Source organism: Cryptomeria japonica, chromosome 11 (assembly GCF_030272615.1).
Source record: "Cryptomeria japonica chromosome 11, Sugi_1.0, whole genome shotgun sequence".
Classification (NCBI taxonomy): Eukaryota; Viridiplantae; Streptophyta; class Pinopsida; order Cupressales; family Cupressaceae; genus Cryptomeria; species Cryptomeria japonica.
The window spans coordinates 214,623,433-214,695,521 of NC_081415.1; positions in this window are offsets into that span (position 1 = coordinate 214,623,433).

The following is a 72,089-nucleotide window of genomic DNA, read 5'->3' on the forward strand; positions in this document are numbered from 1 at the left end:
AATCAAAACTTAGATTGTGCTATTTAAAAGAAAAATTGTACCAAAAAAGAGATAACTTCATAATAAAATGAGACATGGTAATAAGATTCATTTGTCAATGTGATTTGTATAAGTAATCTAAACAAATTTAAAACTTAAAATTTGTTGTTTGAAACAAAATATTTTAACAAAGATAAGATGTTTTGAGAATAAATGAAAGAGGAAGTATAAAAAACAATAGGAGTGAGAATGGTCCAGGTTGGAGAACAATGTGAAGGTGGAGCTTCTACCATTTCAACACTACCCTAAACTTTCAATATTTGATATAATTCCACCAATGATGGCTCTTAGTGTTGGCTACGCGGGTGAAGCCAAGTCAGTAACAACTGGTTTTGTAACTATTACCTATATTTGGTAGACATGAGAATCATTCTGTGTCCGCAATCTCCTTCTCTCATGCATGTCTTGCATTTGGGGAATCCTTTGGAAGAAGATGTAAATAAAGCTTTATGCTATTTGAAGATGTAATAAGTGATATATACTGGTGATGAATGTTGTACAAACATCGATATGAAAATATATTAAGAATCCCTTGAAAGTGGATGTAGCCAATTTATGGTGAGCCACTATAAATCTGGTGTATTCTTTTTGTGTGTGTGATTGTTCTATTTTTTCATTGTTTTATTTCTGCATTTTTAGTTCTTCATTTTTTTGTGTTTCTCTTAAAATTATCAAATTGGTATCAAATCTTTGGTTGAGAAGCTCAATGCAAATTTGGTTTGTTGGGAAATCGGTGAAGAATTTCCTAAGCCATGGAAGACGTAGACAAATGGAAGATTGAAAAATTTGCAGGTCAGAACTTTGGACTATGGAAAGTCCAGATAGAGTCATTATTAATCAAGCAAGATCTATCACCTGCTTTTCTTTGAAAAACCAAAGGAAAGGTCTCAATGTTAGATGAAAGATTGGGAGAAGATGGACATGAAATCTCGGGCAACTATCTTCTTATGGATGTCTAACAACGTGCTCCTGAATGTCTCAACTGAGAAGACTGTGAAGGATCTATGGGACAAACTATCTTCCCTGTATGAGATTGCATCAACTTCCAATAAGGTATTCGTCATGAAGAAATTATATAATTTGAAAATGTGAGAAGGGGGATTTATGTCGAATGATTTAAATGAATTCAATACATTAGTCACCCAATTACTTTATGTGGGTAGTAACTTAGATGATGAGATCAAGGCTATTTTATTATTATGTTCTTTACCAAACAACTGGGAAGGTGTGGTAATGGCATTGAGCACTTCAGTGGCTACCAAAAACAAGTTAAAATTTGATGACGTTGCAGTCACTCTTATCAGTGAAGAAATCAGAAGGAAACATCAAGAGCCTTCTTCTTCCACTGATGCCTTAACCGCTGTAAGCACTGACAATAGAGGGAGAAATCAAGAACAAGGAAGAAATAAAGATCATAAAAGATCAAAAATCAGCAAAATGATCGAAGTTTCGAGGATGCAATGGTGCTTGTTGGTTTTGTGGGAAACCGAGACATACAAAGAAAAAATGTTCGAACTATAAAAAGGCTCAAGACAAAGTAAGTAATAATGAAGTTAATGTTGTTGATGATGGATTTTTGGTTCTATCAGTAGGTGACATGACTACAAATTCATGGGTACTTGACTCTAGTGCTTCATTTCATGTCACTCCATGCCAGAGTGCTTTCACCAATTATCAAGAAGGTATGTTTGGCAAAGTTTTTCTTGGAGATAACAAGGATTGTGACATTATAGGAAAAGATGATGTCTTATTGTCTTTAAAAAATGGTAATAAATGGTTATTCAAGGACATGAGGCATGTTTCAACACTCCAAAGAAATCCAATTTTTGTAGGTCAGTTGTATACTCAAGGGTTCAATGTTAATTTTTGTCTAGATTTTTTAAAGTGACTAAAGGTGTGTTGTTGCTTGCAAAGGGAAATAAATTGGGAAGTTTGTATGTTTTAGAATGCAATGTGATGAAATGGGAGCAACTTTGACAGTTATGGATAGCGATTTTGAAATTTGGCACAAAAGGCTCGGGTATATGGGCAAGAAAGGATTAGAAGTTATGCTACAATGGGGACAACTTCCAGGCCTAAAATCCATTGATTTGGATTTGTGTGAACATTGCCTTTTTTGGAAAATAGAACCAGAGCAGTTTTTTGAAGACAAGCCATGATACTAAAACCACTCCATTGGAACTTATGCATTCTGACATCTTTGATACAATAGAGGTACAATCAATTGGAGGTACAAATTATTTTCTAAATTTTATTTATGATTGCACTCAAAAAATATGGATTTATATGTTGAATAAAAAATCAAAAGTCTTTTCCAAGTTTAAAGCTTTCAAAGCCCTTGTTGAAAATCAAATTGGCACTACACATAAATGTCTCAAAACTGATGATGGGGGCAAGTTTTTCTCTTTGGAATTTGACTCATTTTGTGTAGACAATGTCATTCAAAGAATCAAAGTGCTTCCATTCACCCCTTAGGATAATGAAGCAGCTGAGAGGCTGAATTGGAATATTTTAGAGAGAGCTCATTGAATGCTCTCCAATGATAGTTTAGGAAAAGATTTTTGGTAGCATTTTTATTCCTTCATTTGTTCTATGTTTCTCTTGAAATCATCACTTAGATCTTCATATGTTGAAAAATATTTTCCATAACAAGAAAGGCTCACAAAATGTGATGTAGGGTGGTCAAGAAAGAATGTGTTTCATGAAGAACACCCAAGGTTGTTGTTTCAAAAGAACCTTGATAGTTTTAACAACTGATCTCAGAAGACAGAAGCAAACACATACAAATATATGATATGTTTTATGGATCCAAATGGTAGGAAATATGAACAAGATAGAACGAGCATTTGAAAAGATGCAATGAACACATAAATAAGGGAACTTAGAGAATATTTTAGATGTGGTCAAATTTCTAAATCTAGAGTGCAACTTGGAAGTTGAACATGTCAAAGATCAAGTAGATATGTATAACTTCATTATCATGTTTTTATAAATCTAGAGTGCAACTTGGAAGTTGAACATGTCAAAGATCATGTAGATATGTATAACTTCATTGTCATACTTTTCTAATAGTTTAGTAGGATTAAGAATTTGATTATTTCTTATTTAGAGGAGTATGGAAGCAAGTTCTATTGTCTTGAGTGGAGATTTCAGTTGGTAGTTGATAAAATATTGATGACTAAGTTGGAGTGAGATGTAGCTAGTGTAAAGAGTGGCGAAGAACATGTTTGAATGTAAATCCATTGCAATCTAATATCTTCTTATGTGAATTTAGTTTAATTCAATTTAAAGCTCATAAAAGAAACAAAATGATAAAAAAGAGAAGTATTCAACTACTTGCTTGTTCTTTGTGTATTCATCATAATATTACATTCCATGTACACATTGTATTGATATTTTCTTTGTTCTTTTCTATGCATTTACTAAGATCATATAGTGTAGTACTAATAGTTTAATTAAGCATTTTTTATTTATTTAATATATGTAGGATAATTGCAATTGATAGAAGATTTTCATGATAGTAATTTCTGTTCTTAGTAATTTTCATTAATTGGTTGAAATTTGAATAGTGCATTTTATCAGTTTGGATTAGTGAGTTTGTTGATAGGAATTGAGCTTTTTTGAGATAATTTCATTAAAAAAGATTAAGCGGTTGAGATATTTATTCAGGAAAGAATCAATAACTAATAGATAAGGCTTGATTGTGTCACAAATTGTTCATCTTATAAACTAGATGTCAACCTAGTGTACTTAACACTAATTAAGTATAAACAAAAGCTACTCTAGTCAAAGAAATAATATGGCATGCAATTCACACAACTCCTAGAGGTGTATGTTGAGAAGACATATTAATAAAACAAAAGGAAAGCAATAGGGAAGAAAACATACACACCAATGCATAGATATAGAGGCACATATACTTTTATTTTTCGCACATCCTACCAACTTGGGCTACCTACTATTTGGTTTTAGTAGCCCATACTTCCTCATTATATTTTCCAATTAATGTCCAATATTAAAAACATGTATCACTAATAAAGAACATCATTGATAGTGTGAGTAGGTGGCACCTATCAACCTTTTACACCCTAGAAAAAATTCAATGTTTCTTTTAAGTAATGAATATTGATTCATCCTCTAAATAAACTAAAAAAGTACATAAGGGTTTCACCCATTGGTTAGACTATTTGAAAGATATATTAAAGAATAAGATGTTGTCTAGCATGGACTCTAAATGAGAAATAACTTTGTGTAGTGTCGTAAATTATAACCTTGTACAATTCACACCTCATATTTGTGCTCCTACTTTAGCATATCCTATCTTCATTACCTAGGTTGGTTTTGGACCCTTTTTACTCCAAATTTGAAGTCACCTAATTGTACAGGTAAGTGGAGTCCATTTTGGCACTATGCCTCCTTTCTTGCTAGTCTGTTTGTCCTATTTTTAGAGGAAAAGGGTGTTGGAGCACCCCTATTTGGACTAGGGGCATCCCCACAGTCTTGTTCCTCCTTAAATAGGACCCATTTCAAATATGGGTGAGAATTTCCTCTTCTCAATGGATTTTGGTCCCCATGGATCCAGTTGACCATTAGAGGTCAGCCTACTTGGGAGTTTACCTAGGGAACCCTATATAAAAACATCCTATCAATTCATTTTGATATAAAAATCATATCCCACCATTCATGCATCCATCAAGCATTTGTTATCCAACATTCTCAAGCACTCAGGGTAGCATTTCATCACACCATGGCATTCAAGCATCATGGAGAAAAGTCACATCAATCTTCATGCAAGCATGCATGTTTTATCAAGTCATTCATGCGCTTGTCATATTATTGCATTCAATCTTTGTGATCACATCTAAAGAGAACTTCATTATCAATCATTCATCAACAACTACATATTAGAGGTATATCTTCTAGCATTGATTTCAGTATTTACATTTCCTATTTCAATTCAATTAAAGGTTAATTCCTAAACTGGGGTTTCACCCAAGGTAAACCCCGACCCACAACCCTTTTCTCTCTTTCTATGTGCAGGAAATTGACATAGGTGCTATGATTGAAGATTCCAACATAATAGACAATGATAAATAGGTTCAAGTTTTACAGGTGCAAAAAGTAGAGGACCAAGTAGTTCCCACTGCCTTGGTCCTGAGAATTCATATTGATCTCGTAATAGTGAAATTTCTGTGTATTCTTGATCTAGAAAACATCCCACTTGTCTTCCTATAATCTATAGGACCAATGGTGCAGGATCACCTAGAACAATGACAATTTGATGTAAATATGGGTTAAGGTCTTTTGGTAGGGTCAAGTCATATTTTGATGTAACAAGGTCGCTGAGGACCATTTTTTGATGTATTTGAGTCATTTGGAGTCAGTTTGGTTAATGTTGTCAACTTTGTTAAAATGTTGCAAAAGTTGCTTTGCAACTTTACAACTTTGCACCTTTTCATTTTTACACTTTTGGGAAGTTCAACGGTCGCGTTTTGAAAAACTATTGGAGAGTGTTGGTTTTTAGTTTGAAACATGTTTTAAAATCGTCAAATTCATTGAGGCATGGTTGTTGATGAATTGGTTGATCAAGCACTAAGATTAAAATCTGTTTTCTTGTGAATTTGTTATTTTTGTTGTTGTTCCCAAGGTCCATATGGCCCTGTATGATGTGGTACAAACATGAGACCCACATGATTGGATAGAGGGAATAGTTAGATTTTGTTTGGTGGTGATCGCATTAATTTCCATTAATTTTGAAGGGATTTAGAAGCAATTTTCTGAAAAATGTCTGTTTACCTAGGGTTTTGAAACAAAAATATGATTTGTAGGCTATTCTACCTGTGAATTTTTTTTTAAACTCAGTGGAATGGAAAATCCTAATGTTATTTTGATGTTTTGGAGCAGGGGGATGGAGTTTGCAGAATTTTTGTGTGAACCCTAGCTTAATATCTTAATGCGTTAAGCTAGTTTAAGCTAGTTTAGGTGAGGGTTTGATAAAATACCAACAAATTGAGTTGAACTGATGAAATAAATTGCATAATTTGTCCCTACTTGGCATGTGTGAACTATTTATGAAGAGTTTTGGAGTTTGAGGTGAAGATTTAGGGTACTTGCTTTGTAAAAGTGGCCTAAATAGGACTAATTACAGAAGTTGCAGGCCACTTTTGGATCTATAGGCAAGGTTCGAATATGTTGTGGAGGGCCTAAAAGGGTATTCAAAAATATTTCCCTTTGGTTGATATCAGATACACACTAGGCATTATGCCTTGTTTAGCAGCGATTAAGGGCTACAAGCCGATTACTAGATTATGAAGGACCTACTGGGTTTAGAAGCATAAGGACTAAAACTATTATTTAGTTGGGCTTGATAAGGTTTCACAAGCCCTATAAAGTTATTTTTGATGGCTGGACAAGTGGTTGAAGCCATACCTCCAAGATGAGCTATGTCACCCATGCCTTAAGGACTCAAGGTTGTTAGGTGAGTTGGGAGAAATATCTCCATGGTTGGGTAATGGTTGTGTTGAGTTGTAAGCTTGTTGTTGGTGAGTTTTTGGTACCTTCTCCTACTATGCATCAAGTGGTAACAAAGCTTAGGTTCTAATTGAAAGGAAGAAAAAAATTGAAGTTGGAAAGAACAAGATTGTCATAATGCCTCTTAAGAACAATTTGATGTCCAGAGAGATTAGACAAATGAAAGAATAGATGCTCCATAAGGAGAGGCTCTATAAGGATTCTCAAGATGAATCCCTAGCTAGAATAGTAGACTTGGAGAAGAATCAGAGAAGGGGTGTTGTTGGGGGTGACCAAATTGAACAATAAGATGAGGGGGAAAGTGAGAACACTCAAGGTGCAGGAGTTCAATCTAGGAAGAAGAGGTGGACCCTGAGGAGGAAAGGATGGTTAGGATGATCAAAGTTGTCAGGGGAAGTGGTTCCAAGGTGAGCATGAAGATACTTATGTACAGTGGGAAGATAAACAATTAGTAGATACTAAGTTGGATTGATACCTTGGATAACTATTTTGAATATGAAGAGATAGTAGATGAGAAGAAGGTAAAGTTTACAAAAAATAAGTTGAAGGGATCTGCCCAAACATGGTGGAACTATGAACAAGAGGAGAGAGTAAAGAAAGGCAAGACAAAGATAAGTTCATGGGATAGGATGGTGGTGAAGCTAAAGAATCAATTTCTCCCCGTTGATTATGTAATCCAAACCTTCAGAAAGTTGCAAAAATTTGAAGCAAAAGGAGTTAGATGTTATGTCTTACATGGAGGAATTCCATAAACTTGGTATTACAGTAGGGCATCATGAAGATGAGGTTGAGAAGGTTGCAAGGTATATGAATGGTCTTAGACTCCATATTCAAGATGAACTAAGTCTTGCTACTCCTAGAAGTGTTCAAGAATGCTTCCAATTAGGAGTAAGGGAAGAAGAGAAGATCAAAATGAGACAAGAGTAGCATTCTAGTGGTGGGGGAAAGAATATGAGGGGTAGAGGTAACTTTGAGGGAAGAGCACAATTCCAAAAGAGGCAAGGAGAATCCAATATCCATCAATAACAAAGTGATAAGAATGAGAAAAATTAGATTCAAGGGGAAATTACAGAAGTAGAAGGCCTAATGGTAGAGGAAGATTCAATGGACAAGGTAAAGGTGTTGGATATTGCTAAGAAGCTTGCTAGAATGATGTGTTGTCATTGATGCCAACATATTATTTTGTGTATTTCAATGTTGTAGTCTGATTGGATGAGTTATTGTGGATTAAAGGGTTTTGTGATAAGTATCTCCATTTGATTCAATGAAAGTTTTAGAGGTCTGCACGGTGATTTGATCGAGTTATGAGATCCAATATTGATGTTGGTTTTTTAGTTGGTTTTGTTGATCAATGTTTTGGATTCTGCTCTACATTGCTCCAGAACTGCAATACCTTGGTTTTTCAGATTTGTCAGTGTGTTTGGGATATTTAGATGTGTCCTCAATTTAGATGGTTCATGATTTGGAAGTCCGCAAGTGAATCTTTCAGTTTGACAACCAGTTGAGTTTATGTTCTTAAGGTTCAATATAATGATGATGAAGATTCTAGTAAGTGGTGATGTTGTGGTTGTTTCTTTGGTAATTCACGTTGCTTGTAGATGTTTCTAGATCATGTTCTATCTATGTTGATGGTCCACTTTGATCGTTGTGCATGTTATTGATCATTTTCTTGATTTGGTGGTGTTCTTTGTGTTATGCGACATTCATGACGATTGTAGCATGTTGCAGATGTTCGTGGCATAATTATTGATGGTGTTGCATGTTCGAGTTGTTGATTTAGGTCCATAATATATCTTAGCTGATATTGTTTTGGTCTGCATGTAATGTTGTAGCATGTGAGGTTAGTGCTTTGTAATTTGTGATGAGTGTTGAGCTAACATTGAAATATAGGTTAATGATTTATATAAATATATGTAATAGTCATGTTGCGAATGTATCTACATGTGTCAACAATGATTTGATAATTCAGTAGTAGAGGAGAAGTGCGGAAGTGTGAATAAGTGTGAAAGAGAAGATTTAGTATTATGTGCTTAACCAGAACTGTAACCAAACATGAGGAGATACTATTTCATCAGTTCATGATCCTCCAGATGTAATCTAAATGTTTTTGTAAGGTAGTGAGCCTTCTCAAGGGTTGTAGCCCTTCCTGTTATTTGTTTTGAGTAGTGAGATATAGGTAGTGTGCCTGAATGAATGTGCATTCCCCATTGTAATATTTCATTTACTCCTAATAGGGTATTATCTCATTGTGGGTAGGTTCCCACCATGGTTTTTACCTTAACTGGGTTTTCCACATCAAAATTCTTGGTGTTATGTGCATTATTGATGTAGTGTTTATTTGTGCTTTCATTGTTAATTATCAGATCTGAATTTATGTTTGATAAGAGTAAAGTTTGTGAGAAAACTGATTCACCCCTCTCTCAATTTGCTACATTATTGCCAACAATTGGTATCAAAGCTAGATCCTCCCGAAGAATATTGACTGCTTGAGGTGATTTGGGATGGAAACCTTTTCTTTTAAGAAGGATAGTCTGAGATTTGATGGAACAAACTACACTCTTTGGAAGAACTAGATGGAATGTCACTTGAGATGCATTGGTGAACATTATTGGAAGATTACTAAGAATGTGTATAATGGTCCTCCGAATGGTCTTACAAATTCAGATGAGATAAAGGAAATTGAATCCAATATTAGAGCCAACGGAGCATTGTTGAGTGCCTTGTTTGATTCCATGATGACTAATGCGATGGATCTGCAAACTACTCATGAGATCTGGAAGAAGTTGGAGACTTTGTATGAAGGTGACAGCCATGTGAAAGTTGCTAAGTTGTAGACCTTGAAGGAAAAGTATGCGATATTGAAGATGGGTGAATATGAGAACATTACCTCCTTTATGAAAAAAGTGAATGAGCTTGTGTTGAATATCAAATGTACTAGTGGAGTATTGGAAGAATTAGAGATTGTAGCTAAAGTGCTGAGATCCTTGTCTCCTACTTACAAGTACAAGGTTGCTACTATTGAGGAGATCCAGAATGTGACAGATGTGACTAGAGACATGTTGATTGGAAACATTATTGCTTGAGTTAAGAAAGTTTGGAGAAACTCTTCTTGAATCTGAATTTGCATTCAAATCTACTGTATCCAGGAAGCAAAAATATGATTCGGGAGAAAATTCTAAAAGGGTGTCTAGATATGAGAAAGAGATGAGAGAGCTTGAATAAGAAGAAATAGAGCTTGAAGAGCTTGAAGCCGCGAATGCCAGAAGATTGCCCAAGGGAGCCAGTAAGTATGAAGGAAAGTTTCCCCAAATGTTTTTCATGTAATAAGATAGGAAATTTTGCCTCAAGGTGTCCAGAAAGAGTTTCTAAGAAGCCATTAAAACCATACCAGCGTAAGTATAAGAAGAAATACTATTTTGTTGTTGATGAAGGTGTGACAAATGATGAATTTGAGAAGGGAAATTTAGGAGATGAATGGGTGTTCACTGCTATCAAGGAAGATGATCTGGTGACTACTGATTCTACTAGCTGCATTAATGAGGAGAAAGCTTTGGCTGCTGAAGTTAAAGAGGATGAATGGGTTATTGATAGTGGTTGCTCTTATCATATGATAGGTGATAAGAGTATGTTTGTGAGTATGGAAAAGTATAATGGTGGTGTAGTAATATTTGGAGATTTCAAAGTTGGTATAATCCATGGTAGAGGTTCTATTTCTCTTGATGGTAAGCATAACCCTGATGATGTCTTGTATATTGAAAAGCCGATATCCAACACCAACAGGGTAGGTAGAAATAGGGACATAACAACCAAAAGGGAAAATGCTCCCCAGCCTGGGCAATCTCCATCAATCTCACCATCTTACTCTCCATCCTTATACTCCTCAGTCATGCCGCTTCCACAAGTCTTTGTTTTGCTTAGTCTCCCACTCTGTAGGTTCAAAACCCTTTATTCCCATTTTTACACTCATCCTCTCTTGCCCATTGACTCTCAATTTGATGAGTATAATTTGTTGGCAATTGACTCTCATCCAACAAGGGTTTATAGCATTATGGGTTGTCATTGATGGCAACTCATCATCTCAGGGTGAAAGGTTTCATTGGTTGGTTAACCGGTATGCATTACCTAACCGATATTGGTACTCACATTGTTCTACACTGGCACCGACATCGATGATTACTTCATCTCGAGTAAGTCTTCATCCTGGTAACTGGTCCCGATCCCAGTAATGTGTACATAGGTCCCAGTAATGGATAGGACCTAACTAACGAAATGTTTTTATTTTGAATATGTCTTCATGGATTTTGGTGGTAATGTGTGATGGCTGACATGGTCATTAGATTTATGTTTGATTTTCATTATGTTTCGGCAACCAACATGTTTATATCTTCATTGTAGCCGACATGGTAGATGATAATAGGGTATTTAAGGAAGATCAGTTTATCGATGGATCATGTAATGAGTCATATGAATTGTGATGAGATTATGATGGTGAATTGATCAGAGATTCTCGATATTCATTTTGGTCAGCGACTGTGTGTAGTTTCACATGCACAACATAATCGATAGCAAAACAAAGCATTAGATAATCGGTATATAGAGCAAGTTAATAGAGATTTCACCAGAACTTATTCAACATGGTTAGATGCTATTTATAAATTCATCTTCAGTTGTAATCATTTGTAAATGTTTTGTAGGTCAGTGAGACTTCCTATATTTTGTCCTTGAGTAGTAAGCTCTAGGAGGTTGGCCTTTCTGCATGTGCAGACCCCCTTATGTAATATTTATATACCTTGATCAAGTATATAGATATTGTGGGTATCAACCCCACTGTGGTTTTTCCCTTTGCAAGGTTTTCCATGTATAAATCTTGGTGTTATGGTGTTGCCTTTCCTTGTGTTAATTGGTGTATTCATTCTAATATTATGTACTGTTAACCGGTTAATAAGTAATAAGTTCAAAACTAGCATTACCAATATAACAATGATTCACCCCCCCTCTTAGTGTTCTCGGATTCCAACAATTGGTATAAGAGCTTGGTTCCTCAGAAGAAGTTTAACTACTTGAGGAAGATCTGGAATTCGTAATCAATGGAAACCGATCTGCAACAACAACTCAAAATTTCTCTTGAAGATCTTGACATTAAGGAGATGGAGAATAGTAAACTAATAAATGAACTAATACAAGCCATAGAACACATCATTTCTTTACAAGGAAGGCTTTTAGTTGTCAAGGCTAAGAGGAAGGAACTTTGTGATCAATTGCAAAATATAAACAGTGATGAAGAAGATGCTTTGAAGGATCATTGTCAGAAACTTACTTAGAAGAACACTACCTTAAAGAATGAGATGCAATTCGTAACCATGAGAATGTGCAGAGAGATTGAGGATAGAAAGAAGAATGAAGAAAATCTAGGTCAAGCACTGAAGAATAGATATGAGGAATGTAACCGACTAACTCATGAGAATGATATACTGAAACTTGAGTTGACTCAATCCCAGAACAATGAACAAGAACTTTAAAGACAGATTATAATCATGAGATATGATTTAGTCATTGCAAATGAGTACAAAGACAAATTTCTAGCCAGCTTTGCCAAACTTGATGAACTACTGAAAAGTCAAAGACATGGTAATGAAAAAAGAGGTCTTGGATATGAAGAAGGAGAAAGCTCTGCTACTGCACAACAAAATCAACCATCCAAATAGAAGAAAAATCATGACAACTAGAATCAGAAATCACCAGTAAGATAGCCTAATGCTCACAAATTCAATGGTACATGATTTATTTACAATAAATATGGTCATATGGTTAGTCAGTGCAGGAATAGGAATAATCAGAATAATGCATCATTCAGTGGTCTTGGAAATTTAAGATGTCATGCATGTAGTATATTTGGACATATGGCTAACCAATGCAGATCAAAAGGTAATCAAGGAAATTAAGGGGTTAACAAGGCAATTCAGAAAAAATAATATTGTCTGTTATGCATGCAACAAGATTGGAAATATTTCTAAGTATTGCAGGAGTAAGAATCCACCGACAACTAATGGAAACACAGATGAGAAGGGCAAGACAAAAGTGGAAGAAATCTAGAAGCAACATGAGATGAGATGGGTGAGAAGATCCGATACACCAATAGAACAATCGGTAGAGTCATTAGGTCCTACACCAGCAGTAGATACAACTGGTAACTAAGGCTATGGCCTTAGGGGGAGGAAAATCATTGAAAATCTTGCAATTACCCCAGATTGAATTTTTAGTCAGAAGATTCTAATTGCAGAGATTTTGTGGTTTACCAAAACCGATTGATGGATCATGCTAATCGGTAAAGCCTAACCGACAACATTTATGACAAAACAAATTTAGGGTTAACATAAATAAAAAGGGAAATGTAAAGTTATTTTTCTCACACAACAATCAAGTATTCCAGAGAGTAAACTTCCAGAGCACTTTAGAGATCTAGAGCAACTCCAGCAAGCACTTTGTTTCAGGGCATTTTGATTTTCCCACAACATTTTTGAGGTATTTTCATGTTTACAAAAACCCTAGCTTTCATGTTTGATTGAAATGGATTCATCGTCTTCCAGTATTGATACTCCCTTGGTGGTTGAGATCAAGAACTGCCCTCATCTCATTTTTAAGAAGAATCCATACAAATCCCTTTTGGACAAGCAGATAGGTGCATTTTTGAAGGTTTATCATGGAATTTTTCATACGAAGGACATTAGGGCATATATCCATTGTAACATTAAAAAAATTGTGAATCATGAGTTGTCCTACGTCTTCACTGAAAACCTTATCATCGACAACTAGTTGAAACCATAATTTGCACACTTACAAAGGAAGGGTTTCACTCAGTTTATGGATTTACTAACATTTGATGAGGTGGAATGGGTATGGTATGTTCTGAGCCAAATTCAAGGAGAATTCATCTGGTTGGACCAGCCATATAAGACCACTTAAGAAGTTATTAAGAACATCACCTGCCTTCACAAAATCAGAGGGGTTCCTAACCCTAAATGAAAGTTGCCCAACACTGAAATGAACAAACTTACTGGTACAACCTTTGATGGAAGATCCTTGAGGGTAGATGATGTCAGAGATATTGATGTTAAGTTTGCAGAAATGGATATTGGCTACAAGGTATATCAGTCAAACTGGTTAAACTCAGTACCCGGTAACAATATTTTGGTGGCATATCGAATGGTCAAGGAGGATGCCCATTATGATCTTTCTAGTTTAATGTTGAAGCAACTCATGTCTAACCTGGACAAGATCAAGCAAGACAAAACGAATAATTTTCGGTATGGCTCCTTCATTATTTGCTTGGTATTTTACTTTTTGGGTACAGTACCCGATTTTGGAAAGATTCAGTGGGCTTTTGATTTCCTGGTAGCATCACAAATTACTCAAATTTTTCATAGACAAGGAGATAAGGATAGCAAAGCCAATCTTTGGGCACTTTTCAAAATATTTCAAGAGGAAATGAAAAACAGATCCTAGATTCCTAAATCTATAGCTAAAAAATATAAGGATACAATATGCTTCATATAGATAAGGATGAATGCATAATGGAAGCAGTGCAACCCAGGACAATTTGGATAATGCCAATGGGTTATGAGGTTGAGGAAGCAACACTGGATGCCTACGCTCAACATCTTTTGTAGGCATCGGTAGACGAAAAGGAAGAAAATTTGGGAACTACTAAATAAAAAGGGCTTAAAATTCATCAAGAATAGGTAGCCTCAACAATACAAAAGAAAATGACCTGGTTAGTAGCTGAGACATTGATTAGTGAAGGAGATGACCAAGCCAAAGTTTAGCAGCATGTCAAAATTTTGGAGGAACAAAGGAAGAAAGAATTGTTAGAGAAGAGAAGAGATGAAAAACAAGGAAGGAAAGTAGCTCAGGCCACACCCAATGTGGTCCTAGTGACAACTAAAACATCCAAACAATTGGCTGAACCTTCAGCTAAGCCTACTAAGGAAACACAGGTAGAGCCACCCAAAATGAAACAAAAGGAAACCCAACAATACATGATAGTATCATCTGAGACAGAGTCTGACACTGAGATTAAGGAAGTTCCTAAAAAGAAATGAGTTTATGCTAGAGTGTTCAGGGAGAAGAAAGAAGAACAAAAACTTGAATCAGTTAAGGAGACTCCTTAGAAGCCCAAGATCACCATTGTACATAAGAGGAAGCCCAAATCAGCTGAGCAAGCTCAACTTGAACCTAAGAAGATAACTGGTAAGAAAAAGATGAATGCTCAGGATTAAATTAAACAAATTGTAAATGATGGTAATATTGATAATATCTCTTCATTCTTTGACAATTTTGGTGAGGAGGATAAGAAGCAAATAGAAGAAGCTATTCTTTTATATCTTGATTCATTTAGTAGGACATTGATAGAATTGGAGAACATTTTGCCGAAGGAACTATATGATAGATTAGAGGTTAGGAAGATACATGCTCAATCATTGGATAGATAGATTAAGGAGGCCAAATTAGTCAACCTTTGTCCCTCAATAATGCCTCCGAAAATGGATGACCTAATCAATAAAACCAGATCCACAAAACTCAACCCTAAGTGCAAAATAAACAATCTCATGTTAGATAGACTTGAAGAAATTAGAAAGGAGACAATTGATATATGGGTAAGAGTACTGTTGGGTCTTGGCTATGAGTTAAGCTCCATTTTTGTGTAATCATATAAGTCTTCATCCCGGTAACTGGTCTTGATCCCGGTAACATGTACACAGGTCCTGGTAATGGATAGGACCTGAATAAGGAAATGTTTTGGTTTCGATTATGTCTTTATGGATTTTAGTGGTAACGTGTGATGGCTGACATGGTCATTAGATTTATGTTTGATTTTCATTATGTTCTAGTAGCCGACATGTTTATATCTTCATTGCAGCCGACATGGTAGATGATAGTAGGATATTTAAGGAAGATCAGTTTATCGATGGATCGTGTCTTGAGTCATACAAATTGTGATGAGATTATGATGGTGAATTGATCAGAGATTCCCGGTATTCATTTTGGTTAGCGACTATTTGTAGTTTCACATACATAGCATAACTGGTAGCAGAACAAAGCATCAAACAACTAGTATACAGAGTAGGTTAACAACTCGCATTCACCAAAACTTATTCAACATGGTTAGATGTTGTTTATAAGTTCATCTTCAGTTGTAATCATTTGTAAATGTTTTGTAAGTCAGTGAGACTTCCTATATTTTGTGTTTGAGTAGTGAGCTCTAGGCGGTTGGCCTTTTTGCATGTGCAGATCCCCTCTTGTAATATTTATATACCTTGATCAAGTATATAGATATTGTGGGTATCAGCCCCACCGTGGTTTTTCCCTTTCTAGGGTTTTCCACGTATAAATCTTGGTCTTATGGTGTTGCCTTTCTTTGTGTTATTTGGTGTATGCATTCTAATATTATTTATTGTTAACTAATTAATAAGTAATAAGTTCAAAACTAGCATTACCGGTAGAATGTTGATTCACCCCCCCTTTCAGTGTTCTTAGATTCCAACATAATTATGTATTATTGTAAGTTATTGTTCATATGGTAATGGTATTATAATATTGCCATGCTGAATTAATATTTAAATGTGCAATATGTCTTATATGGGTTTGTTTTAATAAGAATTAATTGACATTGGTTTGGGGGTCCTTTGTGCAATCATTTTGATATTTGGATTTTAATTGGTTTTTATTATTATTATATTACTCACTCAAAAGTTTGTTTATATTATTGAATTAGAATTTATTTTTAAGATTAGTATTAAATTCTAAATTGGGAGCTTTAAAATACCTACATTTTGGAATTTGGATTGATATCATGGGAGAGGTATTGGGTGGAATTTTGTGGCTAGAAGCTCTTTGGATTCCTATCATTGAATGGTTTTGATTGTCCAAAATATTTGATCTCTCTTGGTGTGTATGTTTCACATCTTCTTATTGAAGTTTTGAGTCATTCTCGAGGTAGGAATTCAATTTCCTCCCTTTTTTTTTCAATTACATTGTTCCTATATTGTTTCAAATGATTGTAGAATGAATCCAAGCTCATACCTTCAATTCAATTCCTTTCATTTGGTGATTGTAGAAGTTGTTTGATTCAAATTCTTTGAAAAATAGAGTTTCTTTGGAGAAATGATGTCTGAATCCTTTGGGATAGGTGTAATAATATTTTGATTTCATTTTCATGGTGGTGAGTGGTCAAGAATCACTAGGTTTAGTCAGTATTGGCCTCCTATGCTTTCAAATCTTGATCAATTTTGGTTTGTATCTCTTTTGAGTACACCGAAGTAGTCTATTGCATCTGACACTCATTAATTTGTACTTGAGACCCAAAAATCTATATTTGATATGCTGATGCACATTTGAAGCATTCTAGCACCCTTTCAAAATATTTTGATGTGCATTTGAAGCATATAATGATGATTTTGATTTGCTTCCTTTAGTTTGCCTAGTTGGGTTGTTTGACCTGTATGTTTGGTTTATGGGTCCCAATTAGCTTGGATGCAAGTAAATTTTGATTATTTTAGTATGATTTTATGTTGTTGCATGAAGATTTGTGTTTATAATCTTGATTTAGGATCAATTTCTATCTATTCTTATGGTATTTTGGCTAATTGAGGAATCCATGTGCTACTAATATTTGTTTAGAATGTGAAGACCAATGATCACATGACCTGTCACCTTCTCTCAACTGTTTGTTTCATAGCTGAATATGATAATAGAAATGGTTGTGTGCAGCCCATGTATGAAGTAGTATTGATATTGATCAATAAAAGTGTTCCCTTCTTTCTAGTGGATGTAGTTAGTAATGGTGAACCACATTAAAACCTTGTGTTATGCATTGTTGTGTGTATTGTCTGTTTGTTTATGTTCTAGTTTAGTTGTTTATTTATTCTATTTCTCTACTCATTTTAAATTACCAATTGGTATTAGAGCTATGGCCGGATTGAGCAGAGATAAAAGATGGAAGAAGAAGATAAAATTTGGAAGATGTACGAGGGTTTTAAATTCGATGTTTCTCCATGCTTCAAGCATTGTGTACACTGGTGGGATGGTTGGAAGAAAGGGAAGAATTCAACTAAAGAGGAGGATTCTAGGGTTGTTTATTACTCCTCTCTAGAGGTAGCTTTCACACGTATTGGTCAAACTGTTTGATGGGGAGGGGTTCTCAAAGAGAGTTTAACCTTGCTCAATAGGAAGTTGGGTGATATTTTAGAGGTCTCCTTTCACTCTTCACTAGTCATTTTAACAAACCAAAACACTCAAACTCTCTAGGAGTGCTCCCTATCAAATTGTGCTGAATAGTTGCTTCAAGCATGGTTGAGATTCACAAGGGTAAATCCAATCTCTAAGCTATGCAATCCTCTAACATGTACTTGTAGGGGTTGTAGTAGGTTTTCTAAAGGATTTTCCATTCCATTCAACTAGTTCTTCAATTGGTTTACCACCATTTCTTCATCGTTCCCTCTTTCTCCTATTTTCTAGAGCTAGTAGCCCTAGAGCCCCAAATAGCCCTACCTTACCGGTTTTTGAGGAATTGTTCAAAAATAACTCAAAGAACCTTCCAACCTATTTTGTGATATGAGTACCCTTTTGGATTAACTTTTGAATCCATCAGGTGAGATAGTCAAGTCTATCTGTAATGGTACAAAACCCAAAAATGGCATTTATAGAGGGTTTTGGGACTTTGAAGTCTTCTCCAAAGGGTTTGTTGTCTTTTCTACTCTTTAACACCTCCAAAATTTCACATAGGATCTGCCACATGTTAATTTATCATGCCAAACACTTGGCATCTTCACAACTAGTCATCCCTGCAAGCATATGCAACATTTCAATCATTTTCCTAACTAGGCTATGACTGAACTCGCCTAGGAAATGATGAAAAATTGCTTTTCAACAACTTCCAAGCCAATACAAAACATATTTAAACTGTACAAGGGTTCCATGGATCGATTCCCAAGGGTTATTGAGCAAAACTCAAGGGATTTTAAGCTAGAACCATAATTGGGCTCTTAAACCCTTGCTCAGGTTGAGAGCAATGCAAGATCAATAACACACTTCAAACCTGCACTAAAAAATAATTACAAACACCTTTTGAGCACTACAATGTCATTTAATAAGCAATCATTAAAGAATAGTAGAATCAATCCATTATGTACGGACTGCTACTCAAACATTGAGAAAATGCAAGGTAAAATCTAGAAAATGTCTTCACAATCTATTCAAAATTGCTCAAGGCTTTTTCCAACCTTTTTACAATCTTTCTCAAAGAATTTTATAGTCCATATGGATCCTAAAAAAATCTTCATCAGTTTCCTAACCACCAATGTGCTCAAAAAAGAAAAAAGTTGCTCAAAAGTTGCAAAATGTTGTCAAGCAACAATGACAACTTTTGCCAAAATGTGTATTTCTATATTTTATGCATTACCACTCATCCTAAACCCCCTAGGATGACTACATAACATTAAAATGACATTCCTAAATTTCTAATGAGTCTTTCCAAGATATTTTACATCAAAATGCAAATTTATGCCATTTTAGGCTTACAAGGGCTCATAGGCCAAATTTGAGCAAACAAATAACTTAGTTGATAATAATCCTTCAAATAAATATCCAACACACATGTGGACCTTTGAGTAGTCCATTATTCACAAACCTAATCCAAAATAAGGACCATCACACCAAAATCTAGAAAATGCACTAAAACTAGGTGCTCTTACACCATACTCCCCCAATGAGAATGAAGTCAAGTGACTCCTTTAGGTAACAAATAAAGGGGAATTCCAAGCTTAAAAAAGTCTTCTTCAAGTACCCAAGTAGCCTCAGATGCTGGAAGTTGCTGCCATTTGGTCAAATGCTCCATATAGGCGGTGTGCCTAGTCTTCTTGAGAATTCTAGAATCTAACACTTTCTCGGCTTGTGGCATGGTTGTAGGTGGTAAGGGAAGGTATGAAAGTGCTTGAAAGACCTTTGATACTTTTTTACATTCCTCTGGAAGTGTGCCCTTACAGTGCACCAAATTTGCAACATTGAAGATGGGAGATAAAGCCATATCTCCAGGTAGGTCTAGTTTATAAGCATTGTTTCCATACTTTGTCAAGACCTTACAAGGTCCAATCCTCCTCATCTGAATTTTACTAAAACACCTTTCTAAAGCCTTTCTTTGTTCAAATAAACCATGACCAAGTCCCCAACAAAAAATTGTATATCCTTTCTTTTCTCATCTACCTTTTCTCTTATCCTTTGAGAGGTGTCTAGTAGGGCTGTCCTAAACTGCTCATTAATCTCTTGCATGGATTGAGCCATGTCCATAGAATTTCCACTATGTTGTCCCATATTTCCAACATCTATGAGCTCCAAAACACCTTTGGGATGAAGGCCATACACAATCTCAAAAGGGCTCTTACCAGTTGATCTATTCACACTGTCATTATAGGCAAACTTAGCTTGATGCATGATATGATCCCAAGCTTGTCCATACTCCTTTGTCAACCATCTAAGAAGGTTTACAAGTGTTCTATTGACCACCTCTATTTGTCCATCCATTTGGGGATGATAGGCTGAACTGAAAGACAAGTTAGTACCCAATATCTGCCATAAAGCCTTCCAAAAATGACCAATAAAATTTGCATCTCTATCTGATACTATGTTGATAGGTAAGCCATGCATTCTAATGACTTCCTTGAAAAACAAATGAGAAATATGAATAGCATCATGAGTCACCTTACATGGAATAAAATGGGCCATCTTGCTAAATCTATCTACCACAACATAGATACTATCACAACCAGATTTGGTCTTAGGCAAACCAACAACAAAATCCATACTTACACACTCCCATGGCCGGTTTGGGATAGGTAAAGGATGATAAAGACCAGCATTAGAAGAGGTACCCTTATCTCTTTGGAAAACCACACATTTATCCACATATTTCCTAATATCCCTTTGCATCTTAGGCCCAAAGTAGAATCTTTGGACAAGTTCCAAATTCTTATTCAATCTAAAATGTCCACTTAGGCAACCATTGTGCTTCTCTTGCACCAAATTTTCTCTCATAGACCCTTTAGGAACACAAAGTTGTCCTCCCTTAAACAAAAGACCATCTTGTAAGGTGAAATCTGCATATTCACTATGAAAATGGTTTCTAAACTCTTGACAAACCTTGTAGGCAGCAACAAAGTCTTCATCATCTTGATATAACCCCTTGAAACTATCCACTCCAATGCTTTTGAGCTGCACTTCTTGCACTGTTAGTAACCTTCTACTTAATGCATCAACAACTTTATTACATTGACCCTTCTTGTGTTTAATGGTAAAGGTATATGACTGTGAATACTCTACCCATTTAATATGCATATGATTCAACTTTTCTTATGAATTGAGAAAGCTAAGAGCTTGATTATCAGTATAAACCACAAATTCTTTAGGCAGCAAATAATGCCTCCACTTCCTAAGGGATTGAACAAGTTCATACAACTCCAAATTATAAGAGGAATACCTTTTCTTGGCATCGTTGAGCTTCTCACTGAAAAGTGCAATTGGTCTATTGTCTTGACTTAAGACTGCTCCAACTGCTATGTTCCTTCCATCACATTCAATGGTGAAGAGCTTGTCAAATCTTGGAAGAACTAGTACCAGTTGAGTAGCCACATTTGTCTTCAAGAGATAAAATCCTCTTTGTGCTTCTCTAGTCCATTGGAACTTAGTCTTCATACCTCCTTTGATTTTGTCAAGCATGGGTGCACATATCTCACTAAACCCTCTAATGAACTTTCTATAGAATTTTGCTAAGCCATGAAAACTCCTTACTTCACTTGTTGGCTTAGGTGTAGGCCAATTGATTATGGTTTCCACTTTAGAGATATCCATCTTCAAATCACCTCTTGAGATTACAAACCCAAGATATATCAACTCCTATTTTATAAACTCACATTTCTCCAAATTGATGGTTAGTTTCTCATCACATAGTTTCCTCAATACAATATCTATATGCTTAAGATGTTCATATTTAAACTTGCTAAAAATCAATATGTCATCTAAATAAACAACAAAAAATTTACCAATATAGTCTTTGAGTACTTCATTCATGAATCTCATGAATGCGCTAAGAGCATTTGTGAGTCCAAATGGCATAACAAGCCATTCATAAAGTCCTTCTATGGTCTTGAATGTTGTTTTCCATTCATCTCCCTCCTTGATTCTGATTTGGTGGTAACCACTCTTGAGGTCTATCTTGGTGAAGTATTCAACACCTCCTAAATAATCCATTAAATCTTCAATCCTTGGAATGGGAAATCTATAACTGATTCTAATCCGGTTTATGGCTCTAGAATCAATGCAAAGTCTCCAAGTACCTCCCTTCTTTGGGGCCAAAATGGTGGGTACTGCACATGGGCTGATGCTCTTCCTTATCAGACCATTGTCCAAGAGTTCTTGTATTTTCTTAGCTACCTCTTGGTTCTGATCCGGTGCCATTTTATAGGCTGCCTTATTAGGCAATGAGGCTCTGGGTATGAAGTCAATTTGGTGACTTATGGCATGTTGAGGAGAAAAGGTTGTTGGTGTTCCATCACTGATAATATTCTTAAACTGATTTAGGACCTACTGCACTTCATTGAGAATGCATACTTTCTTCTCCTTGCTTTCTTCTTTTGGTTTTACTATAATTGCAAACCCCACTCCTTCTCATTCCTTGAGTGTGTTAATGAACTCCTTCTCACCAACTAGCAACACATTAGGACCCTTTGATCTGCCCTCTTCTTGGTCTCCTATGGACTGAATTTTATAGGTGATTCCATCCTTTTGAAAAGTATAAGCATTCTTCTCCCCATGGTGTATTGCTTTTCTGTCAAACTATCAAGGCCTACCTAGGAGTAGGTAGCAAGCATCTATTGGCAAGATGTCACACAAGATTCTATCCTTGTAGCCTCCTATAGTGAACCCCACCCAAGTTTGTTCATTCACAAGAACATTCTACCCCTTGTTGAGCCAAGTAACCCTATAAGGATCACTATGTGGTATTCTTTGTAGGTTGAGCTTACTCACTGCTTCCTCTGACACTATGGTATCAGCGGACCCTAAATCCACCACCACTCTACATAATTTTCCCATAATCTTGCATTTTATCCTAAACAAGGATCTCCTTTGGCTAGGTTCCTCCTTAACAAGTTCTTTAATCAAGACTCTTCTTATCATGATATTTTCTCCAACCTCTGAATCTAAACTCACTTCTGATGCCTTCATGTTTGCTGCATCTTCTTGAACATAATTTACTCTCCTCTCACCTCCTTGGGATGATGAAGAATTCTCGAGACATCTATAGGTCGGGTGTCCAAGTTGATGGTAATTGTAGCACTTCATTGTGGTGAAATAGGACCCTCTTCCCGATCCACTAGACCTTCCTCTACTAGAGTTGCTAGAACCCCTTCCTCTATAGCTTCTCTTGCTATTGGAATCCCCACTTTTCTCTACCAACTTGGATTCCCCTTGGGATCTTTGGTCTACACTTCTTCCACCATAGCTACCTCTATGACCTCTGCCATCTCTTCCCCTACCTCTGCCTCTGTTGCTTTGATCTTGTTTCTTTTTTCTCTTCTCTTCCACCTTGAGTGCCAATTGATAGCACTTATGAACAATATTAGGACACAACAAACTCAACTCTTCTTGAATATTCCATCTCAAGCCATTCAAATACTTGGCTACCTTGATGCTTTCATCTTCCACCACCTTAGATCTCAGACACAACTTCTGAAATTCTTCAGTGTAGCTACTCACATCTAGTTCTCTTTGTCTCAAGTTTTGTCTCCTCTTGTACAATTGGATTTCTTAGTCTTCAGGGATATATTGGGTAAGTGCACAAAGATGGTGGTCAAAAAGGGGGGTATAAGTGAACACTTTTTTTTTTCTTCTGAAATCAGGTGAACCTAAACTTGGAGGCAAAATTTGAAAGTCATCCACTTAAGATATAAAGATAATCAAAGAACAAATATTGTAGTACTCCGAATCTAGTTTCCAAACTACTAAACTTTTTCAAAATTGGATAAGATTAAGAGGGTCAAATCATTCGTGCACGAAAAACTGACCCTGATTTTTTCTAAAAGACATAACATAGTGTCTGACGTGCACACCAAAAAGGTCATAGTTAGATTTAGTATTTTGACAAATCCTTTGGCAGAAAGATAGTTAAGAGTGAGCACTAGAAGATGTGTATTTGTTTGTAATTTTTTGGTGAGTATTTTTTTTTATGATTTTTCCAATCGAGCACATCCTGAAAATTAGGTACCTGTTCATGCGTGAAGCATAAGTTGCACTAAACAAATTGAAAATACAATTTTTTTTTTTTTAAATTGTAAGGAATCAAGTACACTACAATACTATATAATTTTTTTAAAATTTGGATAAGTATATCAAAAGTTATTCAAAAAATGGTGCACCTATGTCTGTGAGAACTATGGAGACACTGGTAAAAGAAATTCAATAATAATATGTTATTGTTGTTTAAATTGAAAAAAAATTATATGGTTAGAAAGCTCAAAAGATGGGTGAAAATATGGTCGCAATTTTAGAAATACCCACTTGATGAAGTGTAAACCTGATGATGACAAAGTCGATAAACCAAGTTGATAAAATAAAACATGTCAAAAATGAGATTAATTGAGGGAAATCAAACTTCCAAACCATAGCTTTATCATCCAGGCCTATTTCCAAGCCTAAACAGTCAAAAGTGCGTACGAGGTACTTATGGTGCGCTTACATGCTCATTTTCCTATAAACAACGTGTACATGCTCTTTTTACTATAAACAATGCGTACGCGCTATTGTATAATATGATATTCTATATATAATATGTGTATATACATATAATATATGTAAGATATAATATGTGTATAATATGATATTGTATATATAATATGTGTATATACATATAATATATAATATATGTATATATATATAATATATTAAACATGTATATACACATGTAATTGTATTGTCTCCCCCTCTCAAACGCATACAAGGTGCCTCTCTCTCTCTCTCTCTCTCTCTGTCCCTTCCTCCATACCCATCGCTCTCTCTCTCCCTCACTCTCCCCTTCTCCCTTCCTCCATACCCCATCCCTCCCTCTCTCCCCTTATGCCTTCCTCCATACCCATCCCTCTCTCTCTCTTGCTCTCTCCCCTTCTCCCTTCCTCCATACCCCATCCCTCTTTCTCTTCTTCTCTCCCTCCCTCCCTCCATACTCCACTGCAACTGTGTCTGCACTTCTATAGAAGTAAGTGAATTTATTTCTTGTCTGCAAGTTCCTCTTTGATTTTTATCATGTATGCTCTCCTAATAAAATTGACTGATGGATTTGATAGGAGGAATAGGGTTTGAAATTGAACCACGGGTGTGTTACCGTGACAAACAAGGAAATTTGCAGCAATATTCTTCTCGAATGTGTTTTTAATGAGAAGAGAAGATGTGGAAAATAGTGTCAACAAAGCAACATGATGAGTCAGAGTACCTGCAATATGTTTTTTAGAAGGAAACAACAGGTAGGAAGAGAAAGAGGGAGAGTAACACAGATGATGTCCTATAGAATGATAGTGGTGGGTATGTGAGAGTTCCCATGTTGGTACACAACACCTGTCACCTAAAGAACTTAAGTTTGTTGTATGCATGGCAATGGTAGTATATAATGATCATCACTTGTCAAACAACTTGGAATGGTACATACCCATGAAAGAAATCAAGTGTGTAATTCCTATAGTCACAATCAAGAGATCAATCTTATAACCTTGCAAATTTAATAGCATCATATGTTTTAGAACTTAGGCAGTACTCTTAGGGTTAGGTCAAGCTCCTACACTTTCTTTTTAGCGAAGCCTCGTTGTTTGTTCGCTTGGAGTCTCATTGTATGATGTTCTATTCATAACTTTAAATTTAATATATCATTTTATTAGCCCATGATATGACCCCTTAGGTGTTATTAGAGGTCGTATTATTTCCTAAGAGGTCATATGGTGTCCTATGACCCCTTAAGACCCCTCAGGACACCAATGACACATAACAACACCATATGGTCTTCTAAAGGGTCCTATGGTGTTCTATGACCCCCCTTAGGACACCATTTCATGTCGTTATAGGTCCTATGGTGTGCTAAGAGATAATAAAGTGTCATATGACCCCCTTAGGACACCCTATGACCCCTTAGATGTTGTTAGGGGTCATATTGTGTCTTGGATTTGATATCTCTTCCTCTCCCTCCCTCCCTCCCTCCTCCTTCCTTCTCTCCCTATCTCCTTCTCTCTCTCTCTCTCTCTCTCTCTCTCTCTCTCTCTCTCTCCCCCCTTCTCCCTTCCTCTATACCCCATCCCTCTCTCTCACTCTCTCCCCTTCTCCCTTCATCCATACACTATACCCTCTTTCTCTTCTTTTGTAATTCCTATAGTCACAATCAAGATCAGTCATATGGTGTCATGTGTCCTTTCTCTCTCCCTCTCCTCCTTCCCTCCCCCCACTTCTCTCCCTCTCTAGCTCCCTCTACATCTCTCCCTCTCTCTACCTTCCCTCCTCCCTCTACTCTCTCTCCCTCTCCCTCCCTCTCTCTCTCTCCTTCCCTCTCTCTCTCTCCCTCTCCCTCTCTCTCCCTCTCCCTCCCCCCTCTCTCTCTCCCCACACCCCTCTCCTCTCCTCTCACCCCCCTACTCTCCCACTCCCTTCCTCCATACCCCTTCTTCTCTCCCACCCTCCCCCCTCTTTTCTCACTCTATCCCTCCCTCCTTCCCTTCTGCCCCCTCCTCTCTCCCCCCCTACTCTCCCCCCCTCTCCCTCTCTCCTCTCTCTCCCTCCCTTCCTCCATACCCCATATTCTCTCCCTCCTCCCCTCTCTTCTCTCCCTCTCTCCCTCCCTCTACCACTCTCCCTCTCTCTACCTTCCTTCCCTCTCTCTCTCACTCTCACTCTCCTCTCACCCTCCTCTCTCTCCCTCTCTCTCTCCCTCTCCCTCCTTCCCTCCCCCCTCTTCTCTCTCTCTCACTCTCACACTCCTCTCATCTCACCTCTTCTCTCTCTCTTCTCTCTCTCTCTCTCACTCTCCCTCCTTCCCTCTCTCTCTCACCCTCTGCATCCCCCCTCTCTCTCCCACTCCTCTCTCCTCTCCCTCCCTCCCCCCACTCTCCCTCTCCCCTTCCTCCATACCCCCTTCTTCTCACTCACCCTCCCCCCTCTTCTCTCACTCTCTCACTCCCCTTCTTCCCTTCCGCCCCCCCTCCTCTCTCCCTCCCCCCTACTCTCCCCCCTCTCCCTCCCTCTCTCTCTCTCTCTCTCTCTCTCTCTCCCTTCCTCCATACCCCTTCTTCTCTCCCACCCTCCCCCCTCTTCTCTCCCTCTCTCCCTCCCTCTACCTCTCTCCCTCTCTCTACCTTCCCTCCCCCCTCTCTCTCTCCCTCTCTCCCTCCCTCCACCTCTCTCCATCTCTCTACCTTCCCTCCCCCCTCTCTCTCTCTCCCTCTCTCTCTCTCTCCCTCTCTCTCTCTCCCTCTCTCTCTCTCCCTCCTTCCCTCTCTCTCTCCCTCTCCCTCTCTCTCCCTCTCCCTCTCCCTTCCCCCTCTATCTCTCCCTCTCCCCTCTCCTCTCCTTCCCTCCCTCCCCCCTACTCTCCCTCTCCCTTCCTCCATACCCCTTCTTCTCTCCCACCCTCCCCCCTCTTCTTTCCCTCTCTGCCTCCCTCCTTCCCTTCTGCCCCCCCCCCCCTCTCTCTCTCTCTCTCTCTCTCCATACCCCTTCTTCTCTCCCACCCTCCCCCCTCTTCTTTCCCTCTCTGCCTCCCTCCTTCCCTTCCGCCCCCTTCCTCTCTCCCTCCCCCCTACTCTCCCCCACTCTCTCTCTCTCTCTCTCTCTCTCTCTCTCTCTCTCTCTCTCTCTCTCCCTCTCTCTCCCTCTCTCTCTCCCTTCCTCCATACCCCTTCTTCTCTCCCACCCTCCCCCCTCTTCTCTCCCTCTCTCCCTCCCTCTCCCTCTCTCCCTCTCTCTACATTCCCTCCCCCCCCTCTCTCTCTCCCTCTCTCTCCCTCTCCCTCCTTCCCTCTATCTCTCCCTCTCCCTCTCCCTCTCTCTCCCTCTCCATCCTTCCCTCCCCCCTCTTATCTCCCTCTCTCCCTCCATCTACCTCTCTCCCTCTCTCTACCTTCCCCCCCTCTCTCTCTCTCCCTCTCTCTCCCTCTCCCTCCTTCCCTCTCTCTCCCTCTCCCTCTCTCTTCCTCTCCCTCCCCCCTCTCTCTCTCCCTCTCCCCTCTCCTCTCCTTCCCTCCCCCCTACTCTCCCTCTCCCTTTCTTCATACCTCTTCTTCTCTCCCACCGTCCCCCCTCTTCTCTCCCTCTCTCCCTCCCTCTCTCCCTCCATCTACCTCTCTCCCTCTCTCTACCTTTCCCCCCCCCTCTCTCTCTCTCTCTCTCCCTTTCTCTCCCTCTCCCTCCTTCCCTCTCTCTCCCTCTCCCTCTCTCTTCCTCTCCCTCCCCCCTCTCTCTCTCTCTCTCTCCCCTCTCCTCTCCTTCCCTCCCCCCTACTCTCCCTCTCCCTTTCTCCATACCCCTTCTTCTCTCCCACCATCCCCCCTCTTCTCTCCCTCTCTTCCTCCCTCCTTCCCTTCCACCCCTCTCCTCTCTCCCTCCACAATACTCTCCCCCCCCCTCTCTCTCTCTCTCTCTCTCTCTCTTCCTCCCTCCCTTTTCATTCACATCTTTTCTACTACCAATAGCGCATACAGGGTACTGAAACTATTAGTTCACTACCTTGCCATAACTTTTTTAAGGCAAAGGAGCACGTACGTGGTACTTATTACTTGTAAGAACGTACGGGGTACTGAGCCCATTATTCGTTACCCTATGATAACTTTTTTTAGGCTTAGGAGCATGTACGTGCTACTTATTAGTCCAGAATGGGAAAAAAGAATACCATTGGGCTTGTCAACATTTTATGGACTAACAACACGTACGCGGTTATTAATGTAGCACGTACACAGTTTATAGACATAGTTTTGGTTGCCCAAGAGCCTCAACAGCCTCAAAAGAAGTTTTTGGGGTCGTTGAAGGCCCCACTGAAACTGTGTCTGCACTTCTATCAATGTTTTATAAATAGAAATAAGTGAATTTTTTGTTTTTGCATGATTTCAAATGATTGAATTAATGTTCTTATTAGTTTTTGTCAATAGTATTGTGATTGTTTAATAGTTTGATTCCAAAAAATAGTGATAAGATGCATATGTATGGTTATTTGTTTGTTAATGAACTTTTGTTTACATATATATGTAATATGATTCTATTTAGGACAATTGATATCAACCATGGGAAAGAACAAGTGAGGAACAATGGAACAACAAGAGGCTCAAAAGGAAAGACAAAGGCAGTGTATGAAGAAATTGCGTGACATAAGAACAATGGGAGAAGAAGGTATGTCATCCTCAACATCTCAATTCAACTTACCAAATGAATATAATGCACCTAATGCAATTGAAGAAGAGACATTTGATTTACCGTTTGAACCTAATGCAATTGAAGAAGATACCACATTGAATAATCAATTAAATGATGAACATATTACACCTTCTCTACTTGATGAATTGAATGTACTTAATGCACCAATGTTAACAACTCCTAGAATCATTTGTAGGAAACCAAAGTATCTAATTGACATTGATGAGAATACATTGAAGTCAATGCCCAATAAAATGAATGAATGAACTTGTAGGAGAATGGTTAAAAGAATATGGCAAAACTATTTTAATAACTTAAATCAAACCGCAAGATGTCAATTAATTGTTCAAATGATTAAAAATTTGAATTTTAGAGAGACAATGAAAATTCTAGGCCTAAGATCATCTGAAAGTAATAGTGAAAGAACTATTGTGAGAAATCTATTTGATGCATATCAAGCTATTGGTTCAAAATCACGTACTAAAAATTCTAATGTTACTTGACGTGTCATTACATCAAACATAATGAGCAAGAAAATAAAAAAAGATCGTTTGATAAGCAAAATAAGTAAGTCATTAAACGTTAGTAGAACAACATTAAGTAAAGCATTAAAGAGGCAGGAAAAAATAGAGGAACCTAACAATAATTCTCTTTGGGCATTCTCGGGTAGACTACCACGCAAAGACAAGGTTGTTGTTGATGCACTAAAAACATTAATTGAAAATTTTTGGCATGACAACACAAGAGTTTCGCCCAACCAAAGAGACGTTGTTAGAAGCTAAATTGGGTCTACAAATCATGAGCCACATGCCAGACACTATTTGGATATGACTCAAACTAAATTTTATGAAAGATTCCTTCAAAAGTTTCCTCAAATAAGAATTTCTCAAAGATTTTTTGAAATGCCAAAACCTTTTTATATTAAGATTAATCATGTATGCACCACATGTTGTTGTAGGTTGCATATTGAATTTTCCATGCATTATGATATTTTTCATCATATTTGTTCTACTTTGCATACTAACGATGTTTTGTAGGAATGTAATATACAAGCACCTCCTAAGTCGGTAATAGAATTTATTTCAAGTGTGCTATGTAATAGACATGATGGTTGCATTTATTATAATATGTCTTGTTTGGAAGGTTCTTGTGCTATATGTGGTGGTTTGCAATGTTTACCAAGATGCGTACATTTGGAGAGCACACATGAAATTGGTACAAAATTAGTTTCTTTTGGAAAATACAAGATAGTCACATATGGAGTTAAAGATGGAAAAGATTTGGAAGAGATGTGAGCTAGTGAAAAATGATATATGTGTAGCTCAATTTATGAAAATGTTTCAAGAGAAACTAGTTTATAAGTACATAATGCATACACATAGAGCTCGATGGTTAGATGAGAAATTCAAGTTATGTAAGGACACATTTCCTCTTGGCACCATTGTCTCTATCATTCATTTCACTGAAAATTATACACTACAACCTCAAAATGAAGTGCAATCCATGTATTATCACTCTACACAAGTTTCTATTTTTGTACAAATAGCATTCATGCATGAAGATGATAGCACATAGGAGGACAGAAAGGTTGTAAGAGAGTATCAATTATACATAAGTGATGATCGTACTCATTCATCGGAGTTTGTACAAGGATGCTTTAAAGTTTTCTATGATAGTTTAAGGGAAAGGAACATACAATACAACCGACACTTAATATGGTCAGATAATTGCACCGCACAATTCAAGAATGCAAGGATGTTTTATTGGTTGACAAGGATGCATATGACAAGCAGTGTACAATATTTTTGGAATTTCACTGAGGCTAGACATGGTAAGGGAGAGCACGATGGTGCATGAGCATGTGTGAAAAGAGCCCTAGCTAGGGAAGAATTGAAGTACGAAGGTGGTGCTGAGTTGATAGATGCAGAAATAATTGTGTGATGGTGTATGTCTACGATGGGTCCAGGTAATCTAGGTACATCAATGGTTCGTAGATATTTTTGGTTGATCACTGAATCTAACATTGAAAACTATCTAGATTGTTGTACAGTTGCAGGATTGAGTGACATGCACTCATTTATGAGTTCAAATTCAAGTTCACTGGTAATTTATACAAGACAAATGGTATGTTTTTGCTCTTCATGCATGTATTGTTTGTGTGAAGAATGTGAATCACAAGAGTGGGTTGACAAATGGTCTTGTAGACCGTTGGTTCCCATTGATTCATATCAAATTCCCAAAGCACTACAATTGAGCCTGATGGAGACATCAGTGGATTTTGACCATGTATCCAACCTAATGGAATCAGGTGATTTTTTGAGTTAATTTTTTTGCAAGTATTCTTTTTATTTCATTTTGTTGTACATCATACTTTATTTTTGGTATTAATTAACACTTTATAAAATGTAGGTCATGTGTATGCAGTTGTTGCAGAAGAGAACAATGAAGAAGGAACAAATTACTATATGTGTCGTTGTGTTGCGCCTAAAAGAAAATTGACAACCACAATCATTGACAGAGAGGGTATTGAGTACCCAATAGGGTCTGTTGTCATGATAGGAACATGGCTTTGGAGATACCCTATCAAGAATTTTGATGTTTGGTTGTTCGAGGACTTTGAAACACACAGACATATTCTTCGTTTCTCTAACCTTGTTGTTGCAAAAAATATTCATTTGATGAAGTATCGTGGTAGACCTCATAACAAGATTTTATGGAAAGTTTGTGTATCTAACCATGAGGCAATACTTGACACAATATGGGTTAGAGCCAATCCTAAAGGCTCACTTGATTGATTCTATGGTTCAGAGTAGAATGATTTTGAGAATTTGGTATAAATCGTTGACGAATTGTTCTATATTCATTTTTTGTATATATAAATGCCCATGAGCTGATTTTTACATGTTTAGGGGCATAATTTTGTATATTTAAATCACAATGAGCTGATTTGTGCATATGTACATGCCAAATTTTATATATTAAAATAGCGATGAGCTAAATCGCACACATTGTAATACCAAATTTTGTATAAAAGCCCATGAGATGATTTGTATATTAAAATGGTGATGAGTTGAATCACACATATTGTAATGCCAAATTTTGTATAAAAGCCCATGAGATGATTTGTAAGACATTTGTTTGTATAATCAAATAGCCAAGAGCTTATTTGACCATATTTAGAGGCAAATTTTTGAATAATATGTGACAATGTTTTGTGACTATTTTGTGTGTCAATGTTTTGTGACTGTTTTGAGTATATGTGATGTGTCCCTAGTCAATCATGAGCATTCTTGATTCTTGTATAATCATGGAGAATTATTTGAGTCATTATCGGGTCATATGGGTCATAGATTGAGACTAGATACAATTTGAGCAAAAATTGTTATTGTTGTAAAAAAAATTGTCAAAAAAGTTGTCAAGCAACTTCTACATTGTGTCGGTACGGTATAACTCTTGACATTATGACACTTTGGGATGCATGATAGGGGTATGCCTAGAGTAAAATTTCCCACCCAAATGTGCTCACGATGTCGGTTTGTGCACACGAAGAACCGAATCAATTCTAGCAAATCTAGCAACTTTGCATTGCATGCAACTGATGGTTTTTGCAGCAGGCGAAAAAATGCTACCAATTGAAAATGGCTCCGACTCTTCAAAACTCAAGACAGTACATTGTAGAGGAGCCTCACATGACCCCATGGGTTCAAACGGATCGACCATATGTGTCCTGGATTTGAAGAAACAGTCCATCAAATTTTGACAATTTTTTGGACTTAGGGCACTTGATAGATCACACTGGTACGGTATGACTCTCGACATTTTGGCGCTTTGGGATGCACAACAGGGGCATCCCTAGCATAAACCTACCCACCCGGATGCACTCGTGACATTGGTTTGTGCACACGACGAACCAAATCAATTATAGCCAATCTGGCAACTTTGCATTGCATGCAACTGACAATTTTTGCAGCAGGCAAAAAAATACTACCAATTGAAAATGGCTCCGACTTGTCAAAAACCGAGATAGGCCATTATAGAGGAGCCTCACATGACCCCACATATTTAAACGGACCGAACATATGTGTCTTGGATTTGAAGAAACAGTCCATCAAATTTTGATAATTTTTTGGACTCAAGGCACTTGAGAGATCGCACTAGTACGGTATGACTCTCGACATTCCAATGCTTTGGGATGCATGACAGGGGAATTCTTAGTGTAAACCTACCCACTTGGATGTGCTCACGATGTTGGTTTGTGCACATGACAAACCAAATCAATTCTAGCTAATCTAGCAACTTTGCATTGCATGCAACTGACGGTTTTTGTAGCAGGCGAAAAAATGCTACCAATTGAAAATGGCTCTGACTCATTAAAAACTGAGATAGGCCATTGTAGAGGAGCCTCACATGACCCCATGGGTTCAAACAGATCGACCATATGTGTCCTGGATTTAAAGAAACAATCCGTAAAATTTTGACAATTTTTTTGGACTTAGGGCACTTGAGAGATCGCACTAGTATGGTATGACTCTCGACGTTCCGGCACTTTGGGATGCACGACAGGGGCATGCCCAGCATAAAATTTCCCACTTAGATAATCTTGCAATGTCGGTTTGTGCACACGATGAACAAAATTTGACCATTGCGAGCATGAAGGTGCTCTTGCATCAAACACATATTATTGTTTATATTCATATTGTCAATTTTTTTTGTTTATATTCATGTTGTTGATTACATATGCAAATATTCATTTAAATTTATAAAAGGGCAGCCACCAAATACAATGAATACACAATAATGAACTGAATACAAGGAGTTTTGTAGGGTTAATTCAACATTTTAGAAATTTTATCAAATCATATTCCACGATTGCAATGTTTTATATCATATATTTTTGTTGTTTATATTCATATTGTTGATTACATATGCAAATATTCATTTAAATTTATAAAAGGACAACCACAAAATACAACAAATACAAAATAATGAACTCAATACACATTTATTGGATCGAATATCGATATTTATATATATATATATATATAAAAGGTATGTCTGCCAAGTCAATACAAGTTTTACAAAAATGTGGCATATGTCATGTCCAAATCGATATACAATAAAAATGTAGAATATATCTACATGTATTGGTAATTTTATGACCAAAACTGACACTATATGATCCTAAACTTGTGGTGGATCATCAAAATCAAGCCTCTTCGATGCAATATGCGGCTCTGTAGATGGCTGCAAAACCACAATTCAAAAGCCAAGTTAGAATTCTTTTGTAGAAAATAGTTCATAATTAACAACATAACTATGAATTTAACTTGAATTCCTTTGCAATTGAAATGTAGATTACCTCATCGGCTGCTCTAGGAGCTAATGTCTTTGCTCTCCTTTCTTTGTCACTCTTAGGAGTTTTCTTGAAGACATACTTAAATGGATCCACGTTATGCCCGTACCACAAAGGGGTCTATTGTAGATTAAATGTACAATTAATACAATGTACTAACATAAATATATCAAAAACACTTAAAAGCTAAATATAGAGAACAATGATGTACCTGTGGTTGAGATGCTTCTCCAATGGACTGAGGATGGCTCACCATCGATGTAGAAACTGTTGCTATTACCTATACAAAAAATGTTCAAAGATTAAATACAATTAATATAATGATAAGTATTGAAGGTTAAAAACAATTAATTTTACATATCAAACAAAAGTGTACTGGATCCTGAGATGCTTCTCCAGTGCACGGAGGAGGGTTCGCCATTGATGAAATAGGTAATTTCCTATATGAAAAAATTATAAGATTATAATATATCACAAGTTCACATGTACGCGTGCATATAATCATGAAATCAACAAAATAAAGTAGAGATACATACCTCCACCCTCTCTTGATCCATGGGCGAATCAAGTGCATTCAACAAATCCACATAGCTCAATGGCCACTATACATGTAAAATAGACAAAAAAAAATAATCAATCTACAAACCCCAACTAATACTTGATTTCAACATTTTCAAACAATTGTACAACTAAAAATATGTTCAATTACCTTCTTCCCACATTTTGGCATCTTCGAGGAATTCTTTTTCTTAGGACGAGCCCTAGATACGGAGGGGGTACCCTAAAAAAACAAAATTAACATGAGGTATTAGTACACATAATAAATTAAACATAATTTTAAAAATCTAAAATGAAATGACTTGCATATTCCATCAAAACAATACATAAAAAGGGGTGTACAAAATATGATACCATATAGCCTTGTAGGCCATAATCGATCACTGAGAGCGTGATGTCATCAATCTGGGACATTTCATCCCCTATCAACACCTACCAACTAGAAATTGGACCAAGCATTAAAGATAGTTAGTATATCTTGTATTTTTTTGAATTCAAAGTGTACTATTCTATTTTAACATGTTACAAAATTTATACCTCAGGCATCGAAGTTGCAGCTATAGTAACTGGGGGAGGAGTATGGGATACTGTTGCTACATCCTGAAATGCATATTATTTGTCTCAATTTAAATCGATGTATAAATCAAAATTCATTTATGTAATTACAAATTTAAAGTGACTGATAAATAAAATGCTATGAATTCAAATAAACACACTTGTGTCTATGGCTCATGGGCAACCACCATGTCCATCAACTCATCTGTCAACGTGAAATCCTCAGTCGTGTGGGCCTGACATCTACTCCCACAAATCGTGCACATATGAGATGAGGATCCATCTGCACTGACTACATCATCTATCCCCGAGCATATCCCCGAGCAACTGATACACATATGCTGGATGGGAGCATATGGGCTCTTTGTCGCCACCTAATGGATCATCATCCAATACTTGATAGGGTATGCTAATGACATCCCATGCTGGATGATGGCACCAGTCAATGTTGTGGCTGCCTGAAGAGTCTGTAGCTTCATTGATTCTTTTAGCTCTACTGGGATAGCCTAATGCAGCTTGGATTTGGGTGCTAGGGGGCAGTGACTCTCCGCGGCTAATCTCCTACGGGCTCCAGGTCTATCTTGGGCAGAGCCACCACCTATACCATGGAACTTTGTCATGTCAAAATAGTTTGGGCACACATTTAGCACAAACTCACAATATACTTTTCTCAAAAAATATAATGGCACCTCATAATTATTACAAGGTGGATCATCAAAGACCATCCACCACCTCTACCAAAAAAGATTATTCATCTGCACATTGGTACACCAATGTATGGGAAACCTCTTTGCATTAAGAGGTAATGACTGACCAGTTTTGGGATCAACAAAAAGGGCACATATTTGTTGTTTAGTAATATTTTTGTTTTTTACTCTATCGTATGATAGCCCATCGACATAGAATTGATGAAACCTATCCCTAAAGCTTCCCCATTTGGTAATTTGTGTTGAAACAGCTATGACACCACTAGCTAATGTTTCTAGGCTAGTGGCAAGGGATTGATGATGCTCAAGTTCAGAAGTTTTCAATTTAACAATCAGTCTATTGATTTTAGACATATTTTGTCCTAATTGATTAATTAATTGCTCCTATGTTTCGGGTGTGCAATCAAAAGGAGGAATTGGGGGTTGTTCTTGTGTGTTTTCAAGAGGTGCATTTTTTTGTTCTTGTGGGTTTTTAGGAGGTGCATTTGGTTGTTCTTGTTCTAGATTAGAAGAATCTGGTTTTTGAAACAAAAAATGAAAAAACCTAATCAAAATTAATGAATTAAATTCAAAATGTAAAACAAATTGAACAAACAGGAAAGAAAGACAAAAATAAACAAAAACTAACCTTGATCCATAGCTTAAAGGGCAAATATAGCACCTTGTTTGTGGTTTAGGAGAGGAAATGCAAAAAAATGAAGTAAAAACGTGCTATTCATGGGTAAATGAGACCCAGTTTTTTTAAAAAACTTTTTTTATCAAGTACTGCATACATGGTTATATTTGGATTATTAGCGTGTATGCGCTCATTTTCCTATAAGCAGCACGTATGCAATCATTTTCCTAGGCATAGCACATACGTGCTCATTTTCCTAAAAGCAGCGTGTACGCACTGCCTTCTCTAGGCCCGAGAAGAACAAACCTAAGCACGTACGCGGGAATTTCAAATTTTAAAAATGCATACATGCTACTTGTTTTTCCATGTTTTTTTGGGTGGTGTCCACTTTTCTGACCACCATCTTTGTGTACATACCCTCCTTTTTCCTTAGCATTCCTTCACCTTAGCTAGCATTCCTTTCCAAGTGGATATTGGGTTCTTACCCTCCTTTTTCCTCTCCTCTTGGATGAACTTCTACCAAGTCAAGGTTGCTCCTCTCAATATAGATTTGGCCACCTTCACCTTCTGTGCCTCACTAATCCCATCACATTCAAAGTGATTCTCCAATCCTTCAATCCAATCCATGACTACTTTTGGTTCCATTTTTCCACAAAAAAGTGGCACTCCTTCTAAGGATTTTCCTCCTAAGGCTTTGATGGCTCTAAGGAAAGGTTCTTTAGATAGAATAGGATCTGGTTCAGGTGTGCTATCCTCTCCTACTACTTCTTTACCCTTCCCTTCATTGACTTTGATTGTCACTTTCTCAGTCTTATCTTCAACTGCATCTAGTTTACTCTCCAATTGTTGTAATCTTACCCTGAGGAGTCTATTCTCTTCCTCTTGATCATCTACCTTCTTGGATTACTCTACATTGGTCACCATCCTTAGGCTATTTTCTCCTAGTGACTCATTCTCTGACATGAATTGGTTTCTTCCCAAATCTTAGGTGCTTTGATACCACTTTGATAGGGAGGGGTTCTCAAAGAGAGTTTCACCTTGCTCAATAGGAAGTTGGGTGATATTTTAGTGGGCTCCTTTCACTCTTCACTAGTCATTTTAACAAACCAAAACACTCAAATTCTCTAGGAGTTCTCCCTATCAAATTATGCTCAATAGTTGCTTCAAGCATGGTTGAGATTCACAAGGGTAAATCCAACCTCTAAGCTATGCAATCCTCTAACATGTACTTGTAGGGGTTTTAGTAGGTGTTATAAAGGTGTTTCCATGCCATTCAACTGGTTCTTCAATTGGCTTACCATCATTTCTTCATTGTTCCCTCTTTCTCCTATTTTCTAGGGCTAGTAGCCCTAGAACCCCAATTAGCCCTACCTTACCAATTTTTGAGGAATTGTTCAAAAATCACTCAAAGAGCCTTCCAACCTCTTTTGTGATCTGAGTACCCTTTTGGATGAACTTTTGAATCCATCAGGTGAGATAGTCAGGTCTGTCCGTACTGGTATGGAACCAAAAAATGGCATTTATAGAGGGTTTTGGGACTTTACAGTCTTCTCCAAAGGGTTTCTTGTCTTCTCTACTCTTTCACACCTCCAACCTTTCACATATGATCTGCCACACATTAATTTCTCATTCCAAACACTTGGAATCTTCACAACTGGTCATCCTTGCAAGCATATGCAACATTTCAATCATTTTCCTAATCGATCTATGACTGAACTCACCTAGGAAATGATAGAAAATTAATTTTCAACAACTTCCAGGACAATACAAAACATATTTACACTATACAAGGGTTACATGTCTTGAGTCCCAAGGGTTATTGAGCAAAAATCAAGGGATTTCAAGCTGGAACCGTAATTGGGCTCTTAAACCCTTGCTTAGGCCGAGAACAATGAAAAATCAATAACACACTTCAAACCTGCACTAAAAATAATTACAAACACCTTTTGAGCACTACAATGTCATGTACTAAGAAATCATGAAAGAACAGTAGTAGAATCAATCCATTATGTATGGACTGTTGCTAAAAAATTGAGAAAATGCAAGGTAAAATCTGGAAAATGTCTTCACAATCTATTCAAACTTGCTCAAGGATTTTTCCAACCCATTTACAATCCTTCTCAGATCATTTTATATGCCATATGGATCCTAACCAAATCTTCATCAGTTTCCTAACCACTGATGTGCTAAAAATGCCAAAAGTTGCTCAAAAGTTGCAAAATGTTGTCGAGCAACAATGACAACTTTTGCCAAAATGTGCATTTTTACATTTTATGCATTGCCACTCATCCTAAACCTCCTAGGATGACTACATAACATTAAAATGACATGTCTAAATTCCTAATGAGGCTTTCTGAGACATTTTACATCAAAATGCAAATTTATGCCATTTTAGGCTTACAAGGGCTCATAGGCCAAATTTGAGCAAACAAATAACCTGGTTGACAATCATCCTTCAAATGCATATCCAACACACATGTGGACTCTGAGTAGTCCATTATTTACAAACCTAATCCAAAAAGAAGGACCATCACACCAAAATCTAGAAAATGCACTAAAACTAGGTGCTCCTGCACCACTATTGATGGCCAAAAATTGATGCCCTTCGTGTGGTGAAGGTTGAACACCATGGTACCTCGATTGGAATTGATGATGGTCCCTATGTATAATTTGGAATTTCTTGGCAGAAAGATGCTAGAAAAGAAGGGATTGTTAAAGAGGAGAAACTCAGAAGATTGTGGGAGGAAGAGTGTATGCCATCGGAGAACCAAGCTGACTCTGCTATTGATTTTGCCTCCCAAGGTGAGGAGGATGCTGATTGGAGTGATGTAGTAGGAAAACAAAGCCTAAGATTAATTGAGGCTTTCAAGGGCTCTGCAGATGGCGTGGCCTTGGAAAAGATGAAGAGACACTCCCACGATGACAATGATGAAAATAAACTTAGGTATTCTTCTTCAAAGGATGACAAATGACACCTAGATCAATGGGATTGCAGAGAGCACCAAGATGATCTTCGTGTAGTTGATAGTAATCTATCTAGAGAACTAAAAAATGATCACCAACTTCTCCACAGGCTTTTTCCCTACATTATGCTTCAGTTTAAGTGCAAGGAGTCACATGAAGGGAATGCTCAATAGGACTTGTTTGCAGCATAGCATGGTATGACAAAGGAGGATTCGAGGTGCCCATTAGACGTGGAAAAGAAGAAAGCCCTATGTATTGGTCAATAAAATTGTTTCAAAAACTTGTCAGTTAAAGAACTGCTTGATAGAGAAAACCCTCCTAGTGGTGGTGAGGGAAACTGTTGTGATGGCGAATTCATTGAGGAACAAGAGAAGCCTGTGGCATTGTATCAAGTTTCTCCAGAGAGTCCATTTCATATTGTAGGTGTGAGAAATGATTTAGCAACAAGAATGGGGCCAGAGCTTGGTGAGGTACCCAATGATGTGTTGAGCTCTATATTTCCCCTAAGAGAGAAGCAACAAGGGTTTTTGTATGGCTAGGGTATGAGAGACACAAAAATAAAGACAATAAAATAGGCCCAAGGGATTGCCAAGGGAAGCACATCCTATGTGGACTTGGAGCCTGTCGATTGCCACGGTGATGTTGGCATGGTTTTCCAAAATGGAGCAAAGGCTTTTTGCTATAGTCGATGGCTACAAGATGGCAAGATGACGCTTTACTTGGAGGCTCTGCCTAAGGAGCATGTTAAGGGGCTATTTTATAGTGATATTGGGTTTCACTACAAAGGTTTTTTTAATCTACATGAAGTTGATAAAATTGGAAGTAGCCATGAGTTTTCCACCATAGATGTACTCCTTTGTCTAGGCATGAAGACATATGAAGGAGGGTCTTTACTGTCCGTTATTTCACATGGTTTGAATAAAGAATTTGGTCAAACAAGTGTTGAAGGGGAACAAAAGTTTGTGAGAGACAAGAATTTTCAAAAACCTTGGTGGGAAGTTGATTTACCAAACAACCAAAAAGAGGAACAGTGGACCCAAATGCTTGGTTATTGGCAAGAGGATTTAAGGGTTTCTTTTGAAGAGGAGATATTTGAATTTTGGAATAGGGAGTGTTATGTTTGGGTATTAGAATCTGGTAATGGTGATCCTTTAGATAATCTGTTAAGGGAGAGCATAGTAGAAGGTGAATGTATTGTACACGCATATAAGGGTTCTATGGATGAAGGAGGAGAATTTATTGAATCTATAGAAACTGATGTTTCTCATTGTGGAATAATGTACAAGTTTGTGCTTGGAAGAGTTTTTAACTCTGATTTGGCATGGAGAAGGCTTATTCAAAGTGTTCATGAACAAATTTTGGTGAAGTTAAAATCTCGATGGGCCTGGTTGTAATATGAGTTTAGCAATGGAGATGCATAGGATGTCAGTGCATGGCTATACTAGTTGGTCTTCAAGGGGGAGATTGTTGGGAATGTGAAGTTCAACTGTCACATGAACTTTTGCCCTGTCCCAATTGTTTATTTCATAACTGAATACAATTATATAAATGGTTGTGTATAACCCTTGTATGAAGTAGTATTGATATTGATTAATAGAAGTGTTCCTTTCTTTCTAGTTGATGTAGTTGGTAATGTTGAACCACGTTAAAACCTCATTTTATGTATTGTTGTGTATATTGTCTGTTTGTTTATGTTCTAGTTTAGTTGTTCTTTATTTTATTTGTCTGCTCATTTTTAATTAACAATATTTAGCACACAATCAGATAAATACAAAAATTTGAGACTTTTAAGCTTATCAAAGATTTGATTGAAAGGATTGTCATTACAAAACAAGCCAATGAGGGAGGGAAATGGGAAAATGAAGGGGAAATGGTCCCTGTTAGTTGTTTACTCTCAAACCTCAACAAGAAGAGTAAAGATAGATTGCCTAAAGAATATGGGATGTTGTCGTTCAATTGATTGTAACCAAAATCTAAATTCCTTAACAAAGAGAGACTTCCAAGAGAAGCTGATATGCTTCCACCAAGTTGTTTGTCATAAACGTAAAGGTCATTTAGAGAAGCAGGATTGCAAAGGTAGGAAGGTATGCTTCTAGTGAAGGAATTGTGTGAAAAAGATCAAGGGATATAAAGCGGGTAATAAAACAAATGAAAGGGGGAATCATCCCACTGAAGCTATTATAAAGATAACTCTAAATCTTGAATATAAGAAAAATTTCCTAAACATGTAGGAATATTATACGTCTTACTCCAAATATGGTTAGTAATGTGAGAAAATGAAGTTGGTATAGGCTCTCAAATATCACACCTTGGAAAGAGTAGCCAACTTCACCATAAGCGAAGTTGTCAGGTTCATCATACAATTCAATAGATACAAAGTGGTTGGTGTGATTTTTGCATGATATGAAATCCCAGTCAGTGCAATTGTCTAATCCATTTACCCATGACCTAAGATTAGGGACATAGGAGTCAGTAATGAAGCCCATTTTGAATCTGATCAGAGTGTACATGAGAAGAAGAAGAAAGAAAGACTGAAATTTCTAGTATAGACAAGAGGTTTTGTATAGAGATGGCCATTTTGAATGGATATGACTACAATATTGCTTACGGTAGTTTTTATTTGGGTGGGCTATTCTTGAACTAGGTGCTAGTCAACAGGTCAATGAGTATTAGTTATGAGTCACCTACATTAATAATTTCATTTACAAACTCATTTCCATTTCAATACTATGATTTTTCTTTTGTCAATTTTTACAGACTGTCAGAGTTTAGAGACATTAATGTTCATTAAAGTGGCTGAAATTGCCAAGAATATGAACAATATTTATGACAGAAACTTGTATCGTATGTTGAATTTGTTGCGTGGAGTGATTTCCACACGCATAGAAAATCTACAAGCAAGCTGGATTTTGATTACAGAAAAGAATAATATGGGAGTCTGTGCCAAATCTGCATTAATTACGTCGAGAGATGTTCTACAATTGCAGAGGGGTTCAAAGAACCCATGTACATTTTTATACATGGCTATGCAAACAAAACGCTATTAGTCCTGCTTCAGTATCAGTCATAAAATGCCAATTCTATATGTTGCCAATCTCAATCTCATAGGATTATGCAAGAAGGTTGGTTGAAGGAGTCATTACACAAGTTGCCTACTACACACAACCAACCTGTGAGCATTTTAGGCCTGTTGAATACTTCAATCAAGTTCAACCATTCCATCTAAGTCGGTATTGTTTGTACCGTCTAGGCATCATCAATATTAAGAGCCTAGAAGTCATTTTGACGATATACCATTCCCAAACAAAACAAAACCTTTATCATGAATATTTTTTTTATATTGATTAAAATTCTATTTGTCGTACTCCATAAGGTTTCTATATATATATATATATTATATATATATATATATATATTATATATATATATATATATATTATATATATATATATATTATATATATATATATATATATATATATATATATATATATATATATTGCTATGCGTCTTCTCACCTTTTTTATCTTTGTTTTTTGCTTGCTATCATATATATATATTATATATATATATATATGATAGCAAAAAACAAAGATAAAAAAGGTGAGAAGACGCATAGCCTTGCATACCATAGCACATATTCATGTTGTATGAATATATATCCTTATTCTACTATATTATATATGCAAGTGAGAAAAAATAGAGACAAACAACAAAACACAAAAAGCACATCAAACAGAACACCTCATCTAACTTGAGTGCTGAAAATCCTAGGCTCATGTGTTGTATTTATAACCAAGTGGATAATAAATGAAATATACTCTGTAGCTTATAATTCGTTGGATCATTAATAGCTAGCAGGTAAGGGAAAGAGATATGGAAAGCATTAGACGACTGTAGGCAGTGTTGAGCGACTACACATGAATAAAATGAATGCCTAGAAACTTTAGTTGGTCTGTGCTAACAATGATTAATTTATTTCTAACATCCCCCTAAATTAATCATACTAACTATCCTACATATTCTTATATAATCTAGCAAATATGGGTCCTAGCCTAGAAAGCCTTGTTAGGTACCCATTTACAATTACTTATTCACTTAATAATGGTAGGAATTCACTATAATCCCCTCTGAATTACAACCATTAAAGAGTCATGTGACTTTTCGTAAACCCAAAAGATTTATGAAAAATAAAAACTCAGTCTCACAAAATGCCTTGATGATAGACCTCTATAAGCTTTTTTTGATCATGAAACATTGTATTCTTGGACAATAAGATGGTACTTTGATTGTCACAATGAAGTATTGAAGGTCCTATCTGGTGTTGCTTGAGTAGTGAGAGAATAGTTCGTAGCCAAGTGATTTCTTTAGCTGCTTCATTTGCTAACGTATATTTGATGTTTGTAGTAGATAGAGCAATAGTAGATTGTTTCATATTGCACTATGAATTGGGACCCGAACCAAGAGAGATAACATAGGGCCTGTAGTTGATTTGTGATCATCTGCATATCCTACCCAATCTAAATCAGAAAACTCAACAAGTTGTAGATCTCCATGAGAAGAATAATAAACACCCATTTTCAAAGTCGCTTACACATATCTTAATATTCTCTTTGTTGTGACCCAATGTGGAATGTGGAAGCTTAGGAGAACTCAAATACCTTGAAACAACACTTACTGCAAAAGAAATATCTAGTTGAGTATGAGCCAAGTACACCAAACTTCCTACCAATTTCTTGTATAGGGGATGATCAACATCCTCAGCTTCCATATCCTTGGTCAATTTTAACCCTAGAGAAACTGAAGTAGACACACTCTTACAATCTTCCATCTTAAACTTTCTTAAAAAATCTAGAGCATACTTGGTTTGAGAGAGATAAATACCATCATATGTTTTCCATACTTGAATACCAAGAAAGTAGTGTAGAAAACCAAGATCTGCCATCTCAAATGCATCTTGTAATTTTAACTTCATGTCACTAATTTGGTTCATGTTAAGCCCTGTAATAATAAGATCATCAACATAAATTATAATAATTAGTAGTCCACCATCATCAAATTCCTTCACATACACGTTTGGATCATGAGGACTATTATTGAAACCCTGAGTTTGGAAATATTCATCAATTTTAGCATAACAAGGCCTTGGAGCTTGTTTCAAACCATATAGTGAATTCTTTAATTTAAAAACCATGTGTTCTTGTCCTAGACATTCAAACCCTTTGGATTGAGTCATATAGATTTCTTTATCAATTTCACCATTCAAAAATGCATTCTTGACATCCATTTGGTGAAGAGTCCACTTAAAATGAGCTGCCAATGCTATAATAGTTCTGATAGTGCTAATGTTTGCTATTGGGGCAAAATTTTATGTGTAGTCAATTCCCTCTTTTTGTGAATAATCTTTGTCCACTAATCTTGCCTTGTGTTTTTCAATGCTACCATTTGAATTTAATTTATTTTTATACACCCACTTATTGTTAACCATATTTTTGCCTTTGGGCAAGTCCACCAGTTCCCAAGTGTTATTCTTTATCAAGGAATCATACTCATTTTGCATAGCCTATTCCCATTCTTATTTTCCTTTAGCCTCATCATATGTTTGTGGATCATTAGTCTTCATTATGGTGGTCATTAGAGAATAATTCACTTGATGAGTCTTTTGATAAATTTCTTGAAGACTCTTTGTGTTTGGACTTCTAGATTCCTCATCTATGTCAAAAGTTTCCTTTGAACATTCACTACTTTCAAAATCATTAGAAGATTCATTATTATCTATGGTCACTTTTTGAATAGGAGAGAACTTTTTTATATCTTCAAAACCTTCATTAAACTTGACATCCCTACTTATGAACACATCCTCCACACTAGGATCATACAACATATATCCTTTCCTTTGATCATCATAATCCACAAAGATGCACTTAACACTCTTTTTGTCAATTTTTTTTTTCTCTAATCTCATTAGGCACATGAGCAAATGCTTCACATCCAAATACTCTAAAATAATTGACATTTGGCTTTTCTCCACTCCATGCTTCTTCAGGTGTGATATTTTGCAAACAACTTGTGGGAGATCTATTTAAAATATGAGAAGCAGCATTGACAACCTCAACCCAAAGAAACAAAGGAAGATTCTTGGATTGTAGCATACAACATGCCATTTCTACTAAGGTCCTATTCTTCCTTTCAGCTACACCATTTTTTGGGGGAGTATATCTATTAGTCATTTCTCTCTTGATCCCATGATACTCACAAAAAAATTTGAACCTATTGTTGATGTATTCTCCATCATTATCAGTTCTTATTCTCTTGATTTTATTCCCACTTTGATTTTCCACAAATTCTTTAAACATTTCAAATTTCCTAAAAACTTCATCTTTTTGTTTAAGGAAGTAAACCCAAACTTTCCTTGAAAAATCATCAATGAATGTTAAGATGTACCTAGCTCCCCCCTTTGATGTTGGATTCATAGGCCCACACAAATCAGTATGAATAAGTTCAAGAGATTTACCTGTCCTACATGTAGATCTTTCAAAGCTATCTCTATGTTGCTTTCCAACCATGCATCCTTCATACACATTTGTATTTACCTTTATCCATGGTAGGCCATCAACCATATTCATCTTTAAAATCATAGACAAACTTTGATAATTTAAATGACCATATCTTTGATGCCATAAATCACTTGTGGTGGATCATGTAGTAATATAAGATTTCTTATCAACACTTGCTAAAAATTTGTATATGTTGGCAATTGAAACTCATCTGGTAGTCACCTTATGAGGTAAATTGCATTTTGGATTGTCATTGATGGAAACTCATCTTTAGATGATGGTATTTTGTTATCCGGATTCATTGCTTTATCATTTTGTCTTGCTTGGGCCAACTGGCATACACCCTATGGTTTACTCTTGTAAACCGGTTATTGTTGGTACTAGTAATTCACATTATCGGCCCCGGTTAAGATATTTTGGGACCCGGTTAAGTCATTTGTGGAATTGGAGGTAGCGTGTAGGTTGACATAAAATCAGATCATCAGGATAATTCTTAATATATTTTATGATCCAGGAGGAAGACGACATACTTATTTTCTTTATGAAGCTGACATGATGAACAAGTTAAAAGGGTATATAAGGGAGATCATTTAGTGATGGATTTCATTATTATGGTGATGCGAATAAGGTTGAGATTGATAGTGTGGGAATTGGTGTGTGAGTACTAGCATTTGTGTGCAGTTACACGTGCACAATCCTAACCGGTAGTAGAACATAGCAGAACATAGTATCATTTACACCGGTTTAGTGGGGTTTCTTAGAGCTTAAACCAAAACTTATCCAGCATGTTCAGATGCACTATTTAAGTTCATTTATGTTTGAAATCATTATGTAATGTTGTGTAAGTCAGTGAGACTTCCATTTGAGGAGTGAGCTCTATGCGGTGAGCCTATATGCATGTGCATACCCTCTTTATGTAATACTTGTATACCTTGATCAACTATATAGATATTGTGGGTATCAGCCCCACTATGGTTTTTCCCCTTATAGGGTTTTCCACGTAAAAATATTTTTGTTATGGTATTGCTTTGTGTGTTGATCTGTTTATGCACTTTAATTTCATATTATGTCATCCGATTGATGAGTAAGAAGTTCAAAAATTTATTTACCGGTAGAACACTGATTCACCCCCCCCCCCATCCCCTCTCAGTATTCTTGGATTCCAACAATTGGTATTCGAGCTTAGTTCCTCAGAAGAAGTTTAACAACTTGAGGAAGATCCAGAACTTGGAATCAATGGAAACCGGTTTGCAGCAATAGCTTCAACTTGCTCTGGAGGATATTGATGATGAACAGGAGAAAAGAAACAAAATGAAGAATGAAATTAGGAAAGCCAAAGAGTACATCGTTTCATTAGAGGGAAAGCTATCAGTTGCTCAAGCTAAGAGGAAGGAACTATGTAATCAATTGCAAAATCAGAGTAGTGATGAAGAAGATGCTTTGAAAGATCAATGTTAGAAACTCACTTAGTAGAGTACTTCCTTGAAGAATGAAATGCACCTTAACTATGAGAATATGCAAGCAGATTGAAGAAAGAAAGAAGAAAGAAGAAAACCTAGCTCAAGAATTGAAGGAAAGATCAGATGAATGCAATAGACTGACACATGAGAATGATATGCTGAGACTTGAACTAATTCAGTCTTGGAATAATGAACAAGAACTTGAAAGACAGATCATAATCATGAGAGATGATTTGGCCACTGCAAATGAATACAAAGACAAGTTCAAAGCCAACTCTGCAAGACTTGATGAATTGCTGAAAATCTAGAGAGATGTTAATGACAAGAGAGGTCTTGGATATGAAGTAGGAGAAAGCTTTGGTACTACACAAAAAGATAAATCATCTAGTCAGAAGTAGAATCATGCCAACCAGAATCATAAATCATGGGTAAGACATCCTTATGCTCACAAATTCAATGTTGCATACTTTGTTTGGAATAAATATGGTCATATAGCAAGCCAGTGCAAAAATAGAAATAATCAGAACAATGCATCATTCACCGGTCTTCAAAATGTCAGATGTCATGCCTATAGTAGATTTGGACATATGGCTTGTAGGCTTGATGATGATTTCTGTATTGGATGAATTTATGTGTTGTCATTGATGGAACACATATACACACACACATATGTTCATATTGTTATAGTCATCTTAGTTTAGTCAAACCGGTACTACTCCAAAGTCTTCATATAACAAACTAGTATCATATGTATAGAGAAATCCAACTGGTATGAAGGTGTCTAAATCGGTATATGTTGACAACTGGTATATGCAAGAAAGACAATTAATTTTTGGTCAATTCCATTGTTACCAGTTTCGAGATACAACGAAGAGCGACAAGAAGGCACATGGAGACAATCAGTATATGAGTTTGATGTGGTGAACACTAAACTGGTATTGGTGTTCAAACTGGTTTCACTAATTGTGTGATGCATTTTCACCGATCATGATGAGTTATCTCTAACCGACTTTTTTGGTGATGATTTGTGATGTGTTATGAAAGATTGTCAAGATACACTAAACCTAGGAAATTGTGATGAGGTTCTTGAAGCCGACATGAAATCTAATGTCTATAAAAAAGGCATTGTGATGAGTTATTTGGTGTGCTAGATACGAGTTTTGTTATGAGTTAGAGTTGATGTGATTTATTGAAGGAGTTGTAGAGTATGTCGGTGATGCAATATTGACTGAGCAGAAAAGGATCTGTACAAGCAAGATGTGCTATTTCTAGATCACACCACCTATTGTTTTCTAATCACTACACTAGTTAAATCCCCTAACTGGGTAAGCTCTAACAAGCTTCATTGTACAAATCCTCTAACCAGGTGATCCATTAGTTTGGATTTGAAATCCTCTATTGAGGTTACTCCTAACAGGGTATTACCTTTAACCAGGTATAGCTCCTAACAAGGATTCTATAATCTCTAATAGGATTCGCTCCCAATAGAGCACTTTGTAGACCTTAACGGGTCATGTTACGTATTACTACAGATAGTTAACTTGTGAGTTCCATCTCACCATGGTTTTTCCCAGTTGGGTTTTCCATGTATAAACACTTGTGTTATGGTGAATGTTTTACTTACTGCGAATGTTGTTAGAACACTTTTGATTGCATACAAAGTTTTAAGTAAACTGGTTAATTGTTTTTACCAGTCTGGTTTTAAAGTGTTATTATTTTTGCTATCACTGATTCACCCCCCCTCTTGGCGCTTTATAAGTCTATCAATTGGTATCAGAGCCTAACTTCCTTAAGGCCTAACCGCTTGGAAGGAAACCCTAAATCCAGTATGGGGGATATGAGTTATAGAGAGATGGCTAGAGTACTTGATGCAACCAAGGAAGAGCTTGAAACCCTTAGAGGTAGATTCAAAGCTTCACAAGTAAAGAGGAGAGAACTAACTTAGCAATTATTGGATATCTCTAACAACAACTCTTCAGATGAGGCTAATATTGATGCATTGGCTGAAAAAGTGGAGAAACTGAATGGTGAAAAGGTAAACTTGAGGAGAGAACTTGAAGCCCTAACAATCTATATGAGTCAAGAACTTGAATCAAGGAGGGCAGCTGGAGACTTGATCAAAGAGAGAGATCATGAGATTTCTAAGATCAAGCAGGAGAATGCAGCTTTGCATGAACATTGGCAAGAGGAGAAGGAAGAGAAGGAAGCACTGCAGTTAGATCTTGAGATGGAAATGTCTCTAAGAGAGACTCTTACAAAGCATAATGAAGATCTTACCAAAGAACTTACCGAGGCTAATGGGAAGCTTGACAAATTTAACAAGAGCTCCTCTATGTTGGATGAATAGATCCAATCTCAGAGAATGAAAGGTGACACATCTGTATTAGGATTCAACACATCTGAGAAAGGATAATCTTCTGGTACCAAGAGCAACATGAATGAAGGTAAAACTAGTCCTAAGGCTAAGAGGCCTATCGATAAGAAAGATTACACACTTGTTTGTTTTATCTGTCACAAACCTAGACATACTACTAATGTGTGTAGAAGCAGATCTAATCAGAACACGAGATATAATGCTAATACTAGATATGTTTCTAGGAGATTTGAAGGTTATTGTTACACATACAATATGTATGGACATAGATTAGTTGAATGCAGATATTGAGCAAACAATCTGGCACCTCACATGAATCCAAGACCTATCGGTGACTGGAGAAGGACTTATGACAACCGAAGAAACATGAACTAGAAAAAACCCTATGTCAACTAGTTTAGTCCCTATGAGATGGAGAAGGTAACCAATGTAATTTTCATATTGCAATAAGTTTGGTCATGTGGCTATGAAATGCAGAAGGAGGACTAGAAGAGGTAATGCAGGACCTTAGAGAGCATCTGGGATGGCCTTCTATCATTGCCATAAACCAAGACACATGGCTAAGTTTTGTAGAGCCAAGAAGAACAAACCGGTAAACAACTCTGAAGATCAGAAAGGAAAGCAGGAGGTTGATGTTGAAGAAACTAGAGCAGAGATGAACAAAATTTGGAAGAAGAAAAGTGAGCACAATCTTGCAGAAGAATCAAACCCTTCACCAAGTGTGGAGAATGCTACACTGGTAAACTGAGCTTTTCAACAAGCCTAAGGGGAGCATAATGGTAAATCTATTTCTGGACCCCTTGAAGAGTGTATGGTAAGAGAGTTTTGCATTTCGAGTTATAATATGTGAATTTTTTATATTGTTATCTATCAGTTTTCTAAGGATTACCAACCGGTTATATGCCTACCGGTACAGGTGAGTTTGTTAAGTGGTAATTAGGGTTTGTTACCCTATTGATAGTGTAATAAATGGAGTAGGTAAGTTAATAAAAGGAAATTTGACAGTTATTTTTACCTTAATTGCATTCGAAGAAGAATTTGTGAGCAATTGCAGAGCGAAACAAAGCATTTCTAGCAGATTGCGAATGGATTTGTGCTACGATTTAAAATTCGAATCGGATTTAAAGAGAAGGAAGGGGAATTGTGTGAGAAAATAAGAGAGAAACCAAAAACCCTAGCAACTTGAAGGGAATAAGGTATTTTTGATCAATCTTCTCTTGTAAGTCAGATTATTTCAAATGGCATCATCATCTACCCCAGTAGAAATTCTTTTTATCACTACGGAAGCTATGGAGTCTATGAGATCAGATAAAACAGAATCATATAATGCATTGTCTCAAGTTCCTAATGGTTTTTATATTAAAGGAGATTTGTCTAGTTACATTGATTGCAAAATTGAGGATCTAGGGTCATTAGCAATCTATTCTCAGCTTAAATCTTTGTGTGATAAGAATGGGAAGATCAAACCCGAATATATTAGGGTTCATGAGAAAGGTTTTCATAATGTGATATATTTTCTAGAAGATTTTGAAGAGGAATCAGGATTATCCTTAGCCCTGTACATGGAGGGAATATGTATCTAGATAGGTCTCACACTATCACTAAGGAGGCTATTCATGCAGTAACCGGTTTCTGCCAAATTGGTGAAGTACCAAAATTAAGAGCAATCTCTAAGGAGACTGTTATTGCTTTGACAAAGACCATTGCTGACGGACGTGCTATATCGGTCAACAACATTGCAGATCAAGGAGTCAGATTTGCAACTATGGTTATTGACTACCGAACATTCCATTCTAGTAGAATGAATAGTGTACCATTTGTTGTTGTGCATGCCACCTACAGGATGATGATAGAGAATACAGATTATGATTTGTGTGAGGCAATGAGAAGTCAATTGACGTTGAACTTAGAATCAATTAAGAAGGACAATAATCAAATTTTAAATATGGTCAACTGTTGATTGGTTTGTTTTTCTACTTTCAGAATTTCATTCCAAGAATTGGTGATATTCATGGTCTAAGAACATATTGGTTACAACACAAATCAAGAATAACATTAAGGCTATGAAGAACACATTTCCTGTTGCCATGAGCAAATATTTTAATGAGTTTCAAAAGAAGATGAGCATGAGATTAAGGTTATCAGATGATGTAGTGAAACACTTTGAAAAAGACACTTGTTTCACTATAACCACTGACTTTAGCCTTATGGAGGCAGCTAAACCCAGAGAAGAAGAAATGGAAGAAATGAGCTATCTCCTTTTGGATATGAAGTACTATGACTTACTAATCAGTTATGCCAACAACCTTTTGGCATCTCCTAAGGATACAAAGAAGAAAATAATCAGAACTTATTAGGAAAGGGTTGCACCTACCCAACCTAGTAGTACCAAGGAGAAAAAGAAGAAAGTTGATCAACCTACTTCTGTGACCACAGGTACAAGGGTAACTAGAAGTATTCAAACCAAGAAGGAACCAGTACCCAAGGTATATGCAAAGAAGAAGAATTCTACAAGGAAGAGAGGAAGACATCTCATTCTTCAAGATGAATATGAGGAAACTGATACTGAAGAAGAGACAATGAAATGAAAGTGACTGGTAAGAAATCCAAACTAGTTGTAGACATCTCTAAACAAATTACTCCTATTATTGTTTCAATATTCAAACCAATGAGTAATTTTGAAAGGACTTTAAAAACATTAGGGAGGAAACGGTTTGGTAATGTAAAATAATATTTTGATTCATTTGATGAAGGTCAGAAACAAGAAGTGGTAAAAGAGGTGATCAATCACCTATGTAATACAACCGGTTACCACAAGATATTAGAAAGGACATTTCTAATTCTTTATATTCAATTCTTGAAAATAAATGGCAAATGGTTGTAGATAAGGATCAAGAAATTATTGATAGATTTTTTATTCAATATTTTCCTGAGTTGTCTCGAGATGAGTTGTTAGCATTGCTTGCTAAGTATAAAGGGCAGTTTCATTCTAAATCAAGGAGACTAAGGTTATTGGATGGAAAGTTTCAACTTGTTGAAGATGATACTCATCTTATAGCCCAAGATATTCAAAGGATGAATGCACTTTTGAAAGGATATGATAATAAACCTAACCAGACTGACACTGGAGCTCCACAGGAGCTAGATGCTGAAGAGTTTATTACACTAAATGTTGTCTATCCTATCAAGGATAAGGATGACACAAGTTTGACACTGGTAATATTATCAGTGGATGAAGTTGAAGATATTGTTGATACCACTGATCTAACCGGCAATGACATTGAACCTGTTAAAGAAAATGAACAACAATCGGTCATTACTGATACATAGGAAGCAACTGAAACACTGACTATAGAATCAAGTGTGGATATTCAACCACCACTGGTCGAGGGACACACTGTTGAAAAACAATTGCCATCGGTCACAAAAACCACTCTTTAGGATCAATCAGAGAAAGTGAAAGAGAAAACAAAAGAGATAACAGAGAAAAAGGATGAAAAGGAAAAATCAAAGGTGAAGCAGCAAACTGATGATGATGATGACTCAATCAGTATACAAGGTCCAATTGATGTGGACAAATTGAGCGCATCTAAACTTATGGAGATTGCTTCTATTATGCAATCTAGGGCTCAAAAGAAAAGATTGAAAGAGCAGAGAAAAGAAGCAGAAACAATTAAGACTGTTGTTGATATTTTGTCAAGTCTCCTACCGGAGACTAACACTAGTAATTTGTCTACCCCTATTACCAAACGTGGATAGCTATTTATTGATGCTACTGACCAAATGAAATCACTTGAAGAGGCAACACATGCCTTAGCTGAAAAAGGTTATAGGAAGAAAAGGGGAGAACAACTAATGTCAGATATAGATAAAGGCAAGATTGCTTTATCATTGAATAAAGATCTATTGAAGACTGCTATAGAAAAAGGAGGTAAAATTTTGGCTAATATATCTAAAGTTTCTTTCTTCTATTCTGATTTGAAGCAAAAGCATGAAGAAATGGAAAAAGAACTAGAGCGGATAAGTGCTGCATATAACCTTGTACAAGATTCGGATTTAGATTTTGGCAAATTAGTTAATGCTTTGCAACTTTTGTTAGATGTCTATGATTTTGAATAGGTTAAGCGGGTTGGATCTTTGAAAGATCCGAAGAACCAATTGATCCCAAAACTTAAAATTCTACAGAGGGCATATAAGGACTCTGAAGCAATTTTGGCTACACTAGAGATGAGCATAGTGGATGCTATGGAAGAATTTTTTACACAAGTTTTGACAACTGTTGAGATCACTAAAATGTTGTTAGAAACATGGGATAATGATTTTGCACAGATAAAGTCTCATTTCATTGACATTTTCTTAAGACTTCCATTGTAAAAACTCTTATATTTATATATGCAGTTTTTTATACAAATTTTGATGTAATACATATGTATTTTACTTTTCAATTTGGCACTGTTGTCAAAGGGGGAGTAGAAATATGTATGTGATGTAAAATTTTGTATGTACTGTTAAGGGGGAGTTTGTACATTTTTGTAAGCACACTTAGTTGTCTCAAAATTTTCTAAGTGTTGCCATCAATGCCAAAGTGGGAGATTGTTGGCTTGATGATGATTTTTGTATTGGATGACTTTATGTGTTGTCATTGATGGAATACACATGCACACACACATATGTACATATTGTTATAGTCATCTTAGTTTAGTCAAACCATTACTACTCCAAAGTCTTCATATTGTAAACCAGTATCATATGTATAGAGAAGTCCAACTGGTATGAAGGTGTCTAAAACAATATATGTTGACAACCGGTATATGCAGGAAAGGCAATTGGTTTTTGGTCAATTCCATTGTTACCAGTTTCGAGATACAGTGAAGAGAGACAAGGAGGCACATGGAAAAAATTAGTATATGAGTTTGATGTGGTGAACAGTAAACCAATATTGGTGTTCAAATCAGTTTCATTGATTGTGTGATGAGTTATCTCTAACCGAATTTTTTGGTGATGATTTGTGATGTGTTATGAAAGATTGTCAAGATACACTGAACCTAGGAAATTGTGATGAGGTTCTTGAAGCTGACATGAAATCTAATGTCTATAAAAAAGGCATTGTGATGAGTTATTTGGTGTGCAAGATATGAGTTGTGTTATGAGTTAGAGTTGATGCGATTTATTGAAGGAGTTGCAGAGTATGTCCGTGATGCAATATTGAATGAGCGGAAAAGGATCTATGCAAGCAAGATGTGCTATTTCTAGATCACACCACCTATTGTTTTTTAATCACTACAACAGTTAAATCCCCTAACCGGGTAAGCTCTAACAAGCTCCATTGTACAAATCCTCTAAACAAGTGATCCATTAGTTTGGATTTGAAATCCTCTATTGAGGTTACTCCTAATAGGGTATTGCCTTTAACCAGGTATATCTCCTAACAAGGCTTTTGGAATCTCTAATAGGATTTGCTCCCAATAGAGCACTTTGTAGACCTTAACCGGTCATGTTACCTATTACTACAGATTGTTAACTTGTGAGTTCCATCTCACCATGGTTTTTCTGAGTTGGGTTTTCCACATATAAACACTTGCGTTATGGTGAATGTTGTTATAACACTTTGGATTGTATGCAAAGTTTTAAGAAAACTGGTTAATTGTTTTTACTAGTCTAGTTTTAAAGTGTTATTGTTTTTGCTATCACTGATTCACCCCCCCTTCAGTGCTTTATAAGTCTATCAGGGCTAACCAATGCATAACCAAAGGAAATAAAGGAAATCAAGAGTTTAACAAAGCAATTCAGAAAGATGGAGGGAAGACTAGCTTGGGTCCCTGTACTAGGACCAAGAGTCAGAGCTAGGACTAGGGTACCTCCAGATTCATCATGGAGGATCTGGAGATAATCAACAAGAAGATTAGTCATAAAAATTCTGAATTGGTGCACTCACTCAGTTGAGGGATTTTTCTTGTCTTTTTTGGAGACTTTTCATTTTGTTTTTTGGTGTTGGGTATTTGTGGGGTTTATCCCCTATTTCGCTTATGATTAATGTCTTTTTGGCTGCTAGCCTTGGTTTGTAAAACTTTGGGTTTCAGGTCCATGTAAAACCTATTTATCTTTATCAAAAACAAAGAAATTTAGAAGAACAATGTTGTCTGTTATGCATGCAACAAGATTGGACATATTTCTAAGTATTGCAGGAGTAAGAATCCACTGGTAACTGATGGGAATTCACATGAGAAAGGAAAGGAAAAGGTTGAAGATATCAGAAAACAACAAGAGAGAAGAAGGAACTAGAGAAGGAGCCACCTCAGAGGACTCCCAAGATTACTACTATACATAAGAGAAAGCCTAAGGCAGATGAGCAGTCTAAACTAGAAGCCAAAAGGAGAATAGGTAAGCAGAAAAAAGTTAGATGCTCAGGATATTATAGATTAAATTATTAATGATGGAAAGGATAATATTTCTGCTTTTTATGATGATTTTGATGATAAGGATAAGAAGCAGTTAGAAGAAGCAATTTTTTTATATCTTGATTCTTTTAGTAGGACATTGATAGAATTGGAGAATATTTTGCCAAAAGAATTGTATAATAGATTGGAAATAAGGAAATTACATGCACAGAACTTGGACAGATAGATGAAGGAAATAGAATTAGTTAATCTTTGACCATCAATAACTCTGACAGAGGTTGCTGATCTGATAAATAAGACAGGCTTAACTGAATTCAAACCCAAACACTAGATAAATAATTTAATGCTTGAAAAATATGAAGAGATTTGAAAGGAGACAATTGACATATGAGTAAGAATTCTTTTGAGTCTTGGTTATGAGCTTAGTCCGAGTTTTGTACAATCTCAAAACATTCAATTTCTAGTTGATAAGGAACCAGTAAAGAAAGATGGACAAAATATGGATACCAATCCACTATTCAGTACTCCACCGACTAATGAGTCCAATTTTGAAGCTGAGGATACTCAGAATCCTTCAGAAGAAAATGTATAGGATGTTGAGACTGAGGTTGAGAAAGATAAAGGTTCAGATGATAAGGTTTCAGGAGAGGCACCAAAATAGAGTGAAGCACCAAGTGGTGAAGCCACCAGTGCACATGAGGTAAAGACTTCAGAGGATAGGGAACCGAAAGACAAAGACAAAAAGACAATGACAAATTTCTCTTCTAGTTTGGAAATTGATACTTCTCTGTCAAAAGCTAAAGAGAAATTTCTAGAATTTACAATCAGTTTTGACAAGCCCTATCACCTGATGTCACTAGATGAAAAGGTTTTGGCTACAACAACACTTCAGGCTCAAGCGACTCAAGAATTGGCACAAGAGGAATCTAAGGACAAAGAGTTGATACAAAACTACTTTTGATGTTTTGAACCGGCTTGTACTAGAATTTCAGGCTAAGGAGAGCTCAAGATCATCCGGTAAATTGCAGGAAATCATTGAATATATCCCTAAGCAGTATGATTCTTTGGTGAAGCTTTTAGCTCTTGAGGATAAAGATAAATTTGTTGAGGATAGGAAGCAGATATTTTTTGCAGATGATTGCATCAGAAAAGGCTAAACTTCAAACTTGTTTATAGTCTATTGATGCAGCATTAGCAAAAGGAGGTAAAGTGTATAAGACGTCTAGATTTTTCAAAGCTCACAACATCCATAGACAAGAAAATTTTGGATTGCAAAGGCCAGTTGCTATAGATTTTTAATTCCTATAATTCGGCAGCAAACGTAACCAGTTCTTTAGAAGGTCCAGTTTTGGCAGTTATGGATCAGATTTTAAGATTGGAAAAGTAAAGGGATAGTATAATAAGGAGAGCTACAGAGCTCTGGAATTCTAGAGGTCCCTAGTTAGATAATCTACTATGCCATAAAATAGAATTTATAGCTAATATGCAGCAAGAGGATAAGATTGAATCCTAGGAAATTGAGTACTATGCCAGTCTCTTGAATGGGTTCAACTCCATTCTAGATTCTCTTAAGAAGGGATGGGATACTTATTTTTCATTTTTGAAGACTCTATATGCAAATATTTTGAAACATGTATAGGAACTGGTATCTGTACATATGTGTACATCAATTTTGGTGGGCACCCCACTTTGTCATTGATGTCAAAGGGGGAGGAGTAAAATGAAAAATGAATGTATATCATAGGGGGAGAGTACAGATGTAAATAGGTACATGGATGTGCAAGAAAGGGGGAGCACTCAGAGGTAATATCATTTTTCACATGAGTGTTGCCATCAATGCCAAAGGGGGAGATTGTTGGCAATTGACATTCATTTGGTAGTCACCTTTTGAGGTAAATTGTATTTTGGGTTGTCATTGATGGCAACTCATCTTCAGGTGATGGTATTTCTTCATCCAGATTCATTGATTTATCATTTTTTCTTGCTTGGGCCAACTAGTATACACCCTATGGTTTACTTTTGTCAACCAGTTATTCTTGGTATCGATAATTCACATTATAGGCCTCGGTTAAGATATTTTGGGACCCGGTTAAGTCATTTGTGGAATTGGAGGTAGCATGTAGGGTGACATATAATCAGATCATCGAGATAATTCTTAATATATTTTATGATCTGGGAGGAAGCCGACGGGCTTATTTTCTGTATGAAGTCGACATGATGAACAAGTTAAAAGAGTATATAAGGGAGATCATTTAACGATGGATTTCATTATTATTTTGATGTGATTTGATATGCGAATAAGGCTGAGATTGATAGTGTGTGAATTGGTGTGTGATTATTAGCATTTGTGCATAGTTACACATGCACAATCCTAACCTGTAGCAGAGCAGAGCATAACATAGTACCATTTACACCGGTTCAGTGGGGTTTCTTAGAGCTTAAACCGAAAATTATCTAGCATGGTTAGATGCACTATTTAAGTTCATTTTCGTTTGAAATCGTTATGTAATGTTGTGTAAGTTAGTGAGACTTCCATTTGAGCAGTGGACTCTAGGTGGTGAGCCTGCATGCATGTGCATACCCCCTTTATGTAATATTTGTATACGTTGATCAAGTATATAGATATTGTGGGTATTATCCCAACTGTGGTTTTTCCCTTTACATGGTTTTCCATGTAAAAATATTGGTGTTATGGTATTTCTTTGTGTGATGATTTGCTTATGCACTTTAATTTAATATGTTGTCATTTGGTTGATTAGTAATAAGTTCAAAAATTCATTTACTGGTAGAACACTGATTCACCACCCCCCCCCCCCCCCTCTTAGTGTTCTTGGGTTCCAACAATATATGCCATCACTCTCAACTCCACTTGCCACTATTTTATATCAACCATTAATATTCTTGATTAAAAACTTATTTGAATAGAACTCCACTTTATAACCATGTTGAATTATTTGACTCACTGAGAGAAGGTTTTTAGTTAACTTTGGTACAAAATTCACATCTGTTACTATCCATTTTTTACCATCATTTCCTATCATTGAAATTGAACCTATTCCTTCAATTGAATGTGAACTATTATCACCAAGAAATATTCTTGCAACTTTACTTTCTTCTAAATTGTTAAAGAAGTTTTTATTGTAGGTCATATGTTTGCTAGCTCCCGAATCAATATACCATGTGTCACTTGAATTTCCTTGAGTATCCAAAGAAGCTATCATTATATTATGATCACCCTCTTCTTGAGCAAAATTTGATTGCCTTCTTTGATTAAATCTCCTTTGTCCATATGATATCTTAAGACATTGATCACTTTTATGCCCTTCTTGTCCACACTTATAACATATGATAGTGTTTTCTCCTTTATAATTACTTTTATAATTTCTCCATTCATTTTGTTGCTTTTGAAAACAATCTCTTTGTTGATAATTCCTTCATTGTTTCCGTTGTCTTTGATTATTTATATATTGATTCCCTTGATTTGGTCTTTGATTTTGGTATGATTTACTTTGAGTATAATTCCTATATTTTCTATTGGACATAAATTCTTGAGTATTCTTACTAGACTCACCCATGAATTTTTTAAGCATATCTTCTTCATTTAACAAAGCACCATACACTTCTTCTAGTTTGATATTCTCAAATTTTCCAGTGAGTTCCAATGTACGAAAGAAATTATTGTACTCATCTGGAAGACTTTCAGTTAAAAAATCTATTATTTCAGAATCTTCATACTTAACCTTCACCATTGCAAGTTCATTTCTTAAATTTTTCAATTTTGCAATATGATCATTCATACTATCACCTGCCAGCAATTCCAAATGAGTTAATTGCCTTTTAATATCCATCACTTTTAACTTGCTAGTTCTTTCATACATTGTTTGTAAAGTTTCCCATATTTCCTTTGTTGTTTTCAAACACTGAACATGTGGCCTAATCCCTGAACTAATTTTCCATAAGATTGTAGCTCATGCATTCATATCCATTTTATCCCATTTTTCAAGTTTACTTTCATCTGTAGGCTTATTTTCTATTACTAGCTCCCACAAACCTTTCATTTGTAAAATCAATTCCATTTCACATTTCCAATTGGAATAATTAGAACCATCTTGTTTTTCGCTAACCACAATATTAGAAGTTTCAGAGGCAGCCATAATTATGAACACAATACAAATCACCCAAATACACAAACACTGGTCTTGGAAATAAAGCCTCTACCACCACATGCACAATAAAATCTGATATTAGCGTTCTTATAAACAAATAGTCTCTTTTCATCAAACTCTTCACCTTAACAACCAATTGACAATTTCATTCTCCATTTTCCTCATCTGTACGTACCTTTCAATTTTTACTGTGATGGGTAATATTCTTGCAACACATCTGCAAAATTACACAGCTCCAAGATTCCTTTCAGCATTGCCTTTATCCTTCATTCTGTGGCTACTTAGCATTGAAGAGATTTAGACTCTTTCCATGCAACTCAACTCTTTCCATGCAACTCAACTCTTTCCAAATCTTTCACGTACTTCTGCAAAAACATTACCAGCAACAACAAATCAAAGGAAATAACAATTCCAGTAAACTTCACACATCTAATAGCTCATAGATCAGACTATGATAGTTTGGACATCTCCTCCAGTCCTACACAGCTGAGAAAACTACAGAAGGCTTTCAACATTCAATAGAAATGATGGAAGATCAAAATTTTATTTTAAAAATCCATAAGGTCGGATTAGGATGGGTCAATCTCTTATTAAATTAGTAATGGTTACTTTAATTGACTAAATATAGCATGTTGTTAGTTTTTTAATACATATGTTCCTAGCTCTTCTAACTTGAAGTGTTACATAAAAGAAGATTTTTTCAAAAGCGATTTCCTCTATGGAGGGAGGAAACATTGGTTTATGTACTTGAACAAGTTATTATTATGATGGGTGAACCTTTTAGAGTTAAATGTATTTTTAACAAATTTATGTTGGGATGTCTTTGTTTAGGGGTTGTTAGTATAAAAATAGGTTCATGAAAGAAATTAGAATGTTTGAATATGCGTATAAACAAGAAAATAAACAAATCTAAATATATGTTTGAATAGATTTAAACAATTTTTAATTTATTATCAATTTTGAAAACTTTAAAGACAAAAAGAAAATTTAAAGTAGAAATTATTTTACAACAAAACCTTAGTTGCCCTTATATTTTAGGATTGGTGTTGTTGAGGTTTTTATGAAGTTATTATCATTTGCTTTTCTATTGTACACCCAAATGCTGATGCGTACGATGGTTCTGGTAGTTGCCAATCCTGACACATACGGTGGTTCTGGTAGTTGCCAATGCTGGCCTGTACGATGATTCCAATGGCGTACGATGATCGTGGTGTAGCATCCATCGTATGGTGGTGTTCGTACATAGTTTGATGACCACCAGATGGATGGATGAGTGACAAGGCTGTCAATAACCATTTTTGTGTAGTGACAGTTAAAGCACCAGGTTTCATAATGGATTGCAGTGTGTATAAACTGCTACAAGTTTCATTGGGAAATTAGTGTGATAGTAATTCGGGTTGATTGTAATACAATCTAAGCCTATGCAAAAAGTTTGTTGTCAATTGTATGCAACTTTGTTTACTGTAATACAAGGGAGATGCTCAGCTTTTTGGTGTGTGGGTTTTTCCCCGAAAGGGTTTCCCACTATAAAAATATTTGTGTATATGTGCATGTTTTTTATATGTTCTCTATTATTCTATTTAAGTCATCTCGAGATTCTACAATTTAGGAAGTAGATAGATATTGGTGCTTACATCCTCTGTGAATTGGCATTAGGAGAGCGTTTCCACACCGTAGCTTTCCTTACAAGTGGTATCAGAGCCTGGCTAGTTGTTGTTATCCTTGTTGGGTAGGGTTGGTTTTTTGTGCCAATTTGTTTTTAGTGGGAGTTTGTGAAGTGGTTATCGGTTGTGTCTGGAAATTGAGATGGCTGGCACATCAGGGAGAATAGACATTGAAAAGTTTAATGGTACAAACTTTGAGTTGTGGAAACTTAAAGTTGAAGACATGTTGGTTGACCAAGATCTGTGGATCGCTGTGTCTGGCAACAAGCCTCCAGGCGTGAAGCAGGAAGATTGGATCTAGCAGATCGAAAGGCCAGAGGGCTGATAAGATTGAGCCTTGCATATTCTATTCTGTTGAATGTCCATGAAGAGAAAACTGCACATTCTTTGTGGAATAAGTTGGGAGACATTTATCAGGGCAAATCCTTGGTAAACAAGCTCTTCTTGAGAAAGAAGTTGTACTCTCTAAAGATGGATGGAGGAACGTCCGTGGCAGATCATCTAAATGTGTTCAATATTGTGATTGCACAGTTAACTTCTATTGGTGTGTCCATTAGTGAAGAGGAGCGTTGTATGTTGTTGCTGAGTTCTTTGCTTGATTCGTGGGATCACCTTGTGATGGCCATCGGAAGTACTACTACCAAATTTAAAATGGATGAAGTAGTTGTTGCACTTTTGTCAGAAGAGATGTGAAGGAAATCCTCTGAGGTGGCTAAAGAGGCTCTCATTGTTTGAGGCAGATCTAAGGAAAAAAGCAAGAAGAAGGACATGAAGTCAAAGTCACAGGAGAGATCCTCTACTCCTGGAAAGAAGTCCAAGGCAAAGTGTTGGAATCGCGGTCAGAAAGGTCATATCTGGAAGGATTGCAAAGAGGAGAAAAAGAAGAAGAAGAAATGTACTTCTGAAACCGAATCTTCTTAGAGTGATGCTAATGCCTTTGTAGCAGCCTTGGCAATGCTTGTATCTGATGATGTATGGCTAGTTGATTTGGGAGCATCATTCCACATGACATCTCATAAAGAGTGGTTCTCAAAGTATGAACCGTACAATGGAGGAAAGGTGTTTCTAGCAAGTGATTCCACACTAGAGATCATTGGAAGGGGAAGAGTCAGAATTCAGTTCCCCGATGGTAGAGTAAAGGGAATTGATGGTGTACTTCATATACTTGGTTTGGCTCAGAACTTACTCTCGGTCAGCAAACTGAATGATGTTGGAGTTCAGGTAACTTTTGTGCATGATGGTTGTAAGATGACTAGGGGTTATATTGTTTTAGCTAAGGGTGAACGCATTGGAACACTGTATAGGTTAGATTCCAAACCCGTGTGCTATAATAGTGCCTCGGTAAAGTCCAATCAAGCTGCTATGGCAACACATGATGTGAATTCAATGGAAGTTAAACTTCCAATAGAGAAAACAATGCTCTGGCATTATAAACTTGGTCATATTGGTGAGAAAGGTTTAAAAACCTTGAAGAATAAAAACTTGGTTGAGGGGCTAATTGATTGTAATCTTGAGTTTGATTTTTGTGAACATTGCATATATGGAAAGCAAAGTCATGTTCAGTTTTATTCTAGTCCTCAAAAGTCTTCTAGTTTGCTGGACTATGTCCACTCTGATGTATTTGGTCCTGTGGATGTTCCTTCTTTGTCCAAATCAAGATATTATGTGTTGTTCATAGATGATTATTCAAGAAGAGCATTCATTTATTTTTTGAAGAGTAAATCAGAAGTGTTCAACCGGTTTAAGGAATTTAAAAGCCTTGTAGAAAATCAGACTGGGAGAAAGATTAAATTTTAAGAACAGATAATGGTGGTGAGTTTTGCAATGCAGATTTTGATAAATTTTGTGTAGATCATGGAATTAAGAGGCATAAGACTATGCCTTATACTCCATAGCAGAATGGAGTAGCTAAAAGGTTGAATCGATCTTTGATGGAGATAGCAAGAAGCATGTTGAGCAGTGCTGGTTTGGAGCAAAAGTTTTGGGCTGAAGTAGTGGCTATAGCGTGTTACTTGTTGAATCGTTCTCCTACTGAAACACTAGTCGACAAAACACCTATGGAGGCATGGTCTGGTAAGAAGCCCTTGTTGAGACATTTGCGTGTCTTTGGCTATGAGGCATATGTGCATGTAATTGATGTGAGAAGGTCAAAATTGGATAACAAAGCAGTGAAATGCATCTTCATTGGTTACGACGTTGGTGTGAAGGGATACAAATTGTGGAACCCTCTCACTGAAAAGGTGTTGTACATCAGGAACATTATCTTTCATGAGATGAAACCTGTGTCTACAGATCCGCAACCAGGGAAAGTGGAAAAAGGAAAAGAAGTAGTTGAAATACCTTTATTACAAACCCCAAATGTGTTTGAGACTGAGGATCTGAATATGCCTGAGGATGAGGAGAGCTCGAGTGGTTCTGCAAGTTCAGAAGAACATGATCATGAACCTCATGTCGAACCTTGTGAAGACTCACCATAGGAAGTAAGGAGATCCACACGGGAGAGATGACAACTTGATAGGTATGGCTATTCACCAAAAAGGTTTAATTACTCAATGTTGAATTTTAATTGCACCTATGCTTTGCTTACTGATGTTGATGAGCCTAGAACTGTGAATGAAGCAATTAATATGCCAGATTCAGATTCTTGGTTGGAAGCCATGAAAGATGAAATGAAGTCATTGGAGAAAAATGGAACCTGGGATCTAGAACCCTTGCCTAAAGGTAGAAAACTTGTGGGTTGTAGGTAGGTATTTAAGAAGAAGTATGGTTCAGATGGAAGAATTGACAAGTACAAGGCAAGACTGGTTGCAAAGGGGTATTCTCAAAAAGAAGGGATTGACTATGGGGAAATCTTTTCTCCTGTAGCTAAGCTAACATCCATTATATTTCTATTGTCACTTGCAGCAGCATGTGATTTTGAAATTGAGTAGATGGATGTGAAAACAATGTTTCTACATGGCGATCTTGAAGAGGAAATATATATGTCCTAGCCAGAGTATTTTGTGGAGAAAGGTAAAGAACACTTGGTTTGTAAGCTTAAGAAGTCTCTTTATGGTTTGAAACAATCACCCAGAATGTGGTATCAGAAGTACGATTCATATGTCTTATCTTTGGGTTTTATTAGGTCTAAATCAAATCATTGTGTGTAATATAAAATTGAAGATGATCAGATACTTATTATTGCACTATATGTAGATGATATGTTGTTTATAGGCAATAATAAAGGAATGGTCTCGGATTTAAAATCACAGTTGTCCTTGAAATTTGAGATGAAAGATTTGGGGGCAGCTAAATTTATTATGGGGATGGAAATTAGGAGAGATAGGGCTAGTAGGAAATTTTGGCTCAACTAGAGAAAATATATTACCAATATTCTTGAGCGGTTCAATATGACTGATTGCAAGAAGCAAGTAGTTCCAATTTTACAGGGAACGAAGTTGTCAATTAATGACAGTCCAAAGTCTCCAGATGAGGTTGAAGAAATGAAGTGGGTACCTTATGCGAGTGTTTTTGGCAGCCTCATGTACACAATGGTCAGTACAAGACCAGACATTGCCCAAGCAGTGGGAGTATTAAGTCAGTTTATGGCAAATCCGGGCAAGCTACATTGGGATTTCGTGAAAAGAGTGCTTAAATATTTGAAGGGTACGACACAGTATGCTTTCTGCTATCAAGGTAACTCAACTAGATCAAGTAGATCTGTTACCATTCAAGGTTATGTAGATGCTGATTGGGCAGGGGACATTGACAGAAGAAGATCCACCAGTGGATATGCATTCACGGTGAATGGTGGTGCCATTAGTTGGATGAGCAAACGATAGAGCGTAACTGCGTTATTTACAACTAAGGCGGAGTACATGGCATCTACTCGTGTGTGTCAAGAAGTTGTTTGGCTTAAGCACTTGTGTTCTAATGTTGGTTTTGATGCAGGGCAAATCACTATCTTATGTGACAGCCAAAGTGCAATTTGTTTGGCGAAGAATCCTACTTACCATGCCAAAACAAAACACATTGATGTGCAATATCACTTTGTATGTGACATGGTTGAAGATAGGAAGGTGAAGCTAGAAAAGGTTGGCACTGAGGAGAATGTTGCAGATGCATTGACAAAGCCGGTGAGCATAGTTAAATTTAAATGGTGCGCAAGCTCCATGGGGCTTAAAGCTCCTGACTTTTGTTAGTCTTGTTGAGTAACTCCATAGATATCAATATGTACCTCGGCAAGTGGGAGATTGTTGAAGTACATATGGACCCGTATGTACCGTACAGTTGTCGTCTCCTACATACCGTATGGTTGTCGTCTCCTACATACCATATGGTTGTTGCCTCGTACGTATTGAGTTAACCCGTACAGTAGTTGCCAATGCTGACCTATACAGTGATTCTGGTAGTTGCCAATGCTAACGTGTACGGTGATTCCATGATTCTGGTAGTTGCCAATGCTGACGCGTACGATGGTTTTGGTAGTTGCCAATCTTGACACGTACAGTGGTTCCGGTAGTTGCCAATGCTGACCCGTATGGTGATTCCAATGGTGTACGATGACCGCGGTGTAGCATCCATCGTATGGTGGTGTTTGTACATAGTTTGATGACCGCCAGATGGATGGACAAGTGACAAGGTTGTAAGTAACCATTTTTTGTGTAGTGACAATTAAAGCACTAGGTTTCATAACGGATTGCAGTGTGTATAAACTGCTACAAGTTTCATTGGGAAATTAGTGTGATAGTAATTCGAGCTGATTGTAATACAATATGAGCCTGTGCAAAAAGTTCATTGTCAATTGTATGTAACTTTGTTTACTATAATACAAGGGAGACGCTCGACTTTTTGGTGTGTGGGTTTTTTCCCGAAAGGGTTTCCCATGGTAAAAATCTTTGTGTATATGTGCATGTTTTTTATATGTTCTCTATTCTTCTGTTTAAGTCATCTCAAGATTCTGTAATTTAGGAAGTAGATAGATATTGTTGCTTACATCCTCTGTGAATTGGCATTAGGAGAGCATTTTTGCACCGTAGCTTTCCTTACACTAATTAAGGGCCACCGAAAGTAGGAACCTCAAACATAAGGGCTACAAGCTCAGAAAAAGAGATGCCAAAATAAAACCCTTCCAGCACATAACAACAACATCTGAGAGAAAATAGAATGGAATAAAACCTCCACCAAAAGTTCCCTCTACATCATCTGGGAAAGAGGAAACCACCACAAAAAATAGGAGCAAAAAAGAGCTCATCACTGAAAGCTAAAAGGGCCACTAAGGGAAAAAGAAGACAACAAGAAGAAAATTGTTTGCCAAAGGAAAAGATCCACCACAGAGAATCCAAGAGGAAGTACTAGGTGGGATCTCACAAAAGAGAACCTCATAGGTTAAAGATGCAACACTCCACACCAAAGGGAAGAACCCAAGACAAGAAGAAGCCCCCTCCACCTAGAAAATCCTACAAACAACTGCCAACACTAGGAGAAGAGGAAACAAAGCTAAAAGACCCCCAAAGAGATAGAAAATGCTACCAAAGGTAGCCTTAGATGGAACAACCACCGGCTCTAGAATGCCCAAAGCCACCACAACAAGAAATGACATCAACATGCAAGAAAAACCCTCAAAACCCATTTTGGCAAAGTGAGAGCCACCAAAACCACAATCCAAAACCTCAACACAAGCGACACTGGAGGAAAATGCCACGACTTTGCAACTCTAGAATCACACACACCAAACAAGAGCAGAGACCCACCAGAAGAAGGAAGATTTTCCAAGAACCTCTGAAGCAACCAAAGAATCTCCTTTAGCACCACCTACTCATGCACCAATAAGATTATCCACTTCATCTTCATCAAAATGTGCCTCTTCTCTAGAAAATCTAAGACCTCTACCACTCCCGCTCACACACTCCGTTGATTCTCATTCAACATTTTTGTTGGTTATTTTTTCTCTATTTGTTATTAATCTAATAATTACATAATATTTTTAATTACTTAATTGATATTTATTATTACCTGACATTTCCCTTATCCCATTTTCATCCAAATTATCATTCCTCCCTAAAGCTTAACCCTTAGTTAATAATTATTCACCTAGCCTATATTTCTCCTTCTAACAAAAATAAAATAGATTTAAATAATTATATTTATTTAATTGACCATTTTCGGCTCTTTGCATAACCCATTCCCAATATTCAATCATTTACAACCTCCTCTTAATTAATTGCACATGGGATAATCAATTATTAAACTTTTATTTAACCAACCCAAACTCCCGCAAAATCCACTAGTCATACCAAGTACTAGTGAGGTAGTATTCAATGGCATAGGCCAAGATTCTATTCTCTAAGTTTCTTTTTCCCATCGAACTTTAGAGCTTGAAACAATCCAACTCTTTTTCACAAAACCAAATTTTTGACTTCCCATGTACAAGCGTAAGATGGGTCAAAACAAGACCTACCTTTTTGGAGACCATTCTAAGGTACTTGATAGTACCTTAGCCAATCCTACCCGTCCACTAGAATTTGCATCGCAAACCCCATCTCTTGATTTTCTTATGATCTTAGAGCACCATCCTTAATCAATCCATTTATGACACTTGCCAAGTTCTTCATGTTTGTGATCTCTCAATCATTTTGAACCCACTCTAAGCACACATCTAAATCAACTTGGTCAAAATTGCTTTTTGAGTGAAGCCAAAAGATTTATTATAGATTATCTTTGATATTTTATGTGTTTTCAAATCTTCTATTGTCCTAATATAAGAGTTTGTATGTCAATGTGATAACTCAATTTGGTTAATTTAGGTTGTCCACTTGTACCATAATTTTGTGCACATATTTTTGGCAGGCCTAGAAAGACTTGTGTCCCTTTTAGCAATGATTACAACTTAATTTTCTTAAGATTTCCCTTTTAGCAATGATTACAACTTATTTTCTTAATATTTTTCATATGTAGGATATAGTTTGTTGGCTTTGTACCAATTCAATGATTGTGTGACCTATAGTAGGGTTCGATCTAATGGTAGCTATTGTTTTTTTTTAATATTTTGGTCATATTGAATTTAGTTTTTTAACAAATACTCAATTTTATAGTGTTTTGTTCCATCAAAGTTTACTTTTAATAATTCATTATTGTAGAATAAACCCATTTACTTTCATGATTATAACATCTCAAATTTTTTGTATGTCTTAGTGTTTTTTCCCCTAAATTGGTGGTTTCTTAAGTTTTTTTTAAAATATGAATTTGTTGCTAGATTACATAAGACTATCTTATGTGTTTAAAGTTGTTTTCCTACTTTTACTCTCTATATTTTGATAAAAGCTAGTTCTCAGTGGGACTACATGCAATTCAAATCACTTGCTAGTGCTCGAAAATCTTGTTACACCACACCTCAATTTACCAATTTTTTCTTTCTATGAAGGTATTCTAGTAAATGATATATTCATAATTATATTGACAATTGTATGATGTATAATGGTAGTTTTGAAATAAAGGTAAAAATTCATATTTGTGGCTTTAGTGGTTCCACTAGAAGTTAAATAGTTCTACTATATTTTTCAATGATTGTATTTCTTGAAAAATTCTAGTGACTTAGTTCATTTTAGCTTGGCCTATCTTTCTAACATAAGATTTGGTGCTTACCTTTATTTTTATGCTATAATTTTCTCACAAGTAAAAGACCAAATTTGAATCTACTATTAGTTTTCTTATAGACCCTTATTTTAAAGCCTTTGTTTGTTACTAGCTTTAGGCACATTAATTAAAGTAGGTCAAAATGGACTTATGTGATTTTCCTTGAGAGCCTATAGAATGTATTATATCCTCTTTTACCCTTGCATGATCTTGGGGATTGAAATTTATAGTATCATGTATGCTCTCTCCTTATTCTTCATGTGATCTTCAAGATCAAAAGTGTCTAGTGTCTCTTTCTCTTTAGGAAGCTTTCTTGGGGATTTCATCACCCCAAGGGATGGCCTCAACAATGTTTTTCAATAAGGTATATACAAGAGCCTAAGACCTTGGACCATCATTTATTTTCTATAAGGAAAGTGAATAAACCCTTGAAGTTAGTCATGAGTACCTCTAGGTGATGGATAATATCAACATTTGGTAAAGATTTCTACCACCCTTGCTGGTAAGGTATTTTTTTTTGATGTGGATATCCCAATATATCCTTCATCTAGTAGATGGCAACATTCTTATGTTATGGTCCCACATAAAGTGTCACACCTACTTGATTAATCATATGAATGTGAGTGTGTTTGGCATGTATTACTACACGATGTAGTAATAATTTCCTAACAACCAAAAATCCCTAAGTCCAACAATTGTCTCTTAGGTGTGATATTGCTTGAAAACACCCTAAAATCAACTTTTTTCAAAATTATACACCCAGTTCAACATATTCAAGTCAGTCGTGTATCTTTGTCACCTATAGATTGGTTTTTCTCTCTCTAGATATTAATTTTGGAATTTTAACCTTGTTTCAGTGACTTCATCTACATCCATGTATTTTTGTCACATTTTGGGTTGTTGCACTTTCTTCATTTAGTCTATAATTTAAGTGTTTCACTTTGAAATATCATTCTCATCATCAATCCCTCTCTAGGTATTGATTTTAGAATTTTAACCTTGTTTCAGTGACTTCATCTACATCCAAGTATTTTTGTCACATTTGTGGGTTGTTAGACTTTCATCATTTAGTCTATAGTTTAAGTGTTTTGCTTTGAAATATCATTCTCATCACCAATCTAATCCTTTTATCATGTTAATTAAAGGTTATGTTATATAGTTTCATAAAAAAAACCAATGGTTTTGTTAACATTTTAGCAATTTTATATTATATTGCAGTTGTTGTATCCTACCTAGTCTCTAGGTCAAAATGTTCTTGGTCCTTTGAGTCAGTGGTTCTTTCCCCTTATAGTGGCTTTGTGTTGTCTTTTATCAATTATATTTGTAGTATACATTATTCATAAAGTAAATTTGATTAGAAATCAAAGGTCTAGGAGTTTATAGGAATAGTTGTGTTGCCCATATAAAATCTATAGACTAAATCATTGGACAAAACAACAGTCACAACTCCAAAACACCAAGACAATAAACTAACACCCTATGCCCAACATACAAAGACTCATCAAGTTATATTTTCAACCTCAAACACCACACATTCAACCAAACATCGTTCCCCTATTAACAAGGACAAGGCCACAACACCCCTAGAACAATCATGTATTTATCACTATACAATCTTAATTCACAAATCAAACCTTAAATACTTAAATCGAGATCTTAAAATCACAGTCAAAACCACAAAATGCTCCCTTTAAATGTAGCGTATTTCAAGTGAGCAATCTTCATAATAAATTATTCACTTTGAGCCAAAAACATATAGATTATACCCATACTTCCTTACTTGATAACAAGATCTATCTCAAGTAGGAAGTCAACATCAAACAAACATCAACTTAGGATCTTTTTCCACCATTAATATTGTCCCTCCCAGATTCAGTAAAACCATAAACAGTACCACAAATTTCTTACCAACATCTGATTTGTTTGCCATTTCTAATTGCAAACGATAGGAAACGCTGTGGATTCACATGCACCCCAGGGCTTAAATAAGTGCAGATGGCATCTTGCTGATTCAGTTTCCTCGTCAATCAACGCCAACATACGACACTTTAT